Below are 72,089 nucleotides of genomic sequence, written 5' to 3'. Positions count from 1 at the left end.
CCCGTGGCTGTAGAAGTCACAGTGACCTTGCAACAACAGACACTGGTGACATCTCGCAGGCAGCAGCACATCATTGCATAATGGAGGTAACAGATGCTCTGTTCAAGAGGGCAGGGGATTTCATTGAAGCCCAGGTGGAGAGGGGCACTCAAGCTCAAAGGGCAGTGGGATTTGCCTCTGTCGCTGATTCCCTCAGGTGCACAGGATCATTGATTGCACCCATATGGCCATCAAGGCATCGACTGACCAGCCAGGTAGATTTCTCAACAGGAAGGGATTCCACTCCCTAAATGTTCAGCTAGTCTGTGACCACAACAAGAACTTCATGCAGGTGTGTGCACGCTATCCTGGAAGTTGCCATAACGCCTTCATCCTTTGGAAATCGCAGGTGCCACAGCCCTTCATGGAGCATCAGAAATCCGTGGATGGCTGTTAGCGGATAAGGCTAATCCTGTGAGGAGATGGCTAATGACTCCAGTACCTTACCCCACCATGGAGGCTGAGACACAGTACAACTGATGCCACCTCAGCACAAAGCTCATCATTCAGCAGTCCATCAGCCTCCTGAAGATCAGGTTCAGATGCCTTGAACCTCGAGTGGTGCCCTCCAGTACCCTCACTCAAGGGTTTTGTGCATTGTGGTGGCCTGCTGTGCACTTCATAACATGGCCCTCCATGGAGGTGTTGACTTTGAAGAGGGAGAAATACTGGAATGGCACAGCTTCTTGGAGAAGGAGGAAGACAAGGATGAGGAAGAGGCTGAAGGAGAAGTGGAGAATGATCCCCATGTTTTTCAGGGATGTCGTTGTGGTAGGCTCAGGAGGCGGAGTGCTTATCAGGATGTCAGGGATGCCAGGACCACACTGATCCAGACACATGAGGTCTTGTATTTGTCTCTCTGACAAAATAGGGTGTTAGTTATGATCAGGCCTTGTTCAAGGCATTTTGTCAGAAGAAGGATTCCATTGGTGCTCGCCCTTCCAACACCTTCCTTGCCAATCACACCTTTCCAAAGGTTTATGCCCCTCCCAACTCTGGCATTGATGTCTCCGAGGGGGATCAGCTTGTCTTCCTTGTCGACTCTCCAGTGGCACTAGGGTTATGATCTATGCTTTTGGGTCATCAATGCTGCAGAATACACATCTCTCTCATGGTCAGGAGAACTCTATGTGCCCTCAAATGCCCCTCTCTTTTGCATTCTGCTGACCACGAGACATGCCATCTGGGTCTATCTTTGGACTCTCTTTGCCAGACTGAAGCAGGTCATTGAGACGTTTCCTGCACTGGACCCAGTTCCTGCTCACCACATGCTGACCTCATGTGCTACCTCCAGCCATGCCTTCTTGGTCAGCTTTCTCATGCTGCTGGCAGGGAACAGGGTGCTTCTCTGTGCTGTCACCGCCTCCAGCAGCATCTCTAGTAAGGCATCAGAAAAATGGTGGGCTGCCCTGGCACGGGGACCCTCCCTGCCCACTGCCCTATGCTCAGCTCCTCGTTACATCATGGAGATGAACAGCAAACACAGGAATGGTTGACCCGCGTCCTTTAAATCCAGCCACTGCTCCCTGTGTCCTGCCTCCTTCCCACTAATTGGATGACGAATGCGATTCTGGGCCAAATGGCTAGTTTTCCAATTAAAACTGCAACACATGAATATTGTCGATGCGGTGTGGGGTAAGGACCCGGAAATGAATGTGATATTCAGCGGCACAGTGGCGCAGTGGTTAGCACTGCAGCCTCACAGCTCCAGCGACCCGGGTTCGATTCTGGGTACTGTCTGTGTGGAGTTTGTAAGTTCTCCCTGTGTCTGCGTGGGTTTTCTCCGGGTGCTCCGGTTTCCTCCCACCACCAAAAGACTTGCAGGTTGACAGGTAAATTGGCCATTGTAAATTGGCCCTAGTATAGGTAGGTGGTAGGAGAATGGTGGGGATGTGGTAGAGAATATGGGGTTAGTGTAGAATTAGTATAAATGGGGGGTTGTTGGTCGGCACAGATTCGGTGGGCTGAAGGGCCTGTTTCAGTGCTGTATCTCTAAATAAATTAAAAACTGTTGGGTCCCTGACCCTGGAATTGAAATCCTGCCCAGATATTGTTGGCCTTCTTTGAGAAAGGTTTGGGAGTAATCGCTGAGGATGAAATGGTGACAGTTGTCACTTCTCTGGGGCCATGATAAGGACTGGCAATCCCTGGGTATGGAAATGGAATGTTGTTGTTTATTGTAAGGGGAATGGAATATAAAAGTAGGGATGTTTTGCTGCAGTTGTATAGGGTGTTGGGGAGACCACATCTGGAATACAGTGTACAGTTTTGGCCTCCTTATTTAAGAAAGTATATAAATGTGCTAGAGGCAGTTCAGAGATGGTTCACTTGACTGATACCTGGGTTGGGGGGGCGGGGGGGTGTTGGGTGGGGGGTTATCTTATGAGGAAAGGTTGGACAGGTTGGGTCTGTATTCATTGGAAGGATGAGAGCTGATCTTATTGAAACATATAAGATCATGAGGGGATTTGACAGGCTGGAACTAGGGGATGCAGTTTCAAAATAAGGAGTCTCCCATTTAAGATAGAGATGGTGAGAATTTTTTTCTCTCAGAGGGTCCTGAATCATTGGCGCTCTCTTCTCAGGGAGCAGTGGAGGGTCATTGAATATTTTTAAGGCAGAGGTAGATAAATTCTTGACTAACAAGGGAGTCAAAGGGTATCGGGGGTAGGCAGGAAAGTGGAGTTGAGTCCACAATCAGATCAGTCATGTTCTTATTAAATGGCGGAGCAGACTCGAAGGGGCTGAATGGCCTACTCCTTCTGCTAATTCATATGTTCGTATGTCATATGGTATTGGAAATCTGGCTGGCTATTGCCCAGTGCCAAGAAGACTACTGTGGCTACATTGTCCAATTTTCAGCCCAGGCTAACGTCTGCCATCAGGCTGGAATGAAAGGGCATTCAAAGACAGTTCATAGCTATGCTCAAACTGGAGTATCATTCTTCCAGCCAGTCACTGTTCTCCCGGCTGGCCGTCCATCTTCTACCCTCCATAAACATGAACTCATTCTGCTAACTGTATCCTAATTCACACCAAGTCCTGTCCACCGAAAGTTCCTGTGATCGCTGGCCTACATTGGCTCCTGGTCCACCTATGCCTAGAATAAAAAATACTAAGTTTTGTGTTCAATTCCCTCTGTAGCTTCACTTCTCCCTATCTCTGTAACCTCCTCCAGCCCCACAAATCTCTGAGATATCTGTGCTCCTCCAATTCTGGCCTCTTGCACATTCCCAAATTTCATTGCTCCACCACAGGGGCTGTGGTTTCAGCTGCCGAGGCTCTAAGCTCTGGAATTCTCTCCCTAAACCACTCCACATATCCACCATGGTCTCCTTCTTTAAGGTCCTCCTTAAAATCTGCCTCTTTAACCAAACCTTTAGTCACCTATCCTAGTGTCGTCTTCTTTGGGTCAGTGCCAATTTGTTTGCCTGATTGCACTCCTATGAAATACCTTGGGTTGTTTTATGATATCAAAAGTGCTATACAAATGTAAGTGTTGTTTTTGTTAACCCACCTTTGAAAGGATGTCACTGAAAGTTTTATTTTTCCTTACAGAAGACAGCCATGAAGTGACTTTGAACAACCTTTCCCTTCCCTCCATGGTCAGAAGCAGAGCAATTAACTGTCTTGGTCCCACATTCTAGCACTGGCTCCATAGGCCCCATCCCTTTTGAACACCTCAAATAGGGTGGCCATTTGTCCGGTTTTACACCGGATAGTATGGTTTTCAGGTGGTCTGTCCCATGTGGTGTGTGTAGTGTAATGAAAAATGATCTTGGCTTGGAAAATTAAGATGTATAATCAGTTTGGGTGGAGAGAGAAAGAGCAACGGAAAGAAATCACTGGTGGGAGTAGTTTATAGGCCACCTAACAGTAGCCACACTGTAGGACAGAGTATAAATCAAGAAATATTGGGGGCTTGTAGGAAAGGTGCTGCAAGAATCATGGGTGGTCTTTAATCTTCATATCGATTGGACAAATCAAATTGGCAAAAGGAGCTTTACGGATCGAGTGTATTCGGGACAGTTTCTTAGAACAACCAGGGAGCAGGCTGTTTTAGATCTGGTAATGTTTAACAAGACAGAATTAATTAATGATCTCATAGTAAAGGATCCTCTAGGCAAGAGTGATCATAATGTGATAGAATTTCAAATTCAGTTTGAGGGTGAGAAACCTGGGTCTGAAACCAGTGTTATAAACTTAAATAAAGGCAATTACAAAGGTATTAAAACAAAGTTGGCTACAGTGGACTGGGAAAAAATGTTCAAAGGTAACAGTAGATAAGTTATGGCAGAGATTTAATGAGATTTTTCATAACTCTCAACAAAGATATATTCCATTGAGAAAGAAAGACTCTATGAGAAACAGCAATATCTGTGGTGAATGAAGGAAGTTAAGAATGATATCAAATTGAAAGAAAAGGCATACAATGCTGTGAAGATTAGTGATAGGCCAGAAGATTGGGAACATTTTAGAAACCAGCAAAAGATCACAAAAAAATGAAGAGGGTGAAATTAGAATATGAGAGTAAATTAGCAAGAAATATAGATAACAGATAATTCTACAATTATATAAAAAGGAAGAGAGAATGAGACTGGGGAATTAATAACGGGAAACAAGGGAATGGCAGAGACTTTGAACAAGTATTTTGTATCTGTATTCACAGAAGAAGACACAAAAATTATCCCAAGAATAGTAGAAAATCAATAGTAAAAATAGTAGTAAAAATGACCTACTCCTGCTCTTAATTCATATATATGTTCGTATCAAGGGTCAAAAGGGACGAACTTAAACCAATCCCTCGCACCAGAGGAAAAGTACTAGGAAAATTAATGGCATTAACGACTGACAAGTCCCCTGGACCCAATGACCTCCATGCTAAGCTCTTAAAAGAAATTGCTGTGGAGATAATGCATGCATTCATTGAAATCTTCCAAAAGTGCCTCGATTCTGGAAAGGTCCCGTGGATTGGAAAATTGCAAATGTGACACCTCTATTCAAGAAAGGAGGGGGGCAGAAAGCGGGAAACTATAGGCCAGTTAGCCTAATATCTGTCATAGGGAAAATGCTGGAATCCATAATTAAGGAAGTAGTACAGGACATTTAGAAAATCATAATACAATCAAGCAGAGTCAACATGGTTTAGTAAAAGGAAAATAGTGTTCAACATATTTATTTGAGTTCTTTGAGAATGTAACAACTGGGCAGATAAAGGTGAACCAGTATTTGTAGTGTATTTGAATTTCCAAAAGGCTTTCAAGATAAGAGCTCATGGTGTTGGGGCTAATATATTAGCGTGGATAGAGGATTGGCTAACAAACAAGAGACAGAGAGCCGGGTTAAATGGGCCATTTTCAGGTTGGGAAACTGTAACTTGTGGGCCTCAACTATTTACAATCTATATTGGCACTTGGATGAAGGGACCGAATGTATTGTAGCTAAATTGTCTGATGCCACAATGATAGGCAGGAAAGCAAGTTGTGAGGCACACACAATGGGCTGAATTTTATCAGTGTGCCACTGTCCGTGGCGGCACTTTGTGGGAGTGGAGACCTTCTGACATGGAAGTGCCGACGCACAGGCCCCCGCGATATCTTGCACGTGGGCTGATTTAAATAGAGGGGGTGGGGCAGCCGGCCCCGAGAACATAGAGGGGGCGGCCACCGTATCCCCGACAATGCTTCCAGTGCCACTGCGCAGGCACCAGTGCTATTTTTAAAGGACTTTAAGCCCTTGGCAGAGATTTAAATTTTTAAAGTTACAGTAGTCCTAATTTTTAAAAAATAAATAATTAGGGTATGGAGGCCCTTCTTTTAATTGGCACTTATTGACAAAACTTACTTTATTCCCGACCCAAACTTTCCCCCCAAACATTCCTAACATTTGCCCTTCTAACCCTTCCCACCATCCCCACAGCCAATAAAAATTATTTTCTCCGCTCCCCCACCCCTTAGGCCCTAAAAATTTTATTCCTCCCCCCCACCCCACCAGGTTCCCTCCTTGGAACTCCGTACGGAGTCTCAAAGTCACGCGGGCTGCGTAAAGGCAATGAAGGATAGCCGCCGCCTGCAGGTAAGTTAATTTACATCTTATCATTATTAATTTAAATATTAAGATGAAGGGCCCGCCACCAAGCGGCGGAGGGTCCGCACCATGGTTCGCCTACCGCCGGTAATATGCGGCGGGCCCTTCCCGACGTCGGAGGTCGAGGTGGGCCTCTCCCAGCTGAATTTTATCGACCCCCCCGCCCCCTCTCCCCGCCATGACCCATGGTGTTGCGGGGCCTGTAAAATTCAGCCCAATGTGTCTGTAAAGGGATATGGATAGTTTAAGTGAGTGGGCAAAAATTTGGCAGATGAAGCATAATGTGGGAAAATGTGAAGTTGTCCACTTTGGTGGGAAGAGTAGAAAAGTGGAATATTTCAATGAAGAGAGACTGCAGAATGCTGTGGTACAGAAGGATCTGGGCATCCTCGTCTGAGAATCACAATAAGTTAGCATGTAGGTACAGCAAGTAATTAAGAAGGCAAATGGAATGTTGGCCTTTATTGCAAGGATGATGGAGTATAAAAGTAGGGAAGTCTCACTACAACTGTACTAGGCGATAGTGAAACCACACCTAGGGGGATATACTTGCATTGGAGGTAGTTCAGAGAAGGTTTACTTGACTGATTCCTCGGATGAAAGGGTTGTCTTATGACGAAGGGTTGAGCAGGTTGGGCCTAAACTCTTTGGAGTTTAGAAGAATGAGAGATGATCTTATTGAAACATAAAAGATTCTGAGCAGGCCTGACAGGGTAGATGCCGAGAGGATGTTTCTCCTCTTGGCGGATTCTAGAACTCGGGGGCACAGTTTTAAAATAAGGGGTTTCCCATTTAAGATGGAGATGAGTCGGAATTTTTTCTCTCAAAGTGTCATTAATCTTTGGAATTCTCTTCCCTAGAGAGCAGTGTAAGCTGGGCTATTGTATATATTCAAGGCTGAGCAAGACAGATTTTTGATCTGTATGGGAGTCAAGGGTTATGGGGGAGCTGGCAAGAATGTGGAGTTAAGGACACAATCAGATCAGCCATGATCGTATTGAATGGTGGAGCAGGCCTGAGGGTCTGAATGGCCTACTCCTGCTCCTATTTCTTATGTTCTTATGTTCTGTCTGGTATCCAATTTGAACTGGACGCCTTATTGTCCCATGTTTTAATTTTGAAGCGCCAGCCTCTAGGGAAGTCTTTCAAATTGAAATTATTGGTCCTGTCTGTGCCTGTGAAAGTCCAGCCCAGGGTCACTGTAGCGGCTCTGCAAAGATTCTATCAGGTCTCTCTGTGTGTGCATCCTGATGACAGCTTTCACCATGGTTAATATAGACGTAGAGCCACACTGATTCACACTGCTCTCAAGAAGCTGCTATGAGGAGAGACACAACAGCAGCTTGGTTAAAGCTCTTCATGTCTATTCTCAACCTGGAGATTGCTGCCCATATAATGGATCGGGTTACTAGGCAGGCTCAACCCTTGTACACACAGTTTCTAATTTAAAGCATCACATGAATTTTTTTTAACCTGCTTCAGCTCCTCCAAATTTCATTATCAGTTGGAACTGTACAAGCTCCCCAAGTTTACTCACTCTGAGACACTGGGTTCATTATGTAAGGTATTCTCACTCGTTTGAGCAAAAGGTTTGTATCAATAGTTATTGCCGTTAATTTATTTTAATAAAAAAAGTGCACAAATATGTGTGTGTGGGGTTGGCAGGGTTGTGCAGTATTCTGGAAGTCCGTCACTGGCCACCCTAACCTCAAACCCCAACTGCTCACCCACTTATTTAGCCACCTCCTCAAATTCTCCTACTTATGCTTCATGTTCTGATGTTGGGTCATTTTTCTGTGTTAAAGAAAGAAGGACTTGCATTTATAAGATGCTTTCACATCCTCAAAACATCCTAAACTGTTTCTGCCCAATGAAGTACTTCTAAAGTGTAATCAATATTTTAATGTAGGAAACACAGCAGTCAGTTTATGCACAGCAAGATCCCACATACGATAATGAGCAGATAATCTGCTTTTGTGATGTTGGTTGAAGAATAAATATTGGTCAGGACTCGGGGGGATAACACCCCTTCTCTTCTTTTTGGTGCCACAGGATTGTTTACATCCACCTAAGAAAGCAGACGGGGCCTCAGTTTTATGTTTCATCTGAAAGATGGCACCTCCAACTATGCTGCACTCCCTCAGTACTGCACTGAAGTGTCAGCCTGGATTATTTGCTTGAGTTTCTGGCGCGCAACTTGAACCCAATGACCACTAACTCAGAGGTGAGAGCTCTCCCCACTTAACCACAGCTGACAGCTAAGGCCAAACCACTTTGGCAGGTAACAAAGTATTCGATATTTTGAGGCAGAGTTTGTCACCTGAGAGTAAGAACTGAAAACTTAAATGGTTAACTGTCCAGAGTATTTTATTCTGTGCGAGCCTATTCTGTTTCTCGCTTTTTAAAAAAAGCAAACCCCCCTATTATAACAATAAAATAAAAGCAAAATACTGCGGATGCTGGAAATCTGAAACAAAAACAAGAAATGCTGGATTCACTCAGCAGGTCTGGCAGCATCTGTGGAAAGAGAAGCAGAGTTAACGTTATGGGTCAGTGACCCTTCTTCGGAACTGACAAATATTAGAAAAGTCACAGATTATAAACAAGTGAGGTGGGGGTTGGGCAAGAGATAACAAAGGAGAAGGTGCAGATTGGACCAGGCCACATAGCTGACCAAAAGGTCACGGAGCAAAGGCAAACAATATGTTAATGGTGTGTTGAAAGACAAAGCATTAGTACAGATTAGGTGTGAATATACTGAATATTGACCATCAGCAAGTGCAAACCTGAAGAAAAACAACCTGAAAAAAACAGTGGGTAAGCAAACTGAACAAATTAAGATGAAATGAAATAAATGCAAAAAAAGATTGTAAAAAATGTAAAAAGGAATGCAAAAAAAAAGGAAGAAAAAATAACTAAAAATGACTAAAAATGAAAGTAAAGTGGGGGGCTGTCATGCTCTGAAATTATTGAACTCAATGTTCAGTCCGGCAGGCTGTAGTGTGCCTAATCGGTAGATGAGATGCTGTTCCTCGAGCTTGCGTTGATGTTCACTGGAACACTGCAGCAATCCCAGGACAGAGATGTGAGCATGAGAGCAGGGGGGAGTGTTGAAATGGCAAGCAACCGGAAGCTCAGTGTCCTGCTTGCGGACTGAGCGGAGATGTTCCGCAAAGCGGTCACCCAGTCTGCGCTTGGTCTCCCCAATGTAGAGGAGACCACACTGTGAGCAGCGAATACAGTATACTACATTGAAAGAAGTACAAGTAAATCGCTGCTTCACCTGAAAGGAGTGTTTGGGGCCTGGGATAGTGAGGAGAGAGGAGGTAAATGGGCAGGTATTACACCTCCTGCGATTGCAAGGGAAGGTGCCCTGGGACGGGGACGAGGTGGTGGGGGTAATGGAGGAGTGGACCAGGGTGTCGCGGAGGGAATGATCCCTTCGGAATGCTGACAGGGGAAGGGAGGGGAAGATGCGACTTCCTTGCCTTGAGATTTCCTCTCTTCCCCTAGCCCCTGATCACCATGGTTCCTGGTGACAAGATAACCCAAAGCTATAAAGTGCTTTGGGATGTTTTGAGGTTATGATGTTACAGGTGAACATTGGCCCCCTTTTCTTAGTTGGCAATTTCCTCTCAAAAATGATATTGTTTGACCACACTGGGATGCCACTTATAATTAGCCAGGTGCTAGGGAAGTGGACAATCATCGGTCTTGAATAGTGGTAAAGCAGTGATGTCCAATACATTCGCTACTCGCCACATATAGCGAATCATCCACAGAGGTGGTGAATTCATGCTGTTCATTTTTAGAGCCACATAATACTGAGTTGTGTTAAAGTTGCAGCTGTGGTATTGAGTATGGGTGTCACTCACTAGACCGTTATTTGTCATCTGTCCCAATTGAGCAAGGAAGAATCAATGACGTTACTGTTAGACAGGAGTCACATATCGGTTTGATCACCACTATGTTTATCAGAATATCATTCAGTTGTCGAGTTTCTAGTGACCTGGAAGCTGAACGGCCACTTGCTCAATGAAACGAGAAAAATAGCCCGCAGTTTGTTACCTTCTCTGTTTCTGTTTTTACTGGGTGTCTCTAATGATGGTAGATCTTCGGGACCGCTCCGTGAAGCATTGTGAAAGCAGGACAGTGGTCCAATTACTTTCAACTTTCTTGAGGATATCTAGTGACACAGGGAATCTAGTGACACAGGGAATCTAGTGACACAGGGAATACTCACTGAAGAACTTGGTTTTGTCTGGCTGGCAGTTGACAGTTTTTACAAAACAGTTGAAGTATGTGAGCAATGGACAGTGCTGCATGGCCTGCTAATAAGGGTTGAAAAGTATAATTTTGGAAAATTGGGCGGTGTAGCAACATCCAAATGTGTTCAGCCTTCATCTCAATAGATTTGTTGAAAAGAGCAATTGAAAGGAATAAGGTGCCATTGGCATCAAAGGAGAGTTTACAGGAGGTTGGCCATGAGCCAAAGGTCTATTAAATGCCCAGACACTGTGTTTGGAAATGGCAAATGACACAACCTAGGCAGGGCAAGAGTCAGAGGGCAGAAGCCAATACATTAAGATTTGTCGATGCTTCTCCCTCCCAGAGTCTCCTAATATATCAATTTTGATAAAATAGAGACAGATTACTCTTGAAGAAATGTGTTTTTTAAAAAATAAACTGGAGCACACTGTCAGAAACCGAAGACTTTAGTTAACAGATTGTCACCACCCTTTGAGAGTGTATACAGCAGGCTTGCTTTGCGGAACAGTTGAATTACAAAACCCTCTTGAAGCTGTACTGACTCTGCCAGTGAGTGTATCAGTCTTGATTGCTGACAATTTAAAACCTCAAACCTATTTCCAAATGACTGCGTAATGGTTATATTGATATTGTGTATAAAGTGACCTGATTACTATAAGTTTTGCAAGCATCGAAATCCTATTGGACAAACCTGTGGTAAAGGGAGTAAACCTGTAAGGGGACTAAAAAGGCTAAACCAATAAGCAAGTAAACTACAACTTGCTTACAAAAGATTGGGCAAATTTATTAATGAGGTTGCCTTGCAGAATATCATAGGATACAGCTGAAAATTAGAAAGGGATATAAACTGAATGCCTGAAGCCGACTGAGTGATGAATCTTTGGTACTGATAACCCTTAACTGCTGATGACCCCGGGTCAATGATCTATTAGTTGCCTACTTAGTGAACAATAAATTGATTGTTGGTGAGCTGATATATTTAGGTGATATTGTTATCTGTAAACTGTCCTGTTATGTGCTTCTCTTTGCTGAGCTAAGTCACCTGAAGTGAGATTTATTTATGTGGGGAAACATGATGTTAAATAAACGATTAATTCTTTAAACAAATTTATTTGTTGATGTGTTTAACCATACTCAAGCCCAAGGCATGAATCCCCTCCCCCTGGCTAGTGAACTACAGTCTGACCCTCCAGAGATAGCAGTCAGTAGAGAGGTAATTGAGACTGAGTGAGGTTGTCAGGTCATAGAGTCATTTATGGCACAGAAGGAAGCCATTTGGCCCATCGAGTCCATCTCGATCCTACCCATGCAGAGTGAAAGGCACTGTATAAATGTACGTTCTCTCTCGCTCAGTGATTTACTCTAAAATGAGCAGTTAGGCTGGCACAGACGAGGGAGTGCAGGAACTGAAAAGCTTCTCACTACAATTGCTCTCTCTACATTGTTGTGCTTTTTGAACCAATGCTTGCATATTTTCAGTCATTGCCCAGTGACTCTACCCAAAGTATTTAAATATTTGAAGGTAAACTTAATAGGAGGCTGAAACACTAAAGTTTGGCTTCCAGCCCACATTTGAATCTGCAAGATTTCCCAGCCCAGGACTTATCCTCATCTATCAACCATTTACTATTGCAACACCACACTTGACAACAGCAAAATCTTGCTAGAAAAACAATGGAACAGATTGCAAGCACCCTGAGAGGGTAGATTACTACCCTACTACTACTAGATTACTAGATTAATAGACTACTATTACTACTACTAGATTACTGGTTCATTCAATATAGTGACATACACAGAACCTACTGATGAAGCCACTCATCGCTTCACTTTATTTATAGGTGTAAATTGTGACTTTATAGAGTGGTGTTCCTGCTAATCTTTAATTCACAAAAAACCTTGCAGATTGGCTTGAGTTCTTATTGCCAATCTCTCTGAATATAATCTCAAATGTCTTGCGGATAGGGAGATATCCAGCTGCAAGGAGAAAACGAAAGATCGGACACAGGAAGCATAGAGGAAGCATTGGAAAACTCCAACATACCTCAGGAAGCACGCAATGTGAATCAAAGATATCGGATCCATCAAGGGGTTTCCTTGCACAGACTGTATAGAAACCGCAGTGCCAGCTTATCTCTGGGTTTGAACCCTCACTTCATGACTTGAGTACAGATTCTAGGATCACTCCACCACAGTATGGATGAGCAGAAGAGTCCCTGTCCACTGGATCAGGTGGAATTTGAAGATCACATGGCACCAGTTCTCCTGCTGACCACCAACATTCATCTCTCGACTAACATATTGAACAAAACACTGTGTAACTATCCAACTCCGTGGCATCATCCGAAAACACAATCTCAGGTTCCATATATATGCTAACAATACCCAGCTCTACCTCACCACCACCTCTTTACACAACCTCTACTCTTTCTAAATTGTCAAACTGCTTGTCCAACATCCTGAACTGGATAAGCAGAAATTTCTCCAACTATATATTGAGAACACCAAAGCCATTGTCTTCAGTCCCTGTCACAAACTCTGCTCCTTGGCTTCTAACTCCGTTCCTCTCCCTGGCTGAACCATATTGGACCCTAAGATGAGCTTCCGATCACAAATCTGCGTCATCAATAAGACCGTCTATTTCCACCTCCATAACATCACCCAACTTCGGCCCTGCCTCAGCTCATCTGCTGCTGAAACCCTCATTCATGCCTTTGTTAACTCTAGACTTGACTATTCCAATGCATTTCTGGCTGGCCTCCCATGTTCAACCCTCCCTAAACTTGAGGCCATTCAAAGCATTGTTGCCCGTGACCTAACTCACACCAAGTTCTACTCATCTATTCTCCCCTGTGCTTGCTGACCTACATTGACTCCCAGTTAAGCTAAGTCTCGATTTTAAAATTCTCATCCGTGTTTTCAAATCCCTCTATGGCCTCTTGAGCACCCATATTTTTATCGGTCCAACATTGGTGGCCATGCCTTCAGCTGCTGAGGCCCATAACTCCAGAATTCCTTCTCTAAACCTCTCCACCTCTCTACCTTGCTTTACTCTTTTATGTGCTCCTTGAAACCTACCTCTTTGACCAAGCTTTTTGTCATCTGCCCTAGTATTTCCGTATGTGGCTCAGTGTCATATTTTGTTTTATAATGCTCCTGTAAAGCAATTTAGGACCTTTTATTATGTTAAAGGTGCTATATAAACATAAGTTGTTGTTGATTGCTGGTTGTGGGGCCTTCCTATCAACAAAATATTTGTCTACAGTTCCTGCATTTTAAAGTAATTCATTGTGGGATAATTTCACTCTCATTACATGAAACTTTGCACTCATGTTCCCAGTAGCTTCTAATGGCTCAAGCATGTTGCCTCCTGATCACCTCTCTGTCCCTTGCCAGAGCAGTGAAAATCATGTTTTTTCCAATTCACTTTGTGAGTCAGGACATATGAACATATGAAAATGGAATTTAGGAAAAGACCAACTTGTCCATCCAGCCTGTCCCATAGTCATGATGTTGGCTGGGATTTTATCCAAGTGGTGGAGTCTCAACCTCTGGCAAAAGTCCTGCCCTCTGAGAGCTGCCGGCCAATCAGAGGCCAGTGGAGCACCCACCCTAGGCCTATGAGTGGCTCTGGACCCAGGCCACGGGTAGATCAGGGTGAGAGTAGTCTCGCAGGCTGGGTGTCATAGGGGTCGTGGGGGACGGGGGTGTCGCAGGGCTGGCAACAAGAGCAGGGGAGTGACTCTCAGTGCACCCCCCCCCCCCTCTTGAGTGGGTGCTCCACTAGCCTGTGATTGTCCGGCAGCTCTCAGAGGGCGGGACTTCTGGGTCCCTTGATCAGGCTGTAAGTTCCTTTTAATGAGGAACCTCACAGAGCCAGCAAACAGCCCGTACGGTTTTTCCTTCCATGTTTCCCGTGCGGCGACAGGCCCACCCGCCACTCGGCTGATTGTGGCAGTGGTGGGATGAGGCCCTTAATTGGGCATTAATTGCTAACTTAAGTGCCTCAATTGGCAGTGGGCCGGGATGGCCGTTCCCAGGCCTTTCCGCCTTGGACTTAATTTCGGCGGAGGCAGAGAAATGGCAGGGTCCTCTCCTGCTACCATCCCACCCGATTATATGCTCTCTTCACCTCCAAACCTGCCGCGGGGCAGAGCATAAAATTCTACTCCCCTCTCCCACCCCCCCATCACCATACAAATACCCCCTACCAGCCAAAGCTATGTGAGGTGTCAGCTGTGGCCCAGTGGGCAGCACTCTGTCCTCTGACAGAGCTTTCAGAGTCTTCAGAACAAACTCTGGACTGCAGAGGAGTCTGGTGGGTGGTCTGGCCAATATTTATCCCTCAACGGACATTTCTACTTTCAGTTATCTGGCTATTATTGCATTGCTGTTTGTGGGATCTTGCTGTGTCCAAATTGGTTGCTGTCTATCTTATTACAACAGTGACTACATTTTGAAGTAATTCACTGGCTGTAAAGCATTTGGGATGTCCTGAGATTGTGAAAAGTGTTATATAAAAGTATGTCTTTTTCTTCATTACCTGTATATGTGCAGTGCGGTGAGATGATTCTGAGAAATGTGACAAAGTGTTATGTAAATTCATTTGTTTTTAACACAGCCCATTTTATCTCCAAAGGAAGGTTTCTCCCTAACCCTCCATTAAAGTTATTATCTTACTTTGAGCATCCCTCATCTGTCACCTTCATTACCATCATCCTAGCTCATGTTCCATACAGCAGTCCATTTCTCTATTTGTACTTACCATTAACACCTTCAATCATGCATCCTAACCTATCTCATGCTCTTAGCTGTTAGTAATGATTCAATCCCTCGTCTCCTTTGTGCCCCTTGCTAGGGCAGAGAAAGTCTTGTCCCTTCAATTCTTCAAAAACTATTTTTTCATGTCTGTCACCAGCAGCAGCAAGCTTTCACCTTTGGCAGTTCCAATCTCATTGCTCATCTTTCAATATATTTGGTCTCAATATCAGTTTTGACCTCAGCTTGATTCTTGCACAGGACTTTGCTGCAAATCCATTCACCGGTGTGGTAAAAATAATACACAGCAGAACTTTAGTCTGATAAAGAGAAAGCTGGCTTTTTGGGCTCAGTTTTCCCTCCAGTTAAAACTAATGTCTGTGGTAATGAAACTCTCCCAATTGTTCTATTCAGTTCGACAATTAAGACCCATATCAGGTCTGATGGATGCTTCATTCCCTGATCCTGATGATGTCCTTTCCATCGTACCTTGGGATGCGTGGTTGCAAATTTGACTCTTTTCTTTGTCATCTCTTCTGTCTATCTTACTCCCAATCCAACTTTTCTTCTCTTTAGAAATGTGTTTGCTTTCAATTTAGCCTGAAAATAGGCTAAATCTTCAAGCTCTTCCTCTATTGGCCTCATAGGGAACTTTCTGATGTTCTGGAAGCTCTTGTTAACTCTCACATTATAAAGAAAGACTTGCATCTATAAAGGTCCTTTCATCAAATCAGAATGCCCTGAAGCAATTTACATCCAATCCGTTACCTTGAAAGTTCTTGCCTCATCCATAATTGCCAGGTTGGGTTTGAATTTGGTAATTCTACAAGTGATCTTGTTTCCTGTGTTATGCATTTCTAACCCTTTGTTGAGTCACTTCGACACCTTCAAAGTCTCCGAAACAAATCACGGCTTTATGGCTTCCAGTAAAATCTTCAGTGCAGATTCTGGAACTCAAAAGCAGAAACAGAAAATTCTGGAAAGATGCAGCAGGCCAACATAAAGAAAGGAAATAGGTTATTGTGCTCAGCCACTCTCTGATCTGTCAAGTGCTCCCAGTATTTTTTGTATTTGGTTCCTATCTACAGTGCTATTTAGTTTCTGCTGAAATCATTCCATCCTTGTTATAATTGATGGTTTGTCCCAATTCATCTTTCATTAACTTGGAGGTTCTCCAGAGCTCTGTCCTCTCTCCCACTTCAGTTTTCCTTCTCAACATTCACTACACATAACCTCCAGTCCAATGGCTGAGCATTTGCATCTCACTCTTCTCCATATCCAGCAATGGGACAATGTGAATCTCATTTCAATTCTTCAGTTTCTTCGTGTCTGTCCTGTCTGATCCACAGGAACCATCTGTTACTTTTAATAGCTCCACCATTATAAATTCATTCCTCGACAATTTTGGCCTCACTATTTCCTTTGACCAAATGGTGGGAAAGAGATAGAGGAGCAAATTTTCAGGCAAACTACAGAAAGGTGCAAGAACTATAGAGTAGTGATAATGAGGGATTTCAAATATCCTAATATAGACAGGGAGAGTAACAGTGTAAAGGGAAAAGAGTGAGGGGAGTTCCTGAAATGTGTACAAGGGAACTTTCTTTATGAGTCTGTTTCCAGTCCAATGAGGAAGGAAGCAGTGCAGGATCTAGTTCTGGGGAATGAATTGGGGCAAGTGGAGCATGTTTCAGTGGGGGAGCATTTGGAGATCACAATATCATCAGGTTTAGGATAGTTCTGGAAAAGAACAAAGAACAATCAAGCATAAAAATACTTTAATGGAGGAGGGCTCACTTCAGTGAGTTGAAAAGAGATCTGGTCGAGGTGGACTAGAATTAAAGATTAGCAGGTAAAACAGTAAGTGAACAATGGGAGACCTTCAAAGAGAAGATAGTTTGGGTACAGACTAGATACATTCTCACAAGGCAGCTGTTTGGAAAGAGAGAGAGAGACAGTACCTGAAGAGAGGGAACCATTTGCAATGTCAGCTAAGGCATCAGCCTCTGTGTATCCTAACGCAAAATCATTAGCTAGGCTGCAATCATTAACTCTGGGCAAAAGCCTTTGAGTTGAGGAGCATGTAGGAGGCTGCTAGACACAGCATAATGTCAGCAGAACAAAACACATTCTTCAGATGGAATCACATTCCTCACTGTCACCAGACTGAAGCAGAATAAACTCACAATTCCTAAAGCAGTACAGTCACTTGTAATCTTGTAAACCAGTTAATCATGTTTGCTCACTGAAAGGATTTTGCTAACACAACAATATTATTGTGTGATAAAAACAAGAAATGTTGGAACCACTCAGCAGGTCTGGCAGCATCTGTGAAAAGAGAAGCAGAGTTAACGTTTCGGGTCAGTGACCCTTCTTCGGAACTGACAAATATTAGAAAAGTCACAGGTTATAAGCAAGTGAGGTGGGGGTGGGGCAAGAGATAACAAAGGAGGTCTAGATTGGACCAGGCCACATAGCTGACCAAAAGGTCACGGAGCAAAGGCAAACAATATGAATATTGTTGTGTGACTGGTCACATCACAGGTTACAACATTTTAATCTATTAGTCAGCTGCGACTCAATGGCAGCACTCAGGGCTCTAAGTCAGACGGTTGTACATTCAAGTTCCACCCCAAAGACTTGAGCATGTAATCTCGGCTGACACTCCAGTGTAGTATAGAGGGAGTGTTGCATTGTTTGAGGTGCCGTATTTCAGATGCAATGTTAAACCTAGGTCCCCTCTGCCCTCTCAGGTGGATGTAAAAGATCCCATGGCACTATTTCAAAGAACAGCAGGGCAGTTCTGGTGTCCTAACCATCTTTAAACAGCTGATCTAGCCATTAATTTCATTGCTGTTTGAGGAAGCTTGCTGTGTGCAAATTGGCTGAAACGTTTCCTACATTACAATGGTGAATACACTTCAGAATTACTTCATCTGTTGTGAAATGCTTTGGGATGTTGTGAAAGGCACAATATAAATGTTAGTTCTTTCCATTCTTTCTGTCTAAAGACAGGTGCACTTGCCAGAGCCGTCAACAATCGTCCTTCGTTAGGTAAGGGCATTAAAGGATATGGAGCCAAGACAGGTAGATGGAGTTAAGATTCAGGTCAACCATGATCTAATTGAATGGCAGAATAGGCTCAAGGTGCTGAATGGCCTTCCTCCTGTTCCTATGTATCTCTCAGTCTAGTCAGTGCTTGTCAGCTGGGTACAGGAGAGTGGGATGGAAACATTAGCTAAGCTCAAATTCACCCTCACTCATTGAAAGAAAGAAAGTTTGCATTTCTATAGTGTCTTCCACAACCTCAGGATGTCCCAAAGCACTTTACAGCCAATGAAGTACTTTTGAAGTGTAGTCACTGTTGGAATGTAGGAAACATGGTAACTAATTTTTTGCACAGCAAGCTCCCACAAAACAGCAATGCGATATTGGTCAGATAATCTGTTTTTAGTGCTGCAGAGTGAGGGATAAATATTGGCCAGGACATCAGGAGAATGCACCTGCTCTTGTTCAAAATAGTGCCATGGCATCAGTTACGTCCAAATGAGAAATCAGGTGAGGTCTTGGTTTAATATCCCATCTGAAAGACGGCACCTCCAACTGTCCAGCACTCCCTCAGTACTGCACTGAAGTGTCGGCCTAGATCTTTGCGCTTGCCTCTGGAGTGGTGTTTAATCCTACAACCTCCTAACACAGAGACACAGCCAGGCACAGTTTCCTGCAAGGGGCCTATTTTACAGGCCCAGCCCCTCAGGGACAAATCAGAATCTTTAACCAAATCTTCAATCATATGTTTCGGTTTAGCATGGCAAAATCTTCAATCCAAATTCAAATCAAAGGAATAATCATAAAGGAAACCAAATCACAGTGGGTGGGGGGTTTATTTTGGTGAAAAGGTGCGCACAAGTGCTAAATGGGTGCTGTGTTACTAAGACATGCATGTTTGAAAGTCTGGTTTTAGCACACAGTTTTGGGCCTAATTGCTGATTACCTTAATTTGAACTTGTCTGGAGTTAACACCTGTAGGTTTAACGCTCATGCGCTGATTAGATACAACTTTCAAGGAGCAGTACATGTGGGCTCCTCACACCCACTTCCACTGAAAGTGTGGAGTGCACTGGCTGGCACACAGCAACACATTGGAGAATGGCTCAGGGGCCGAGTGCGAGAGTACACAGGTTCTCAGGCACAGCACTGGAGGTCCTGGTAGAGGAGGTCGGGAGGAGGAGGGATGTCTTGTACCTGCTCAGGGAATTCACCACCTCACCCTTCTGCCCCTCTCTCCTGCAGCAGCTGATGCCTCATATCATCCTTTCGTTCCTCCTCCAGACAAAGGGGAGCCCCTAACAAGATGCACTTGATCAATGACTCCTTTTCTCTGGGTGACTCCTATAAGGTATCCAATAAGGTAGAGTAACACAGCATTTACTCTCTTTAGATAAATCCCTCAGAGGATGTCCGGAGTAATTATTGATACAGTGCTGGTGAAGCCTTGACAAAGTGTTCTAGAAAGTCTCTTGATATGTTTCAAAGTCCTCTGCAAATCTTCAGCAGCAAATGAACAGTAAAAAGTGATATACCTTTAAATACCACTGGAAATCCTCTGCAATGACTAGTTTACTCATGATCAGCCGATTACAGTTAGGACAGGGCATTAGGTCAAGCACTATTCATCAAAATGCCATGTAGCCTCCTTAATGAGTGGTAGCAGCAATCTGAGTGGCAATCAGCTGCTTAATGATGCTCCAATGGCCCTTCCTAGTGCAAGCTTAAAATCCTTTATCAAGTTGGCGTCTTGCGGGCTAAACCAGCCTTTCAGACTAAGGCCTCAACTTGGCCATCTGGAGGTCCTTTAGCACCGAAAGGAGTGGTCAGAAATGGCCTTTAATATTTCTAGAGATCATTGGATTGTAATTAGGAGTCACAAACCCCAAGAGTGCTATCAAGGGAGCCAAGCTCCACAGGGATAATTTTAGCCTGGGGTCCAACATCATCAACTTTAACCTTTTTGAAGCAAATATTTGTGAATGACTTTAAAGAGGGCCAACATTTCAACTTGGGAAGGATTGGGGAGCTGGGGGTTCCTTGGGAATGTGCCCATATTTACACTGAAGTCCCTGGAAATGTGTACATTTTTACAAAGGGTCCCAGACAGAACAGTTTTAAAGCCTCTGCTGCTATCATTCACCTCCCATGGAAATGCTAACAGAACTATTAAACATTTGCACTGTTACTTTTTACATTCTGCTGCTGATTTAGTTTTGCTTCCATTATTTCAACTGGCAGTGATGCATGTCCAAGTGGTACAGCATTGCTTTGAGCTTTCCAAGAATAACCCAAGGGGAGGGAGTTACCGCATTGGGCATGTCAACATAATGGAAACACAAACTCCAATACTTTATGCTAGGGCAGCCAAGAACAAAGTGATCAGTATTCTGCCACCATTGGAGCTTCAGCCAAATCTTTCACCTACTTCATGCTATTGCTTGCCAGATGTTCTATGCTGCACTGACTATGGCAGTCACTCTATCATCTCTGGGTAGCTACACTCAAAACATTCTAGGGGACTAGGATCAAACTGGTTCTCAGGGCAAGAACAGAAGTATATAATGTCCAACTGTGGACTAAATGTGGAGAGACTAGAAAAGATAGGATTGTTCTCCTTAGAACAGAGAAGGTTAAGGGGAAATTTAATAAAGGTGCTAAAAATTATGTTGGGTTTTGATAGGGAGCTAGGGAGAACCTGTTTCTACTGGCAGGAGAGTTGGTAACCAAAGGATACAGATTTAAGGTAATTGGCAAAAGAACCAGAGGTGAGATGAGGAGATGAAAAACAGAAAATGCTGGAAATACTCAGCAGGTCAGGCAGCATTTGTGGAGAGAGAAACAGAGTTAACATTTCAGGTCGATGACCTTTCATCAGAACTGAGATTTTGTTGCAAGCAGCAAGTTGTTATGATCTGGAATGATCTGGAACCCACTGCTTGAAAGGGCAGTGGAAGTAGATTCAATAATAAATTTCAAAAGAGAATTGGATATATACTTACAGGGGAAAAATTTGCAGGGCTATGGGAAAAGGCAGGGGCATGGAACTAACTGGATGGGCTGAACAGTCATTCTATGATCCTATGAACTTTAAGCTTTGAGGACAGAGTAATACAGGACTCCCTCAATACTGCACTAAGGTATCAGTCTACATTACATGAACACGATCTGATAGCCATTACAGAGACATAGCTGCAGGATGACATAAATTGGGACCTGAATATTGAAGGGTGCATGGCATTTAAGAAAGCCAGGAAGATAGCAAAAGGTGGAGGAGTGGCTCTGTTTATTAGTGATGGTTTTAGCGCAATAGAGGGGGATGACCTATATTCAGGAAACCAGGATGTAAAAGCGTTTTGGTAGAGATGAGAAATGATAAAGACAAGAAGCCATTTGTGGGAGTGGTGTACTGGCCCCCTAACAGTAACCACATGGTAGGATGGGGTATAAAAGAAGAAATAATAGTAGCTTGTCAGAAAGATATGACGATAATCATGGGGGGTTTTAATCTACATATAGACTGGAAAAATCAGATGGGAAAAGGTAGCCTAGATGAGGAGCTCATAGAATGTTTTCAGGATAGTTTCTTAGAACAGCATGTTCTGGAGCCAACCAGAGTGCAGGCTATACTAGACCTGGTATTGTGCAACAAGATAGGATTAATTCATGACCTCACAGTGAAGGCGCCTCTAGGCAGCAGCAATCATAATATGATTGAATTTTACATACAGTTTGAGGGAGAGAAGAGTGGGTCTAAGACTAGTATTTTAAACTTAAATAAGGGCAATTATGAGGGCATGAAAGCAGAGCTACCTAAAGTGAACTGGCAAATTAGGTTAAGGGATAGGTCAATAAAGATGCAGTGGCAGACATTTAAGGGGATATTTCAGAATACACAGAAGAAATATATTTCAACGAGAAAGGAACATTACAAGGGGAGGACCCACCACCGTGGTTAACTTAAAAAAGTTAAAGATAGTATCAAACTTAAATAAAAAGCACAAAGCTGGGCGGCAGGTCTGAAGATTGGATAGAATATAAAAAACAGCAAAGAATGACTAAAAGATTAATAAGGAGGGAAAAATTAGAGTACAAAAGAAAGCTGGCTAAAAATATAAAAACAGATAGTAAGAGTTTCAATAGATATTTTAAAAAGAAAAGTTAACAAAGTGAGTGTTGGTCCTATAGTAAGTGACACTGGGGAATTAATAATGGAAAATAAGGAGATGACAGATGAATTGAATAGGTATTTTTGCATCAGTCTTCACTATAGAGAATATCCCAGAAATCAGGAAATGGAAGGGAGGGAGGAACCAAAGAAAATTACAATCACAGGGAAGTAGTACTAAGCAAATTGTTGGAGCTATGGGCTGACAAGTCCCTGGGTCCTGAGGGACTTCATTCGAGGATCCTAAAAGAAGTGGCTTGTGCGATAGTTGATATGTTGATTTTAATTTTCCAAAATTCCCTAGATTCAGGGAAGGTTCCATTAGCTTAGAAAATAGTGAATTTAACTCCTTTATTCAAAAAGAGAGGGAGACAGAAAGCATGAAACTATAGGCCAGTTAGCTTAACATCTGTCTCAGGGAAAATATTAGAAGCTATTATTAAAGATGTTTTGGCAGGGCACTTAGAAAAATGCACGGTAATCAGGCAGAGTCAACATGGTTTTGTGAAAAGGAAATCATGTCTGACCAATTTATTGGAGTTCTTTGAAGAAGTAACATGTGCTTTGGATAAAGGGGACCCAGTGGATGTACTTCTCTTAAATTTCCAGAAGGCATTGGATAAAGAGCCACATCAAAGTTTATTGCGGAAAATAAAAGCTCATGGTGTAGGGGGTAACATATTGGCATGGATAGAAGATTGGCTAGTTAGCAGAAAAAAAGAGGGTAGGCATAAATGGGTCATTTTTGGCTGGCAAGAATTAACGAGTTGTGTGTCACAGGGATCAGTGCTGGGGCCTCAACTTTTTACAATTTATATAAATTGTAAAGTGGACATAAGGAGTCTACAAAGGGATATAGATAGGCTAAGTGAGTGGGCAAAGACCTGGCAAATGGAATATAATGTGCGAAAATGTACAATTGTCCATTTTGGCAGGAAGAATAAAAAAGAAGCATATTGTCTAAATGGTGAGAGATTGCAGAGCTCTGAGATGCAGAGGGATCTGGGTGTCCTAGTGCATGAATCACAAAAGGTTAGTATGGAGGTACAGCAAGTAATTAGGAAAGCTAATAGAATGTTATCGTTTATTGTGAGGAGAATTGAATACAAAAGTAGGGAGGTTATGCTCCAGTTATACAGGGCATTGGTGAGACCACATCTGAAGTACTGTGTACAGTATTGGTCTCCTTATGTAAGGAAGGATGTAAATGCACTGGAAGCAGTTCAGAGAAGGTTTACTAGACTAATCCCTGGAATGGGCAGGTTGTCTTATGAGGAAAGGTTGGGCAGGCTAGGCTTGTATTCGTTGGAATTTGGAAGAGTAAGAGGCGACTTGATAGAAACATATAAGATCCTGAGGGGTCTTGACAGGCAGATGTGGAAAGGATGTTTCCTCTTGTAGGAGAACCTAGAACTAGGAGTCACTGTTTAGAAATAAGGGGTTATCCATTTAAGACAGAGATAAGGAGATTTTTTTCTCTCAGAGGGTCATGAGTCTTTGGAACTCTCTAATTGGGAATTTATTCTTGGCGGTCGGGAGCTGTCCACTGACTGAAAAGCCAGTAGCAAAGGCGCTTCTGCCTGGCCTGGGGATCCGACCCACATTTTGCAGTTCCCTGGCCTTTAATTGTTCTGAGGCGAGGCTTCCACCCACTTGCGGCAGGATGTCCCGCCTAATGGAGCTGCCAGCCAATCAACGGGCCGGCAGCTCTCTGTCCCAGCAGCATAACTGGGAGCGGTGGCCACTGCTGGGACTGGAGCCCAGCTTCATGAGGAAGATGTTGGGAAACCCTGGAATGCAGGTAAGTCTTTGTTGCCTTGCTGGGGGTGATTGGTTGGGCCCTGGTGAGGCAAGGGTGGTTGATTGGGGGTCGGTGGGGGGGGGGGGGGGGGTTGGTGTTGGGTGCTGGGGGTGGTTGGGGCAGCGGGGATGGCCCTCCGTTGGGCACAGGGTGCCCAATCATGAGGGCACCAAAGCCCCCCCCCCTCCCAGGCCATCAGAGAGAGGCTCGCCTTTAACAGGCAACTTTTCTTAGACATGGGCCACCCACTTGCCAGCAGTAAAATCCCCATGGCGACAGACGGAGGCCCTTAAGTGGCCGTTAAGTAGCTACTTAAGGACCTTGATTGGACTGGGGTGGGCGGGCCATTTTTTGTCACTGCTGCCCTGTGTAAAGTGGTGGCGGAGACGGGAGTTGGTTGGGAAGGGCCCCCCAAGCCTCCCGCTCCATTTTATGCACCCCCCTGCCACCTTCCCACTTTTTGGGGGGCGTAAAATTCCCGCCTCTTTCTCAAAAGGCAGTAGAAGCAGAGTCTCTGAATATTTTTAAGGCAGAGGTAGATGGATTCTTGATAAGCAAAGGGGTGAAAGGTTATCGGGGGTAGGCAGGAATGTGGAGTTGAGGTTACAGTCAGATCAACCATGATCTTGTTGAATGGCGGAGCAGGCTCGAGGGGCTGAGTGGCCTACTCCTGCTCCTAATTCATATGTTCGTATGCACATCTTGGGGTTGACCTTGAATCTACAACTATTTAACTCAAGAAATAAAAGTGCTACCAATTGAGCCATGGTGCTGAGAGAAAGGTAGAGAGCAAGCGCGAATATCCCATTATGAGTTCACTACTTTACCTCAGGTTATTTATCTTTCTTTTACACTGTGTTTTATTGAAAGATTTCATTCCCTTAGGCCAGTACGGCTGTTGGTAAGTGGAAGTAATAAAGATAAGAGGAAGTGTAGGACCTTTACATCAAGGCTTGGAGATGAGGAAAAGTAGTTCTCCTTTAACAAATATGTCAACTTTAGGAGAAGGGTAAGTGTGAGATCGCTGATAAACAGCAAGAGACAGATCAGAGCTGTTTAAACACTCAGCATCTAAACGAGTCACAAATCTAAATCAAAGATAAGGTGAGCCTCACTCCAAGTGAGTCAAAGTTGTCAGGTCAGTGAGTCACAGGAACTCTGCCTCTCCCAATTGCCAATCCCTGATTGGTGAATTGGCTGAACATTTGTGATATGGCAGCTTTGGTTTTGTTTCCAATGGGGTGCTCGCAGTTTTTTTTGTGGGGGGGTGGGGGAGGGTGTTTTGAAGGGCTCAACTCCATTGGCCTGCCACATTGACATGTGAGCCTATGACATTTTCATACATGGGTAAACAGGGATGTGACACCTCCCAAGATACTCATGGCAGCCCTGGAGGAGCCCTAGGGTCAACGTGGGTGAGATACCTTGAGAAATGCAACACTTCAAAATTGCCATCGTGCGATATTGTAAGGTAATGCTCCTTTAAATGCTTGAAATCCTGATACCTGAAGCCTTGAAATGTTTAAAGGAATGTCCACCAGCAACAACTGGGCAACAGAAAGATCCATTTCACATTGGCATGCAGTAGTGTTTGAGTTTCCAATGCAACATGACAAGAGAAATGAAAACAAAGGTACTTTATATAAACAAAATCATTTCATCAACAAATGTACAGTAAATCCCTTCTCGTTTTCATCGAAGACAGACTAGAATAAATTCAGTATCCCCATGTCTAAGAGTGTGATGACAGATGAACCCACGAACAGGGATTTATTATTGCTTTTATTCATTTCTGATTTATCTTCTTAGGATGGGCTAGGAGGGGCTCAGTGTCATGGAATCCATGTCATTCATCACCAGCTCTTACAGTTGGCATGATCTCCAGGCCATCTCTTTGTCTCATGACAGAAGAGGACTAGTTGGGAAACTCTTGGGCACGGTTGAGTTGCAGTGAGTAAGTGTGCTTTTATTTCACAGTTCTGGTTCAAATTGACAGTACCTGCCAAGCACGGTAATATGATTGCTGACATGTCTGACAAGCTATCCTGCCTCTGTAAAGACAAGAGCCTCCTTGGATGGAAAAAATGAAAATATTTTACTTTAGCTGCAGTGACTCGTTGTTCTTGATGTTATTTCAGTTGCAATGCTGATTTACTTGGCTGCTAGTTTAGCTGCATTGACCACTTTTGTTCCAATTAATTTATCATAAGAACTAGGAGCAGGAGTAGGCCGTCCGGCCCCTCGAGCCTGCTCTGCCATTCAATAAGATCATGGCTGATCTTTTCGTGGACTCAGATCCACTTACCCGCGCTCTCACCGTATCCCTTAATTCCTTTATTGTTCAAAAAGATATCTACCTTAGCTTTAAAAACATTTACTGAAGAAACGTCAACTACTTCACTGGGAAAGGAATTCCATAGATTAACAACCCTCTGTGTGAAGAAGTTCCTTCTTAATTCAGTCCTAAATCTGCTCCCTCTAATCTTGAGGCTATGCCCTCTTGTCCGAGCTTCACCTGCCAGTGGAAACATCCTCTCTACTTGTATCTTATCTATTCCCTTGATAATTTTATATGTTTCCATAAGATCCCCCCTCATTCTTCTGAATTCCAATGAATATAATCCCAACCTACTCAGTCTCTCCTCATAAGCCAACCCCCTCAACTCCGGAATCAACCTAGTGAACCTCCTCTGCACACTCTCCAGTGCCAGTATATCCTTTCTCAAGTGAGGAGACCAAATCTGCACACAGTACTCCAGGTGTGGCCTCACCAGTACCTTATACAGCTGCAACATAACCTCACTGCTTTTAAACTCAATCCCTTTAGCAATGAAGGACAAAATTCCATTTGCCTTCCTAATTACTTGCTGTACCTGCAGACCAACCTTCTGCGATTCATGCACAAGGACACCCAGGTCCCTCTGCATAGCAGCATGCTGTAACTTTTTACCATTCAAGTAATAATCCTTTTTACTGTTACTCCTACCGAAATGATTGACTTCACATTTATTAACTTTGTATTCCATCTGCAAGACCTTTGCCCACTCACTCAATGTATCTATGTTCATCTGCAAAGTTTCACAGTCATCTGCACACTTTGCTCTGCCACTCATCTTAGCGTTATCTGCAAATTTGACACCCTACACGTGGTCCCCAACTCCAAATCATCTATATAAATTGTAAATAATTGAGGTCACAACACCGATCCCTGAGGCACACCACTAGTGACTGATTGCCAAACAGTGACGCCCTGTGTTGATGACAGTTTAGATACAGTGACGCGCTGTGTTGGTGACAGTTTAGATGCAGTGACGCCCTGTGTTGGTGACAGTTTAGATACAGTGACCCCCTGTGTTGATTACAGTTTAGATACAGCGACCCCCTGTTTTTGATGACAGAATAGATACAGTGACGCCCTGTGTTGGTGACAGTTTAGATACAGTGACCCCCTGTTTTTGATGACAGTTTAGATACAGTGACGCCCTGTGTTGGTGACAGTTTAGATGCAGTGATGCCCTGAGTTGATGACAGTTTAGACGCAGTGACCACCTGTGCTGGTGATAGTTTAGACGCAGTGACCCCCTGTGTTGATGATAGTTTAGACGCAGTGACTCCCTGTGTTGATGATAGTTGAGACGCAGTGATCCCCTGTGTTGGTGATAGTTTAGATGCAGTGACCCCCTGTGTTGATGATAGTTTAGACGCAGTGACCCCCTGTGTTGATGATAGTTGAGACGCAGTGATCCCCTGTGTTGGTGATAGTTTGGATGCAGAAAACCCTGTGTTGGTGATAGTTTAGATGCAGTGAGAACCCCAAGGTGTTGATAGTTTAGACGGAGTGACCACCCTGTGTTGGTGACAGTTTAGATGCAGTGACACCCTGTGTTGATGATTGTTAAGATGCAGTGACCCCCTGTGTTGGTGATACTTTAGACGCAGTGACCCCCTGTGTTGGTGATAGTTTAGACGCAGTGACCCCCTGTGTTGGTGATAGTTTAGACGCAGTGACCCCCTGTTTTGGTGATAGTTTAGATGCAGTGACCCCCTGTGTTGGTGATAGTTTAGAAGCAGTGACCCCCTGTGTTGATCATAGTTTCGATGCAGTGATCCCCTGTGTTGGTGATAGTTTAGATGCTGTGACCCCCAGTGTTGATCATAGTTTCGATGCAGTGATCCCCTGTGTTGGTGATAGTTGAGATGCAGTGACTCCCTGTGTTGATGATAGTTTAGAAGCAGTGACCCCCTGTTTTGGTGATAGTTTAGACGCAGTGATCCCCTGTGTTGGTGATAGTTTAGATGCTGTGACCCCCAGTGTTGATCATAGTTTCGATGCAGTGATCCCCTGTGTTGGTGATAGTTGAGATACAGTGACCCCCTGTGTTGATGATAGTTTAGAAGCAGTGACCCCCTGTTTTGGTGATAGTTTAGAAGCAGTGACCCCCTGTGTTGGTGATAGTTTAGACGCAGTGATCCCCTGTGTTGGTGATAGTTTAGATGCAATGACTCCCTGTGTTGATAATAGTTTAGATGCAATGACTCCCTGTGTTGGTGATAGTTTAGATGCAGTGAGAACCCCAAGGTGTTGATAGTTTAGACGGAGTGACCACCCTGTGTTGGTGACAGTTTAGATGCAGTGACACCCTGTGTTGATGATTGTTAAGATGCAGTGACCCCCTGTGTTGGTGATAGTTTAGACGCAGTGACCCCCTGTTTTGGTGATAGTTTAGATGCAGTGACCCCCTGTGTTGGTGATAGTTTAGACGCAGTGACCCCCTGTTTTGGTGATAGTTTAGATGCTGTGACCCCCTGTGTTGGTGATACTTTAGACGCAGTGACCCCCTGTGTTGGTGATAGTTTAGACGCAGTGACCCCCTGTGTTGGTGATAGTTTAGACGCAGTGACCCCCTGTTTTGGTGATAGTTTAAATGCAGTGACCCCCTGTGTTGGTGATAGTTTAGAAGCAGTGACCCCCTGTGTTGATCATAGTTTCGATGCAGTGATCCCCTGTGTTGGTGATAGTTTAGATGCTGTGACCCCCAGTGTTGATCATAGTTTCGATGCAGTGATCCCCTGTGTTGGTGATAGTTGAGATGCAGTGACCCCCTGTGTTGATGATAGTTTAGAAGCAGTGACCCCCTGTTTTGGTGATAGTTTAGACGCAGTGATCCCCTGTGTTGGTGATAGTTTAGATGCTGTGACCCCCAGTGTTGATCATAGTTTCGATGCAGTGATCCCCTGTGTTGGTGATAGTTGAGATGCAGTGACCCCCTGTGTTGATGATAGTTTAGAAGCAGTGACCCCCTGTTTTGGTGATAGTTTAGAAGCAGTGACCCCCTGTGTTGGTGATAGTTTAGACGCAGTGACCCCCTGTGTTGGTGACAGTTTCGATGCAGTGACCCCCTGTTTTGGTGATAGTTTAGATGCAGTGACCCCCTGTGTTGATGATAGTTTAGATGCAGTGACCCCCTGTTTTGGTGATAGTTTAGATGCAGTGACCCCCTGTTTTGGTGATAGTTTCGATGCAGTGATCCCCTGTGTTGGTGATAGTTTAGATGCAATGACTCCCTGTGTTGATAATAGTTTAGATGCAGTGACCCCCTGTGTTGATAATAGTTTAGATGCAGTGACCCCCTGTTTTGGTGATAGTTTAGATGCAATGACTCCCTGTGTTGATAATAGTTTAGATGCAATGACTCCCTGTGTTGATAATAGTTTAGATGCAGTGACTCCCTGTGTTGATAATAGTTTAGATGCAGTGACTCCCTGTGTTGATAATAGTTTAGATGCAGTGACCCCCTGTGTTGATAATAGTTTAGATGCAGTGACCCCCTGTGTTGATAATAGTTTAGATGCAGTGACCCCCTGTGTTGATAATAGTTTAGATGCAGTGACCCCCTGTTTTGGTGATAGTTTCGATGCTGTGACTCCCTGTGTTGATAATAGTTTAGATGCTGTGACTCCCTGTGTTGATAATAGTTTAGATGCAGTGACTCCCAGTGTTGATAATAGTTTAGATGCAGTGACCCCCTGTGTTGATAATAGTTTAGATGCAGTGACTCCCAGTGTTGATAATAGTTTAGATGCAGTGACCCCCCTGTGTTGATAATAGTTTAGATGCAGTGACTCCCAGTGTTGATAATAGTTTAGATGCAGTGACCCCCTGTGTTGATGATAGTTTAGATGCTGTGACTCCCTGTGTTGACAATAGTTTAGATGCAGTGACTCCCAGTGTTGATAATAGTTTAGATGCAGTGATCCCCTGTGTTGATGATAGTTTAGATGCAGTGATCCCCTGTGTTGATAATAGTTTAGATGCAGTGACTCCCAGTGTTGATAATAGTTTAGATGCAGTGACCCCCTGTGTTGATAATAGTTTAGATGCAGTGACTCCCAGTGTTGATAATAGTTTAGATGCAGTGATCCCCTGTGTTGATGATAGTTTAGATGCAGTGATCCCCTGTGTTGGTGATAGTTTAGATGCAATGACTCCCTGTGTTGATAATAGTTTAGATGCAGTGACCCCCTGTGTTGATAATAGTTTAGATGCAGTGACCCCCTGTGTTGATGATAGTTTAGATGCGGTGATCCCCTGTTTTGGTGATAGTTTAGATGCAGTGACTCCCAGTGTTGATAATAGTTTAGATGCAGAGACCCCCTGTGTTGATAATAGTTTAGATGCTGTGACTCCCTGTGTTGATAATAGTTTAGATGCTGTGACCCCCTGTGTTGATGATAGTTTAGATGCTGTGACTTCCTGTGTTGATAATAGTTTAGATGCAGTGACTCCCAGTGTTGATAATAGTTTAGATGCAGTGACCCCCTGTGTTGATAATAGTTGAGATGCAGTGACACCCTGTGTTGGTGATAGTTTAGATGCAGTGACTCCCTGTGTTGATAATAGTTTAGATGCAGTGACCCCCTGTGTTGGTGATAGTTTAGATGCAGTGACTCCCTGTGTTGATAATAGTTTAGATGCAGTGACCCCCTGTGTTGGTGATAGTTTAGATGCAGTGACCCCCTGTGTTGGTGATAGTTTAGATGCAGTGACTCCCTGTGTTGATAATAGTTTAGATGCAGTGACTCCCTGTGTTGATGATAGTTTAGATGCAGTGACCCTCTGTGTTGGTGATAGTTTAGATGCAGTGACTCCCTGTGTTGATAATAGTTTAGATGCAGTGACCCTCTGTGTTGGTGATAGTTTAGATGCAGTGACTCCCTGTGTTGATAATAGTTAAGATGCAGTGACCCCCTGTGTTGGTGATAGTTTAGATGCAGTGACTCCCTGTGTTGATAATAGTTTAGATGCAGTGACCCCCTGTGTTGATAATAGTTTAGATGCAGTGACCCCCTGTGTTGGTGATAGTTTAGATGCAGTGACTCCCTGTGTTGATAATAGTTTAGATGCAGTGACCCCCTGTTTTGGTGATAGTTTAGATGCAGTGACTCCCTGTGTTGATAATAGTTTAGATGCAGTGACCCCCTGTTTTGGTGATAGTTTAGATGCAGTGACTCCCTGTGTTGATAATAGTTTAGATGCAGTGACCCCCTGTTTTGGTGATAGTTTAGATGCAGTGACTCCCTGTGTTGATGATAGTTTAGATGCAGTGACCCCCTGTGTTGGTGATAGTTTAGATGCAGTGATCCCCTGTGTTGATAATAGTTTAGATGCAGTGACTTCCTGTGTTGATGATAGTTTAGATGCAGTGACCCCCTGTGTTGGTGATAGTTTAGATGCAGTGACCCCCTGTGTTGATAATAGTTTAGATGCAGTGACTCCCTGTGTTGATGATAGTTTAGATGCAGTGACCCCCTGTGTTGATAATAGTTTAGATGCAGTGACTCCCTGTGTTGATAATAGTTTAGATGCAATGACTCCCTGTGTTGGTGATAGTTTAGATGCAGTGAGAACCCCAAGGTGTTGATAGTTTAGACGGAGTGACCACCCTGTGTTGGTGACAGTTTAGATGCAGTGACACCCTGTGTTGATGATTGTTAAGATGCAGTGACCCCCTGTGTTGGTGATAGTTTAGACGCAGTGACCCCCTGTTTTGGTGATAGTTTAGATGCAGTGACCCCCTGTGTTGGTGATAGTTTAGACGCAGTGACCCCCTGTTTTGGTGATAGTTTAGATGCTGTGACCCCCTGTGTTGGTGATACTTTAGACGCAGTGACCCCCTTTGTTGGTGATAGTTTAGACGCAGTGACCCCCTGTGTTGGTGATAGTTTAGACGCAGTGACCCCCTGTTTTGGTGATAGTTTAGATGCAGTGACCCCCTGTGTTGGTGATAGTTTAGAAGCAGTGACCCCCTGTGTTGATCATAGTTTCGATGCAGTGATCCCCTGTGTTGGTGATAGTTTAGATGCTGTGACCCCCAGTGTTGATCATAGTTTCGATGCAGTGATCCCCTGTGTTGGTGATAGTTGAGATGCAGTGACCCCCTGTGTTGATGATAGTTTAGAAGCAGTGACCCCCTGTTTTGGTGATAGTTTAGACGCAGTGATCCCCTGTGTTGGTGATAGTTTAGATGCTGTGACCCCCAGTGTTGATCATAGTTTCGATGCAGTGATCCCCTGTGTTGGTGATAGTTGAGATGCAGTGACCCCCTGTGTTGATGATAGTTTAGAAGCAGTGACCCCCTGTTTTGGTGATAGTTTAGAAGCAGTGACCCCCTGTGTTGGTGATAGTTTAGACGCAGTGACCCCCTGTGTTGGTGACAGTTTCGATGCAGTGACCCCCTGTTTTGGTGATAGTTTAGATGCAGTGACCCCCTGTGTTGATGATAGTTTAGATGCAGTGACCCCCTGTTTTGGTGATAGTTTAGATGCAGTGACCCCCTGTTTTGGTGATAGTTTCGATGCAGTGATCCCCTGTGTTGGTGATAGTTTAGATGCAATGACTCCCTGTGTTGATAATAGTTTAGATGCAGTGACCCCCTGTGTTGATAATAGTTTAGATGCAGTGACCCCCTGTTTTGGTGATAGTTTAGATGCAATGACTCCCTGTGTTGATAATAGTTTAGATGCAATGACTCCCTGTGTTGATAATAGTTTAGATGCAGTGACTCCCTGTGTTGATAATAGTTTAGATGCAGTGACTCCCTGTGTTGATAATAGTTTAGATGCAGTGACCCCCTGTGTTGATAATAGTTTAGATGCAGTGACCCCCTGTGTTGATAATAGTTTAGATGCAGTGACCCCCTGTGTTGATAATAGTTTAGATGCAGTGACCCCCTGTTTTGGTGATAGTTTCGATGCTGTGACTCCCTGTGTTGATAATAGTTTAGATGCTGTGACTCCCTGTGTTGATAATAGTTTAGATGCAGTGACTCCCAGTGTTGATAATAGTTTAGATGCAGTGACCCCCTGTGTTGATAATAGTTTAGATGCAGTGACTCCCAGTGTTGATAATAGTTTAGATGCAGTGACCCCCTGTGTTGATAATAGTTTAGATGCAGTGACTCCCAGTGTTGATAATAGTTTAGATGCAGTGACCCCCTGTGTTGATGATAGTTTAGATGCTGTGACTCCCTGTGTTGATAATAGTTTAGATGCAGTGACTCCCAGTGTTGATAATAGTTTAGATGCAGTGATCCCCTGTGTTGATGATAGTTTAGATGCAGTGATCCCCTGTGTTGATAATAGTTTAGATGCAGTGACTCCCAGTGTTGATAATAGTTTAGATGCAATGACCCCCTGTGTTGATAATAGTTTAGATGCAGTGACTCCCAGTGTTGATAATAGTTTAGATGCAGTGATCCCCTGTGTTGATGATAGTTTAGATGCAGTGATCCCCTGTGTTGGTGATAGTTTAGATGCAATGACTCCCTGTGTTGATAATAGTTTAGATGCAGTGACCCCCTGTGTTGATAATAGTTTAGATGCAGTGACCCCCTGTGTTGATGATAGTTTAGATGCGGTGATCCCCTGTTTTGGTGATAGTTTAGATGCAGTGACTCCCAGTGTTGATAATAGTTTAGATGCAGAGACCCCCTGTGTTGATAATAGTTTAGATGCTGTGACTCCCTGTGTTGATAATAGTTTAGATGCTGTGACCCCCTGTGTTGATGATAGTTTAGATGCTGTGACTTCCTGTGTTGATAATAGTTTAGATGCAGTGACTCCCAGTGTTGATAATAGTTTAGATGCAGTGACCCCCTGTGTTGATAATAGTTGAGATGCAGTGACACCCTGTGTTGGTGATAGTTTAGATGCAGTGACTCCCTGTGTTGATAATAGTTTAGATGCAGTGACCCCCTGTGTTGGTGATAGTTTAGATGCAGTGACTCCCTGTGTTGATAATAGTTTAGATGCAGTGACCCCCTGTGTTGGTGATAGTTTAGATGCAGTGACCCCCTGTGTTGGTGATAGTTTAGATGCAGTGACTCCCTGTGTTGATAATAGTTTAGATGCAGTGACTCCCTGTGTTGATGATAGTTTAGATGCAGTGACCCTCTGTGTTGGTGATAGTTTAGATGCAGTGACTCCCTGTGTTGATAATAGTTTAGATGCAGTGACCCTCTGTGTTGGTGATAGTTTAGATGCAGTGACTCCCTGTGTTGATAATAGTTAAGATGCAGTGACCCCCTGTGTTGGTGATAGTTTAGATGCAGTGACTCCCTGTGTTGATAATAGTTTAGATGCAGTGACCCCCTGTGTTGATAATAGTTTAGATGCAGTGACCCCCTGTGTTGGTGATAGTTTAGATGCAGTGACTCCCTGTGTTGATAATAGTTTAGATGCAGTGACCCCCTGTTTTGGTGATAGTTTAGATGCAGTGACTCCCTGTGTTGATAATAGTTTAGATGCAGTGACCCCCTGTTTTGGTGATAGTTTAGATGCAGTGACTCCCTGTGTTGATAATAGTTTAGATGCAGTGACCCCCTGTTTTGGTGATAGTTTAGATGCAGTGACTCCCTGTGTTGATGATAGTTTAGATGCAGTGACCCCCTGTGTTGGTGATAGTTTAGATGCAGTGATCCCCTGTGTTGATAATAGTTTAGATGCAGTGACTTCCTGTGTTGATGATAGTTTAGATGCAGTGACCCCCTGTGTTGGTGATAGTTTAGATGCAGTGACCCCCTGTGTTGATAATAGTTTAGATGCAGTGACTCCCTGTGTTGATGATAGTTTAGATGCAGTGACCCCCTGTGTTGATAATAGTTTAGATGCAGTGACTCCCTGTGTTGATAATAGTTTAGATGCAGTGACTCCCTGTGTTGGTGATAGTTTAGATGCAGTGACCCCCTGTGTTGATGATAGTTTAGATGCAGTGACTCCCTGTGTTGATAATAGTTTAGATGCAGTGACTCCCTGTGTTGATAATAGTTTAGATGCAGTCACTCCCTGTGTTGATAATAGTTTAGATGCAGTGACCCCCTGTGTTGATGATAGTTTAGATGCAGTGACTCCCTGTGTTGATAATAGTTTCGATGCAGTGACTCCCTGTGTTGATAATAGTTTAGATGCAGTGACTGCCTGTGTTGATAATAGTTTAGATGCAGTGACCCCCTGTGTTGATAATAGTTTAGATGCAGTGACTTCCTATGTTGATGATAGTTTAGATGCAGTGACTCCCTGTGTTGATAATAGTTTAGATGCAGTGACTCCCTGTGTTGATGATAGTTTAGATGCAGTGACTCCCTGTGTTGATAATAGTTTCGATGCAGTGACTCCCTGTGTTGATGATAGTTTAGATGCAGTGACTCCCTGTGTTGATAATAGTTTAGATGCAGTGACCCCCTGTGTTGGTGATAGTTTAGATGCACTGACTCCCTGTGTTGATAATAGTTTAGATGCAGTGACTCCCTGTGTTGATGATAGTTTAGATGCAGTGACTCCCTGTGTTGATAATAGTTTAGATGCAGTGACCCCCTGTGTTGGTGATAGTTTAGATGCAGTGACCCCCTGTGTTGATAATAGTTTAGATGCAGTGACTTCCTGTGTTGATGATAGTTTAGATGCAGTGTCTCCCTGTGTTGATGATAGTTTAGATGCTGTGACCCCCTGTGTTGATGATAGTTTAGATGCAGTGACTCCCTGTGTTGATAATAGTTTAGATGCAGTGATCCCCTGTGTTGATAATAGTTTAGATGCAGTGATCCCCTGTGTTGGTGATAGTTTAGATGCAGTGACTCCCTGTGTTGATAATAGTTTAGATGCAGTGACTGCCTGTGTTGATAATAGTTTAGATGCAGTGACCCCCTGTGTTGATAATAGTTTAGATGCAGTGATCCCCTGTGTTGATAATAGTTTAGATGCAGTGATCCCCTGTGTTGGTGATAGTTTAGATGCAGTGATCCCCTGTGTTGATAATAGTTTAGATGCAGTGATCCCCAGTGTTGATAATAGTTTAGATGCAGTGATCCCCTGTGTTGATAATAGTTTAGATGCAGTGAATCCCTGTGTTGATGATAGTTTAGATGCAGTGATCCCCTGTGTTGATGATAGTTTAGATGCAGTGACCCCCTGTTTTGGTGATAGTTTAGATGCAGTGACCCCCTGTTTTGGTGATAGTTTAGATGCTGTGACCCCCTGTTTTGGTGATAGTTTAGATGCAGTGACCCCCTGTTTTGGTGATAGTTTAGATGCTGTGACCCCCTGTTTTGGTGATAGTTTAGATGCAGTGACCCCCTGTTTTGGTGATAGTTTCAATGCAGTGACTCCCTGTGTTGATAATAGATTAGATGCAGTAACTCCCTGTGTTGATGATAGTTTAGATGCAGTGACCCCCTGTGTTGGTGATAGTTTAGATGCAGTGACTCCCTGTGTTGATAATAGTTTAGATGCAGTGACCCCCTGTGTTGGTGATAGTTTAGATGCAGTGACCCCCTGTGTTGGTGATAGTTTAGATGCAGTGACTCCCTGTGTTGATAATAGTTTAGATGCAGTGACCCCCTGTGTTGGTGATAGTTTAGATGCAGTGACCCACTGTGTTGGTGATAGTTTAGATGCAGTGACTCCCTGTGTTGATAATAGTTTAGATGCAGTGACTCCCTGTGTTGATGATAGTTTAGATGCAGTGACCCTCTGTGTTGGTGATAGTTTAGATGCAGTGACTCCCTGTGTTGATAATAGTTTAGATGCAGTGACCCTCTGTGTTGGTGATAGTTTAGATGCAGTGACTCCCTGTGTTGATAATAGTTAAGATGCAGTGACCCCCTGTGTTGGTGATAGTTTAGATGCAGTGACTCCCTGTGTTGATAATAGTTTAGATGCAGTGACCCCCTGTGTTGATAATAGTTTAGATGCAGTGACCCCCTGTGTTGGTGATAGTTTAGATGCAGTGACCCCCTGTGTTGATAATAGTTTAGATGCAGTGATCCCCTGTGTTGATAATAGTTTAGATGCAGTGATCCCCTGTGTTGGTGATAGTTTAGATGCAGTGATCCCCTGTGTTGATAATAGTTTAGATGCAGTGATCCCCAGTGTTGATAATAGTTTAGATGCAGTGATCCCCTGTGTTGATAATAGTTTAGATGCAGTGAATCCCTGTGTTGATGATAGTTTAGATGCAGTGATCCCCTGTGTTGATGATAGTTTAGATGCAGTGACCCCCTGTTTTGGTGATAGTTTAGATGCAGTGACCCCCTGTTTTGGTGATAGTTTAGATGCTGTGACCCCCTGTTTTGGTGATAGTTTAGATGCAGTGACCCCCTGTTTTGGTGATAGTTTAGATGCTGTGACCCCCTGTTTTGGTGATAGTTTAGATGCAGTGACCCCCTGTTTTGGTGATAGTTTCAATGCAGTGACTCCCTGTGTTGATAATAGATTAGATGCAGTCACTCCCTGTGTTGATGATAGTTTAGATGCAGTGACCCCCTGTGTTGGTGATAGTTTAGATGCAGTGACTCCCTGTGTTGATAATAGTTTAGATGCAGTGACCCCCTGTGTTGGTGATAGTTTAGATGCAGTGACCCCCTGTGTTGGTGATAGTTTAGATGCAGTGACTCCCTGTGTTGATAATAGTTTAGATGCAGTGACCCCCTGTGTTGGTGATAGTTTAGATGCAGTGACCCACTGTGTTGGTGATAGTTTAGATGCAGTGACTCCCTGTGTTGATAATAGTTTAGATGCAGTGACTCCCTGTGTTGATGATAGTTTAGATGCAGTGACCCTCTGTGTTGGTGATAGTTTAGATGCAGTGACTCCCTGTGTTGATAATAGTTTAGATGCAGTGACCCTCTGTGTTGGTGATAGTTTAGATGCAGTGACTCCCTGTGTTGATAATAGTTAAGATGCAGTGACCCCCTGTGTTGGTGATAGTTTAGATGCAGTGACTCCCTGTGTTGATAATAGTTTAGATGCAGTGACCCCCTGTGTTGATAATAGTTTAGATGCAGTGACCCCCTGTGTTGGTGATAGTTTAGATGCAGTGACTCCCTGTGTTGATAATAGTTTAGATGCAGTGACCCCCTGTTTTGGTGATAGTTTAGATGCAGTGACTCCCTGTGTTGATAATAGTTTAGATGCAGTGACCCCCTGTTTTGGTGATAGTTTAGATGCAGTGACTCCCTGTGTTGACAATAGTTTAGATGCAGTGACCCCCTGTTTTGGTGATAGTTTAGATGCAGTGACTCCCTGTGTTGATGATAGTTTAGATGCAGTGACCCCCTGTGTTGGTGATAGTTTAGATGCAGTGACTCCCTGTGTTGATAATAGTTTAGATGCAGTGACTCCCTGTGTTGATGATAGTTTAGATGCAGTGACCCCCTGTGTTGATAATAGTTTAGATGCAGTGACTCCCTGTGTTGATAATAGTTTAGATGCAGTGACTCCCTGTGTTGGTGATAGTTTAGATGCAGTGACCCCCTGTGTTGATGATAGTTTAGATGCAGTGACCCCCTGTGTTGATGATAGTTTAGATGCAGTGACTCCCTGTGTTGATAATAGTTTAGATGCAGTGACTCCCTGTGTTGATAATAGTTTAGATGCAGTGACTCCCTGTGTTGATAATAGTTTAGATGCAGTGACCCCCTGTGTTGATGATAGTTTAGATGCAGTGACTCCCTGTGTTGATAATAGTTTAGATGCAGTGACTCCCTGTGTTGATAATAGTTTAGATGCAGTGACTGCCTGTGTTGATGATAGTTTAGATGCAGTGACTCCCTGTGTTGATAATAGTTTAGATGCAGTGATCCCCTGTGTTGATAATAGTTTAGATGCAGTGACCACCTGTGTTGATAATAGATTAGATGCAGTGACTTCCTGTGTTGATGATAGTTTAGATGCAGTGACTCCCTGTGTTGATAATAGTTTAGATGCAGTGACTCCCTGTGTTCATGATAGTTTAGATGCAGTGACTCCCTGTGTTGATAATAGTTTAGATGCAGTGACTCCCTGTGTTGATTATAGTTTAGATGCAGTGACTCCCTGTGTTGATAATAGTTTAGATGCAGTGACCCCCTGTGTTGGTGATAGTTTAGATGCAGTGACTCCCTGTGTTGATAATAGTTTAGATGCAGTGACTCCCTGTGTTGATGATAGTTTAGATGCAGTGACTCCCTGTGTTGATAATAGTTTAGATGCAGTGACCCCCTGTGTTGGTGATAGTTTAGATGCAGTGACCCCCTGTGTTGATAATAGTTTAGATGCAGTGACTTCCTGTGTTGATGATAGTTTAGATGCAGTGACTGCCTGTGTTGATAATAGTTTAGATGCAGTGACCCCCTGTGTTGATAATAGTTTAGATGCAGTGATCCCCTGTGTTGATAATAGTTTAGATGCAGTGACTCCCTGTGTTGATGATAGTTTAGATGCAGTGACCCCCTGTGTTGATAATAGTTTAGATGCAGTGATCCCCTGTGTTGGTGATAGTTTAGATGCAGTGACCCCCTGTGTTGATGATAGTTTAGATGCAGTGATCCCCTGTGTTGATAATAGTTTAGATGCAGTGATCCCCTGTGTTGGTGATAGTTTAGATGCAGTGATCCCCTGTGTTGATAATAGTTTAGATGCAGTGATCCCCTGTGTTGATAATCGTTTAGATGCAGTGATCCCCTGTGTTGATAATAGTTTAGATGCAGTGACTCCCTGTGTTGATGATAGTTTAGATGCAGTGATCCCCTGTGTTGATGATAGTTTAGATGCAGTGACCCCCTGTTTTGGTGATAGTTTAGATGCAGTGACCCCCTGTTTTGGTGATAGTTTAGATGCTGTGACCCCCTGTTTTGGTGATAGTTTAGATGCAGTGACCCCCTGTTTTGGTGATAGTTTAGATGCTGTGACCCCCTGTTTTGGTGATAGTTTAGATGCAGTGACCCCCTGTTTTGGTGATAGTTTCAATGCAGTGACTCCCTGTGTTGATAATAGATTAGATGCAGTAACTCCCTGTGTTGATGATAGTTTAGATGCAGTGACCCCCTGTGTTGGTGATAGTTTAGATGCAGTGACTCCCTGTGTTGATAATAGTTTAGATGCAGTGACCCCCTGTGTTGGTGATAGTTTAGATGCAGTGACCCCCTGTGTTGGTGATAGTTTAGATGCAGTGACTCCCTGTGTTGATAATAGTTTAGATGCAGTGACCCCCTGTGTTGGTGATAGTTTAGATGCAGTGACTCCCTGTGTTGATAATAGTTTAGATGCAGTGACCCCCTGTTTTGGTGATAGTTTAGATGCAGTGACTCCCTGTGTTGATAATAGTTTAGATGCAGTGACCCCCTGTGTTGATGATAGTTTAGATGCAGTGACTCCCTGTGTTGATAATAGTTTAGATGCAGTGACCCCCTGTGTTGATGATAGTTTAGATGCAGTGACTCCCTGTGTTGATAATAGTTTAGATGCAGTGACCCCCTGTGTTGATGATAGTTTAGATGCAGTGACCCCCTGTGTTGATGATAGTTTAGATGCAGTGACTCCCTGTGTTGATAATAGTTTAGATGCAGTGACCCCCTGTGTTGGTGATAGTTTAGATGCAGTGACTCCCTGTGTTGATAATAGTTTAGATGCAGTGACTCCCTGTGTTGATAATAGTTTAGATGCAGTGACCCCCTGTGTTGGTGATAGTTTAGATGCAGTGACTCCCTGTGTTGATAATAGTTTAGATGCAGTGACTCCCTGTGTTGATAATAGTTTAGATGCAGTGACTCCCTGTGTTGATAATAGTTTAGATGCAGTGACTCCCTGTGTTGATAATAGTTTAGATGCAGTGACCCCCTGTGTTGATAATAGTTTAGATGCAGTGACTCCCAGTGTTGATAATAGTTTAGATGCAGTGACCCCCTGTGTTGATAATAGTTGAGATGCAGTGACACCCTGTGTTGGTGATAGTTTAGATGCAGTGACTCCCTGTGTTGATAATAGTTTAGATGCAGTGACCCCCTGTGTTGGTGATAGTTTAGATGCAGTGACTCCCTGTGTTGATAATAGTTTAGATGCAGTGACCCCCTGTGTTGGTGATAGTTTAGATGCAGTGACCCCCTGTGTTGGTGATAGTTTAGATGCAGTGACTCCCTGTGTTGATAATAGTTTAGATGCAGTGACTCCCTGTGTTGATGATAGTTTAGATGCAGTGACCCTCTGTGTTGGTGATAGTTTAGATGCAGTGACTCCCTGTGTTGATAATAGTTTAGATGCAGTGACCCTCTGTGTTGGTGATAGTTTAGATGCAGTGACTCCCTGTGTTGATAATAGTTAAGATGCAGTGACCCCCTGTGTTGGTGATAGTTTAGATGCAGTGACTCCCTGTGTTGATAATAGTTTAGATGCAGTGACCCCCTGTGTTGATAATAGTTTAGATGCAGTGACCCCCTGTGTTGGTGATAGTTTAGATGCAGTGACTCCCTGTGTTGATAATAGTTTAGATGCAGTGACCCCCTGTTTTGGTGATAGTTTAGATGCAGTGACTCCCTGTGTTGATAATAGTTTAGATGCAGTGACCCCCTGTTTTGGTGATAGTTTAGATGCAGTGACTCCCTGTGTTGATAATAGTTTAGATGCAGTGACCCCCTGTTTTGGTGATAGTTTAGATGCAGTGACTCCCTGTGTTGATGATAGTTTAGATGCAGTGACCCCCTGTGTTGGTGATAGTTTAGATGCAGTGATCCCCTGTGTTGATAATAGTTTAGATGCAGTGACTTCCTGTGTTGATGATAGTTTAGATGCAGTGACCCCCTGTGTTGGTGATAGTTTAGATGCAGTGACCCCCTGTGTTGATAATAGTTTAGATGCAGTGACTCCCTGTGTTGATGATAGTTTAGATGCAGTGACCCCCTGTGTTGATAATAGTTTAGATGCAGTGACTCCCTGTGTTGATAATAGTTTAGATGCAGTGACTCCCTGTGTTGGTGATAGTTTAGATGCAGTGACCCCCTGTGTTGATGATAGTTTAGATGCAGTGACTCCCTGTGTTGATAATAGTTTAGATGCAGTGACTCCCTGTGTTGATAATAGTTTAGATGCAGTCACTCCCTGTGTTGATAATAGTTTAGATGCAGTGACCCCCTGTGTTGATGATAGTTTAGATGCAGTGACTCCCTGTGTTGATAATAGTTTCGATGCAGTGACTCCCTGTGTTGATAATAGTTTAGATGCAGTGACTGCCTGTGTTGATAATAGTTTAGATGCAGTGACCCCCTGTGTTGATAATAGTTTAGATGCAGTGACTTCCTATGTTGATGATAGTTTAGATGCAGTGACTCCCTGTGTTGATAATAGTTTAGATGCAGTGACTCCCTGTGTTGATGATAGTTTAGATGCAGTGACTCCCTGTGTTGATAATAGTTTCGATGCAGTGACTCCCTGTGTTGATGATAGTTTAGATGCAGTGACTCCCTGTGTTGATAATAGTTTAGATGCAGTGACCCCCTGTGTTGGTGATAGTTTAGATGCACTGACTCCCTGTGTTGATAATAGTTTAGATGCAGTGACTCCCTGTGTTGATGATAGTTTAGATGCAGTGACTCCCTGTGTTGATAATAGTTTAGATGCAGTGACCCCCTGTGTTGGTGATAGTTTAGATGCAGTGACCCCCTGTGTTGATAATAGTTTAGATGCAGTGACTTCCTGTGTTGATGATAGTTTAGATGCAGTGTCTCCCTGTGTTGATGATAGTTTAGATGCTGTGACCCCCTGTGTTGATGATAGTTTAGATGCAGTGACTCCCTGTGTTGATAATAGTTTAGATGCAGTGATCCCCTGTGTTGATAATAGTTTAGATGCAGTGATCCCCTGTGTTGGTGATAGTTTAGATGCAGTGACTCCCTGTGTTGATAATAGTTTAGATGCAGTGACTGCCTGTGTTGATAATAGTTTAGATGCAGTGACCCCCTGTGTTGATAATAGTTTAGATGCAGTGATCCCCTGTGTTGATAATAGTTTAGATGCAGTGATCCCCTGTGTTGGTGATAGTTTAGATGCAGTGATCCCCTGTGTTGATAATAGTTTAGATGCAGTGATCCCCAGTGTTGATAATAGTTTAGATGCAGTGATCCCCTGTGTTGATAATAGTTTAGATGCAGTGACTCCCTGTGTTGATAATAGTTTAGATGCAGTGACCCCCTGTGTTGATGATAGTTTAGATGCAGTGACCCCCTGTGTTGATGATAGTTTAGATGCAGTGACTCCCTGTGTTGATAATAGTTTAGATGCAGTGACCCCCTGTGTTGGTGATAGTTTAGATGCAGTGACTCCCTGTGTTGATAATAGTTTAGATGCAGTGACTCCCTGTGTTGATAATAGTTTAGATGCAGTGACCCCCTGTGTTGGTGATAGTTTAGATGCAGTGACTCCCTGTGTTGATAATAGTTTAGATGCAGTGACTCCCTGTGTTGATAATAGTTTAGATGCAGTGACTCCCTGTGTTGATAATAGTTTAGATGCAGTGACTCCCTGTGTTGATAATAGTTTAGATGCAGTGACCCCCTGTGTTGATAATAGTTTAGATGCAGTGACTCCCAGTGTTGATAATAGTTTAGATGCAGTGACCCCCTGTGTTGATAATAGTTGAGATGCAGTGACACCCTGTGTTGGTGATAGTTTAGATGCAGTGACTCCCTGTGTTGATAATAGTTTAGATGCAGTGACCCCCTGTGTTGGTGATAGTTTAGATGCAGTGACTCCCTGTGTTGATAATAGTTTAGATGCAGTGACCCCCTGTGTTGGTGATAGTTTAGATGCAGTGACCCCCTGTGTTGGTGATAGTTTAGATGCAGTGACTCCCTGTGTTGATAATAGTTTAGATGCAGTGACTCCCTGTGTTGATGATAGTTTAGATGCAGTGACCCTCTGTGTTGGTGATAGTTTAGATGCAGTGACTCCCTGTGTTGATAATAGTTTAGATGCAGTGACCCTCTGTGTTGGTGATAGTTTAGATGCAGTGACTCCCTGTGTTGATAATAGTTAAGATGCAGTGACCCCCTGTGTTGGTGATAGTTTAGATGCAGTGACTCCCTGTGTTGATAATAGTTTAGATGCAGTGACCCCCTGTGTTGATAATAGTTTAGATGCAGTGACCCCCTGTGTTGGTGATAGTTTAGATGCAGTGACTCCCTGTGTTGATAATAGTTTAGATGCAGTGACCCCCTGTTTTGGTGATAGTTTAGATGCAGTGACTCCCTGTGTTGATAATAGTTTAGATGCAGTGACCCCCTGTTTTGGTGATAGTTTAGATGCAGTGACTCCCTGTGTTGATAATAGTTTAGATGCAGTGACCCCCTGTTTTGGTGATAGTTTAGATGCAGTGACTCCCTGTGTTGATGATAGTTTAGATGCAGTGACCCCCTGTGTTGGTGATAGTTTAGATGCAGTGATCCCCTGTGTTGATAATAGTTTAGATGCAGTGACTTCCTGTGTTGATGATAGTTTAGATGCAGTGACCCCCTGTGTTGGTGATAGTTTAGATGCAGTGACCCCCTGTGTTGATAATAGTTTAGATGCAGTGACTCCCTGTGTTGATGATAGTTTAGATGCAGTGACCCCCTGTGTTGATAATAGTTTAGATGCAGTGACTCCCTGTGTTGATAATAGTTTAGATGCAGTGACTCCCTGTGTTGGTGATAGTTTAGATGCAGTGACCCCCTGTGTTGATGATAGTTTAGATGCAGTGACTCCCTGTGTTGATAATAGTTTAGATGCAGTGACTCCCTGTGTTGATAATAGTTTAGATGCAGTCACTCCCTGTGTTGATAATAGTTTAGATGCAGTGACCCCCTGTGTTGATGATAGTTTAGATGCAGTGACTCCCTGTGTTGATAATAGTTTCGATGCAGTGACTCCCTGTGTTGATAATAGTTTAGATGCAGTGACTGCCTGTGTTGATAATAGTTTAGATGCAGTGACCCCCTGTGTTGATAATAGTTTAGATGCAGTGACTTCCTATGTTGATGATAGTTTAGATGCAGTGACTCCCTGTGTTGATAATAGTTTAGATGCAGTGACTCCCTGTGTTGATGATAGTTTAGATGCAGTGACTCCCTGTGTTGATAATAGTTTCGATGCAGTGACTCCCTGTGTTGATGATAGTTTAGATGCAGTGACTCCCTGTGTTGATAATAGTTTAGATGCAGTGACCCCCTGTGTTGGTGATAGTTTAGATGCACTGACTCCCTGTGTTGATAATAGTTTAGATGCAGTGACTCCCTGTGTTGATGATAGTTTAGATGCAGTGACTCCCTGTGTTGATAATAGTTTAGATGCAGTGACCCCCTGTGTTGGTGATAGTTTAGATGCAGTGACCCCCTGTGTTGATAATAGTTTAGATGCAGTGACTTCCTGTGTTGATGATGGTTTAGATGCAGTGTCTCCCTGTGTTGATGATAGTTTAGATGCTGTGACCCCCTGTGTTGATGATAGTTTAGATGCAGTGACTCCCTGTGTTGATAATAGTTTAGATGCAGTGATCCCCTGTGTTGATAATAGTTTAGATGCAGTGATCCCCTGTGTTGGTGATAGTTTAGATGCAGTGACTCCCTGTGTTGATAATAGTTTAGATGCAGTGACTGCCTGTGTTGATAATAGTTTAGATGCAGTGACCCCCTGTGTTGATAATAGTTTAGATGCAGTGATCCCCTGTGTTGATAATAGTTTAGATGCAGTGATCCCCTGTGTTGGTGATAGTTTAGATGCAGTGATCCCCTGTGTTGATAATAGTTTAGATGCAGTGATCCCCAGTGTTGATAATAGTTTAGATGCAGTGATCCCCTGTGTTGATAATAGTTTAGATGCAGTGAATCCCTGTGTTGATGATAGTTTAGATGCAGTGATCCCCTGTGTTGATGATAGTTTAGATGCAGTGACCCCCTGTTTTGGTGATAGTTTAGATGCAGTGACCCCCTGTTTTGGTGATAGTTTAGATGCTGTGACCCCCTGTTTTGGTGATAGTTTAGATGCAGTGACCCCCTGTTTTGGTGATAGTTTAGATGCTGTGACCCCCTGTTTTGGTGATAGTTTAGATGCAGTGACCCCCTGTTTTGGTGATAGTTTCAATGCAGTGACTCCCTGTGTTGATAATAGATTAGATGCAGTAACTCCCTGTGTTGATGATAGTTTAGATGCAGTGACCCCCTGTGTTGGTGATAGTTTAGATGCAGTGACTCCCTGTGTTGATAATAGTTTAGATGCAGTGACCCCCTGTGTTGGTGATAGTTTAGATGCAGTGACCCCCTGTGTTGGTGATAGTTTAGATGCAGTGACTCCCTGTGTTGATAATAGTTTAGATGCAGTGACCCCCTGTGTTGGTGATAGTTTAGATGCAGTGACCCACTGTGTTGGTGATAGTTTAGATGCAGTGACTCCCTGTGTTGATAATAGTTTAGATGCAGTGACTCCCTGTGTTGATGATAGTTTAGATGCAGTGACCCTCTGTGTTGGTGATAGTTTAGATGCAGTGACTCCCTGTGTTGATAATAGTTTAGATGCAGTGACCCTCTGTGTTGGTGATAGTTTAGATGCAGTGACTCCCTGTGTTGATAATAGTTAAGATGCAGTGACCCCCTGTGTTGGTGATAGTTTAGATGCAGTGACTCCCTGTGTTGATAATAGTTTAGATGCAGTGACCCCCTGTGTTGATAATAGTTTAGATGCAGTGACCCCCTGTGTTGGTGATAGTTTAGATGCAGTGACTCCCTGTGTTGATAATAGTTTAGATGCAGTGACCCCCTGTTTTGGTGATAGTTTAGATGCAGTGACTCCCTGTGTTGATAATAGTTTAGATGCAGTGACCCCCTGTTTTGGTGATAGTTTAGATGCAGTGACTCCCTGTGTTGACAATAGTTTAGATGCAGTGACCCCCTGTTTTGGTGATAGTTTAGATGCAGTGACTCCCTGTGTTGATGATAGTTTAGATGCAGTGACCCCCTGTGTTGGTGATAGTTTAGATGCAGTGACTCCCTGTGTTGATAATAGTTTAGATGCAGTGACTCCCTGTGTTGATGATAGTTTAGATGCAGTGACCCCCTGTGTTGATAATAGTTTAGATGCAGTGACTCCCTGTGTTGATAATAGTTTAGATGCAGTGACTCCCTGTGTTGGTGATAGTTTAGATGCAGTGACCCCCTGTGTTGATGATAGTTTAGATGCAGTGACCCCCTGTGTTGATGATAGTTTAGATGCAGTGACTCCCTGTGTTGATAATAGTTTAGATGCAGTGACTCCCTGTGTTGATAATAGTTTAGATGCAGTGACTCCCTGTGTTGATAATAGTTTAGATGCAGTGACCCCCTGTGTTGATGATAGTTTAGATGCAGTGACTCCCTGTGTTGATAATAGTTTAGATGCAGTGACTCCCTGTGTTGATAATAGTTTAGATGCAGTGACTGCCTGTGTTGATGATAGTTTAGATGCAGTGACACCCTGTGTTGATAATAGTTTAGATGCAGTGACCACCTGTGTTGATAATAGATTAGATGCAGTGACTTCCTGTGTTGATGATAGTTTAGATGCAGTGACTCCCTGTGTTGATAATAGTTTAGATGCAGTGACTCCCTGTGTTCATGATAGTTTAGATGCAGTGACTCCCTGTGTTGATAATAGTTTAGATGCAGTGACTCCCTGTGTTGATTATAGTTTAGATGCAGTGACTCCCTGTGTTGATAATAGTTTAGATGCAGTGACCCCCTGTGTTGGTGATAGTTTAGATGCAGTGACTCCCTGTGTTGATAATAGTTTAGATGCAGTGACTCCCTGTGTTGATGATAGTTTAGATGCAGTGACTCCCTGTGTTGATAATAGTTTAGATGCAGTGACCCCCTGTGTTGGTGATAGTTTAGATGCAGTGACCCCCTGTGTTGATAATAGTTTAGATGCAGTGACTTCCTGTGTTGATGATAGTTTAGATGCAGTGACTGCCTGTGTTGATAATAGTTTAGATGCAGTGACCCCCTGTGTTGATAATAGTTTAGATGCAGTGATCCCCTGTGTTGATAATAGTTTAGATGCAGTGACTCCCTGTGTTGATGATAGTTTAGATGCAGTGACCCCCTGTGTTGATAATAGTTTAGATGCAGTGATCCCCTGTGTTGGTGATAGTTTAGATGCAGTGACCCCCTGTGTTGATGATAGTTTAGATGCAGTGATCCCCTGTGTTGATAATAGTTTAGATGCAGTGATCCCCTGTGTTGGTGATAGTTTAGATGCAGTGATCCCCTGTGTTGATAATAGTTTAGATGCAGTGATCCCCTGTGTTGATAATCGTTTAGATGCAGTGATCCCCTGTGTTGATAATAGTTTAGATGCAGTGACTCCCTGTGTTGATGATAGTTTAGATGCAGTGATCCCCTGTGTTGATGATAGTTTAGATGCAGTGACCCCTGTTTTGGTGATAGTTTAGATGCAGTGACCCCCTGTTTTGGTGATAGTTTAGATGCTGTGACCCCCTGTTTTGGTGATAGTTTAGATGCAGTGACCCCCTGTTTTGGTGATAGTTTAGATGCTGTGACCCCCTGTTTTGGTGATAGTTTAGATGCAGTGACCCCCTGTTTTGGTGATAGTTTCAATGCAGTGACTCCCTGTGTTGATAATAGATTAGATGCAGTAACTCCCTGTGTTGATGATAGTTTAGATGCAGTGACCCCCTGTGTTGGTGATAGTTTAGATGCAGTGACTCCCTGTGTTGATAATAGTTTAGATGCAGTGACCCCCTGTGTTGGTGATAGTTTAGATGCAGTGACCCCCTGTGTTGGTGATAGTTTAGATGCAGTGACTCCCTGTGTTGATAATAGTTTAGATGCAGTGACCCCCTGTGTTGGTGATAGTTTAGATGCAGTGACTCCCTGTGTTGATAATAGTTTAGATGCAGTGACCCCCTGTTTTGGTGATAGTTTAGATGCAGTGACTCCCTGTGTTGATAATAGTTTAGATGCAGTGACCCCCTGTGTTGATGATAGTTTAGATGCAGTGACTCCCTGTGTTGATAATAGTTTAGATGCAGTGACCCCCTGTGTTGATGATAGTTTAGATGCAGTGACTCCCTGTGTTGATAATAGTTTAGATGCAGTGACCCCCTGTGTTGATGATAGTTTAGATGCAGTGACCCCCTGTGTTGATGATAGTTTAGATGCAGTGACTCCCTGTGTTGATAATAGTTTAGATGCAGTGACCCCCTGTGTTGGTGATAGTTTAGATGCAGTGACTCCCTGTGTTGATAATAGTTTAGATGCAGTGACTCCCTGTGTTGATAATAGTTTAGATGCAGTGACCCCCTGTGTTGGTGATAGTTTAGATGCAGTGACTCCCTGTGTTGATAATAGTTTAGATGCAGTGACTCCCTGTGTTGATAATAGTTTAGATGCAGTGACTCCCTGTGTTGATAATAGTTTAGATGCAGTGACTCCCTGTGTTGATAATAGTTTAGATGCAGTGACCCCCTGTGTTGATGATAGTTTAGATGCAGTGACCCCCTGTGTTGATGATAGTTTAGATGCTGTGACCCCCTGTGTTGAAAGTAGTTTAGATGCTGTGACTCCCTGTGTTGATGATAGTTTAGATGCAGTGACCCACTGTGTTGATGATAGTTTAGATGCAGTGACCCCCTGTGTTGAAAGTAGTTTAGATGCAGTGATCCCCTGTGTTGATGATAGTTTAGATGCAGTGACCCCCTGTGTTGATGATAGTTTAGATGCTGTGACCCCCTGTGTTGAAAGTAGTTTAGATGCTGTGACTCCCTGTGTTGATGATAGTTTAGATGCAGTGACCCCCCGTGTTGATGATAGTTTAGATGCAGTGACCCCCTGTGTTGATGATAGTTTAGATTCAGTGATCCCCTGTTTTGGTGATAGTTTAGATGCAGTGACCCCCTGTGTTGATAATAGTTTAGATGCAGTGACTCCCTGTGTTGATGATAGTTTAGATGCAGTGACTCCCTGTGTTGATGATAGTTTAGATGCAGTGATCCCCTGTTTTGGTGATAGTTTAGGTGCAGTGACTCCCTGTGTTGATAATAGTTTAGATGCAGTGACTCCCTGTGTTGGTGATAGTTTAGATGCAGTGACTCCCTGTGTTGATGATAGTTTAGATGCAGTGACTCCCTGTGTTGATGATAGTTTAGATGCAGTGACTCCCTGTGTTGGTGATAGTTTAGATGCAGTGACTCCCTGTGTTGATGATAGTTTAGATGCAGTGACTCCCTGTGTTGATGACAGTTTAGATGCTGTGAGTCCCTGTGTTGATGACAGTTTAGATGCAGTGAGTCCCTGTGTTGATAATAGTTTAGATGCAGTGACCCCCTGTGTTGATGATAGTTTAGATGCAGTGACCCCCTGTGTTGATGATAGTTTAGATGCAGTGACCCCCTGTGTTGATGATAGTTTAGATGCAATGATCCCCTGTTTTGGTGATAGTTTAGATGCAGTGACCCCCTGTGTTGGTGATAGTTTAGATGCAGTGACTCTCTGTGTTGATAATAGTTTAGATGCAGTGACCCCCTGTGTTGGTGATAGTTTAGATGCAGTGAACCCCTGTTTTGGTGATAGTTTAGATGCAGTGACTCCCTGTGTTGATAATAGTTTAGATGCAGAGATCCCCTGTTTTGGTGATAGTTTAGATGCAGTGACCCCCTGTGTTGGTGATAGTTTAGATGCAGTGACTCCCTGTGTTGATAATAGTTTAGATGCAGTGACCCCCTGTTTTGGTGATAGTTTAGATGCAGTGACTCCCTGTGTTGATAATAGTTTAGATGCAGAGACCCCCTGTTTTGGTGATAGTTTTGATGCAGTGACTCCCTGTGTTGATAATAGTTTAGATGCAGTGACTCCCTGTGTTGATAATAGTTTAGATGCAGTGACCCCCTGTGTTGGTGAGAGTTTAGATGCAGTGACCCCCTGTTTTGGTGATAGTTTAGATGCAGTGACTCCCTGTGTTGATAATAGTTTAGATGCAGTGACCCCCTGTTTTGGTGATAGTTTTGATGCAGTGACTCCCGGTGTTGATAATAGTTTAGATGCAGTGACCCCCTGTGTTGGTGAGAGTTTAGATGCAGTGACCCCCTGTTTTGGTGATAGTTTTGATGCAGTGACTCCCTGTGTTGATAATAGTTTAGATGCAGTGACCCCCTGTATTGATGACAGTTTAGATGCAGTGACCCACTGTGTTGATGAAAGTTTAGATGCAGTGACTCCCTGTGTTGATGATAGTGTCGATGCAGTGATCCCCTGTTTTGGTGATAGTTTAGATGCAGTGACCCCCTGTGTTGGTGATAGTTTAGATGCAGTGACCCCCTGTTTTGGTGATAGTTTAGATGCAGTGACTCCCTGTCTTGATAATAGTTTAGATTCAGTGACTCCCTGTGTTGATAATAGTTTAGATGCAGTGACCCCCTGTGTTGATGATAGTTTAGATGCAGTGACTCCCTGTGTTGATAATAGTTTAGATGCAGTGACCCACTGTGTTGATGATAGTTTAGATGCAGTGACCCCCTGTGTTGAAAGTAGTTTAGATGCAGTGACTCCCTGTGTTGATGATAGTTTAGATGCAGTGACCCCCTGTGTTGATGATAGTTTAGATGCTGTGACCCCCTGTGTTGAAAGTAGTTTAGATGCTGTGACTCCCTGTGTTGATGATAGTTTAGATGCAGTGACCCACTGTGTTGATGATAGTTTAGATGCAGTGACCCCCTGTGTTGAAAGTAGTTTAGATGCAGTGATCCCCTGTGTTGATGATAGTTTAGATGCAGTGACCCCCTGTGTTGATGATAGTTTAGATGCTGTGACCCCCTGTGTTGAAAGTAGTTTAGATGCTGTGACTCCCTGTGTTGATGATAGTTTAGATGCAGTGACCCCCCGTGTTGATGATAGTTTAGATGCAGTGACCCCCTGTGTTGATGATAGTTTAGATGCAGTGATCCCCTGTTTTGGTGATAGTTTAGATGCAGTGACCCCCTGTGTTGATAATAGTTTAGATGCAGTGACTCCCTGTGTTGATGATAGTTTAGATGCAGTGACTCCCTGTGTTGATGATAGTTTAGATGCAGTGATCCCCTGTTTTGGTGATAGTTTAGGTGCAGTGACTCCCTGTGTTGATAATAGTTTAGATGCAGTGACTCCCTGTGTTGGTGATAGTTTAGATGCAGTGACTCCCTGTGTTGATGATAGTTTAGATGCAGTGACTCCCTGTGTTGATGATAGTTTAGATGCAGTGACTCCCTGTGTTGGTGATAGTTTAGATGCAGTGACTCCCTGTGTTGATGATAGTTTAGATGCAGTGACTCCCTGTGTTGATGACAGTTTAGATGCTGTGAGTCCCTGTGTTGATGACAGTTTAGATGCAGTGAGTCCCTGTGTTGATAATAGTTTAGATGCAGTGACCCCCTGTGTTGATGATAGTTTAGATGCAGTGACCCCCTGTGTTGATGATAGTTTAGATGCAGTGACCCCCTGTGTTGATGATAGTTTAGATGCAATGATCCCCTGTTTTGGTGATAGTTTAGATGCAGTGACCCCCTGTGTTGGTGATAGTTTAGATGCAGTGACTCTCTGTGTTGATAATAGTTTAGATGCAGTGACCCCCTGTGTTGGTGATAGTTTAGATGCAGTGAACCCCTGTTTTGGTGATAGTTTAGATGCAGTGACTCCCTGTGTTGATAATAGTTTAGATGCAGAGACCCCCTGTTTTGGTGATAGTTTAGATGCAGTGACCCCCTGTGTTGGTGATAGTTTAGATGCAGTGACTCCCTGTGTTGATAATAGTTTAGATGCAGTGACCCCCTGTTTTGGTGATAGTTTAGATGCAGTGACTCCCTGTGTTGATAATAGTTTAGATGCAGAGACCCCCTGTTTTGGTGATAGTTTAGATGCAGTGACTCCCTGTGTTGATAATAGTTTAGATGCAGTGACTCCCTGTGTTGATAATAGTTTAGATGCAGTGACCCCCTGTGTTGGTGAGAGTTTAGATGCAGTGACCCCCTGTTTTGGTGATAGTTTAGATGCAGTGACTCCCTGTGTTGATAATAGTTTAGATGCAGTGACCCCCTGTTTTGGTGATAATTTTGATGCAGTGACTCCCGGTGTTGATAATAGTTTAGATGCAGTGACCCCCTGTGTTGGTGAGAGTTTAGATGCAGTGACCCCCTGTTTTGGTGATAGTTTTGATGCAGTGACTCCCTGTGTTGATAATAGTTTAGATGCAGTGACCCCCTGTATTGATGACAGTTTAGATGCAGTGACCCACTGTGTTGATGAAAGTTTAGATGCAGTGACTCCCTGTGTTGATGATAGTGTCGATGCAGTGATCCCCTGTTTTGGTGATAGTTTAGATGCAGTGACTCCCTGTGTTGATAACATTTTAGATGCAGTGACCCCCTGTGTTGATGATAGTGTCGATGCAGTGACCCCCTGTTTTGCTGATAGTTTAGATGCAGTGACTCCCTGTATTGGTGATAGTTTAGATGCAGTGACCCCCTGTGTTGGTGATAGTTTAGATGCAGGGACCCACTGTGTTGGTGATAGTTTAGATGCAGTGACCCACTGTGTTGATGATAGTTTAGATGCAGTGACCCCCTGTGTTGATGATAGTTTAGATGCAGTGACCCCCTGTGTTGAAAGTAGTTTAGATGCAGTGACCCCCTGTGTTGATGATAGTTTAGATGCAGTGACCCCCTGTGTTGATGACAGTTTAGATGCAGTGACCCCCTGTGTTGATGACAGTTTAGATGCAGTGAGTCCCTGTGTTGATAATAGTTTAGATGCAGTGACCCCCTGTATTGGTGATAGTTTAGATGCAGTGACCCCCTGTGTTGGTGATAGTTTAGATTCAGTGACTCCCTGTGTTGATGATAGTTTAGATGCAGTGACCCCCTGTGTTGATGATAGTTTAGATGCAGTGACCCCCCGTGTTGGTGATAGTTTAGATGCAGTGACTCCCTGTGTTGATAATAGTTTAGATGCAGTGACCCCCTGTGTTGAAGATAGTTTAGATGCAGTGACCCCCCGTGTTGGTGATAGTTTAGATGCAGTGACCCCCTGTGTTGATGACAGTTTAGATGCAGTGAGTCCCTGTGTTGATAATAGTTTAGATGCAGTGACCCCCTGTGTTGAAGATAGTTTAGATGCAGTGACCCCCCGTGTTGGTGATAGTTTAGATGCAGTGACTCCCTGTGTTGGTGATAGTTGAGATGCAGTGACCCCCTGTGTTGGTGATTGTTTAGATGCAGTGACCCCCTGTGTTGATGACAGTTTAGATGCAGTGAGTCCCTGTGTTGATGATAGTTTAGATGCAATGATCCCATGTTTTGGTGATAGTTTAGATGCAGTGACTCCCTGTGTTGATAATAGTTTAGATGCTGTGACCCCCTGTTTTGGTGATAGTTTAGATGCAGTGACCCCCTGTGTTGATGATAGTTTAGATGCAGTGACTCCCTGTGTTGATGATAGTTTAGATGCAGTGACCCCCTGTGTTGATGATATTTTAGATGCTGTGACCCCCTGTGTTGATGATAGTTTAGATGCAGTGACTCCCTGTGTTGATAATAGTTTAGTTGCAGTGACCCCCTGTGTTGATGATAGTTTAGATGCTGTGACCCCCTGTGTTGATGATGGTTTAGATGCAGTGATCCCCTGTTTTGGTGATAGTTTAGATGCAGTGACTCCCTGTGTTTTTTTTTAGAGATACAGCACTGAAACAGGCCCTTCGGCCCACCGAGTCTGTGCCGACCATCAACCACCCACTTATACTAATCCTACCCTAATTCCATATTCCTACCACATCCCCACCTGTTCCTATATTTCCCTACCACCTACCTATACTAGGGGCAATTTATAATGGCCAATTAACCTATCACCCTGCAAGTCTTTGGCATGTGGGAGGAAAGCGGAGCACCCGGAGGAAACCCACGCAGACACTGGGAGAACTTGCAAACTCCACACAGGCAGTACCCAGATTTGAACCCGGGTTGCTGGAGCTGTGAGGCTGCGGTGCTAACCACTGCGCCACTGTGCCGCCCTACCGCATATGTCCAAAGCAGAATTATCATACATTTCACACATATGAAATGCCACACAGAACCATTTCCTTGTGTTACAAATAATTTGTGTTTTTTATTTATATAATCCTAGTATATTTCCCAAGGCATTTCTCATGTTATCACAGATTTAATGCTGTTTTAAAAGACCAGGAGCATTGTACTATGTAACACACAATAGTCAAGATATTTGACTGGAGTTAAGTCCAACCAGAAGTAGGGCTGTGAGAGAAAAGTAGCTAGCCAACAGGTAGGGTGTAGGGTGCTAATCCCATGTGCATTTCTGAGGCAAGAATCTCTTTGTTTGTGTTGACACTCTGTTAAATACAAAATATACTAGTCCAATAAGTGACAGAATAAGCATTGACAGAGGTCTGGGAGCAGGTCACCAGTGCAATTCTTGGTCAATCATAGTGCATCGTGCAAAGACCATCAAAGCAGAAGGGGATAAAGATAATAGGTGACCCATAGAAGAAGGAAAAATTATTCCCCTGAACAATGTGATCCCCTAGTCCTCATCAATAACAGCAGGGGCCCCAATTGTCTTGGTTACCAGCAATCTCTCTTTTGAAGATTACTGCTAATTTTATCCAGAATTGTTGTAGTAGATTAAGCTGCCAATTATACTGTCTTCTCAGTACAATAACTACAGGACCACCGGTAATGTCTAGGATCCCAAATGTGACATATAGAAATCAGTGAACAACCTAAATAAGTCACTTTTCTGTTTGATAATAGTTTAGATGCAGTGACCCCCTGTGTTGGTGACAGTTTAGATGCAGTGACCCCCTGTGTTGGTGATAGTTTAGATGCAGTGACCCCCTGTGTTGGTGATAGTTTAGATGCAGTGACTCCCTGTGTTGATAATAGTTTAGATGCAGTGACTCCCTGTGTTGATAATAGTTTAGATGCAGTGACCCCCTGTGTTGGTGATAGTTTAGATGCAGTGACTCCCTGTGTTGATAATAGTTTAGATGCAGTGACCCCCTGTGTTGGTGATAGTTTAGATGCAGTGACTCCCTGTGTTGATAATAGTTTAGATGCAGTGACCCCCTGTGTTGGTGATAGTTTAGATGCAGTGATCCCCTGTTTTGGTGATAGTTTAGATGCAGTGACTCCCTGTGTTGATAATAGTTTAGATGCAGAGACCCCCTGTTTTGGTGACAGTTTAGATGCAGTGACTCCCTGTGTTGATAATAGTTTAGATGCAGTGACTCCCTGTGTTGATAATAGTTTAGATGCAGTGACCCCCTGTGTTGGTGATAGTTTAGATGCAGTGACCCCCTGTTTTGGTGATAGTTTAGATGCAGTGACTCCCTGTGTTGATAATAGTTTAGATGCAGTGACCCCCTGTTTTGGTGATAGTTTTGATGCAGTGACTCCCTGTGTTGATAATAGTTTAGATGCAGTGACCCCCTGTGTTGGTGAGAGTTTAGATGCAGTGACCCCCTGTTTTGGTGATAGTTTTGATGCAGTGACTCCCTGTGTTGATAATAGTTTAGATGCAGTGACCCCCTGTGTTGATGACAGTTTAGATGCAGTGAACCACTGTGTTGATGAAAGTTTAGATGCAGTGACCCCCTGTGTTGATGAAAGTTTAGATGCAGTGACTCCCTGTGTTGATGATAGTGTCGATGCAGTGACCCCCTGTTTTGATGATAGTTTAGATGCAGTGACTCCCTGTGTTGGTGATAGTTTAGATGCAGTGACCCCCTGTGTTGGTGATAGTTTAGATGCAGTGACCCACTGTGTTGATGATAGTTTAGATGCAGTGACCCCCTGTGTTGATGATAGTTTAGATGCAGTGACCCCCTGTGTTGAAAGTAGTTTAGATGCAGTGACTCCCTGTGTTGATGATAGTTTAGATGCAGTGACCCCCTGTGTTGATGACAGTTTAGATGCAGTGAGTCCCTGTGTTGATAATAGTTTAGATGCAGTGACTGCCTGTGTTGATGATAGTTTAGATGCAGTGACCCCCTGTGTTGATGATAGTTTAGATGCAATGATCCCCTGTTTTGGTGATAGTTTAGATGCAGTGACTCCCTGTGTTGATAATAGTTTAGATGCAGTGATCCCCTGTGTTGATGATAGTGTCGATGCAGTGATCCCCTGTTTTGGTGATAGTTTAGATGCAGTGACCCCCTGTGTTGATGATAGTTTAGATGCAGTGACTGCCTGTGTTGATGATAGTTTAGATGCAGTGACCCCCTGTGTTGATAATAGTTTAGATGCAGTGAGTCCCTGTGTTGATGATAGTTTAGATGCAGTGACCCCCTGTGTTGATAATAGTTTAGATGCAGCGACTGCCTGTGTTGATGATAGTTTAGATGCAGTGACACCATGTGTTGATAATAGTTTAGATGCAGTGACCCCCTGTGTTGATGATAGTTTAGATGCAGTGACTCCCTGTGTTGATAATAGTTTAGATGCAGTGACCCCCTGTGTTGGTGATAGTTTAGATGCAGTGATCCCCTGTTTTGGTGATAGTTTAGATGCAGTGACTCCCTGTGTTGATAATAGTTTAGATGCAGTGACTCCCTGTGTTGATAATAGTTTAGATGCAGTGACCCCCTGTGTTGGTGATAGTTTAGATGCAGTGACCCCCTGTTTTGGTGATAGTTTAGATGCAGTGACTCCCTGTGTTGATAATAGTTTAGATGCAGTGACCCCCTGTTTTGGTGATAGTTTAGATGCAGTGACTCCCTGTGTTGATAATAGTTTAGATGCAGTGACCCCCTGTTTTGGTGATAGTTTTGATGCAGTGACTCCCTGTGTTGATAATAGTTTAGATGCAGTGACCCCCTGTGTTGGTGAGAGTTTAGATGCAGTGACCCCCTGTTTTGGTGATAGTTTTGATGCAGTGACTCCCTGTGTTGATAATAGTTTAGATGCAGTGACCCCCTGTGTTGATGACAGTTTAGATGCAGTGAACCACTGTGTTGATGAAAGTTTAGATGCAGTGACCCCCTGTGTTGATGAAAGTTTAGATGCAGTGACTCCCTGTGTTGATGATAGTGTCGATGCAGTGACCCCCTGTTTTGATGATAGTTTAGATGCAGTGACTCCCTGTGTTGGTGATAGTTTAGATGCAGTGACCCCCTGTGTTGGTGATAGTTTAGATGCAGTGACCCACTGTGTTGATGATAGTTTAGATGCAGTGACCCCCTGTGTTGAAAGTAGTTTAGATGCAGTGACTCCCTGTGTTGATGATAGTTTAGATGCAGTGACCCCCTGTGTTGATGACAGTTTAGATGCAGTGAGTCCCTGTGTTGATGATAGTTTAGATGCAGTGACTGCCTGTGTTGATGATAGTTTAGATGCAGTGACCCCCTGTGTTGATGATAGTTTAGATGCAATGATCCCCTGTTTTGGTGATAGTTTAGATGCAGTGACTCCCTGTGTTGATAATAGTTTAGATGCAGTGATCCCCTGTGTTGATGATAGTGTCGATGCAGTGATCCCCTGTTTTGGTGATAGTTTAGATGCAGTGACCCCCTGTGTTGAAGATAGTTTAGATGCAGTGACTGCCTGTGTTGATGATAGTTTAGATGCAGTGACCCCCTGTGTTGATAATAGTTTAGATGCAGTGAGTCCCTGTGTTGATGATAGTTTAGATGCAGTGACCCCCTGTGTTGATAATAGTTTAGATGCAGCGACTGCCTGTGTTGATGATAGTTTAGATGCAGTGACACCATGTGTTGATAATAGTTTAGATGCAGTGACCCCCTGTGTTGATGATAGTTTAGATGCAGTGACTCCCTGTGTTGATAATAGTTTAGATGCAGTGACCCCCTGTGTTGGTGATAGTTTAGATGCAGTGATCCCCTGTTTTGGTGATAGTTTAGATGCAGTGACTCCCTGTGTTGATAATAGTTTAGATGCAGTGACTCCCTGTGTTGATAATAGTTTAGATGCAGTGACCCCCTGTGTTGGTGATAGTTTAGATGCAGTGACCCCCTGTTTTGGTGATAGTTTAGATGCAGTGACTCCCTGTGTTGATAATAGTTTAGATGCAGTGACCCCCTGTTTTGGTGATAGTTTTGATGCAGTGACTCCCTGTGTTGATAATAGTTTAGATGCAGTGACCCCCTGTGTTGGTGAGAGTTTAGATGCAGTGACCCCCTGTTTTGGTGATAGTTTTGATGCAGTGACTCCCTGTGTTGATAATAGTTTAGATGCAGTGACCCCCTGTGTTGATGACAGTTTAGATGCAGTGAACCACTGTGTTGATGAAAGTTTAGATGCAGTGACTCCCTGTGTTGATGATAGTGTCGATGCAGTGACCCCCTGTTTTGCTGATAGTTTAGATGCAGTGACTCCCTGTGTTGGTGATAGTTTAGATGCAGTGACCCCCTGTGTTGGTGATAGTTTAGATGCAGTGATCCCCTGTTTTGGTGATAGTTTAGATGCAGTGACCCACTGTGTTGATGATAGTTTAGATGCAGTGACCCCCTGTGTTGATGATAGTTTAGATGCAGTGACCCCCTGTGTTGAAAGTAGTTTAGATGCAGTGACTCCCTGTGTTGATGATAGTTTAGATGCAGTGAGTCCCTGTGTTGATAATAGTTTAGATGCAGTGACCCCCTGTGTTGATGATAGTTTAGATGCAATGATCCCCTTTTTTGGTGATAGTTTAGATGCAGTGTCTCCCTGTGTTGATAATAGTTTAGATGCAGTGATCCCCTGTGTTGATGATAGTATCGATGCAGTGATCCCCTGTTTTGGTGATAGTTTAGATGCAGTGACCCCCTGTGTTGATAATAGTTTAGATGCAGCGACTGCCTGTGTTGATGATAGTTTAGATGCAGTGACACCCTGTGTTGATAATAGTTTAGATGCAGTGACCCCCTGTGTTGATGATAGTTTAGATGCAGTGACTCCCTGTCTTGATGATATTTTAGATGCAGTGATCCCCTGTGTTGATGATAGTTTAGATGCAGTGACTCCCTGTCTTGATGATATTTTAGATGCAGTGACCCCCTGTGTTGATGATAGTTTAGATGCAGTGACCCCCTGTGTTGATGATAGTTTAGATGCTGTGACCCCCTGTGTTGATGATAGTTTAGATGCAGTGACCCCCTGTGTTGATGATAGTTTAGATGCAGTGACTCCCTGTCTTGATGATATTTTAGATGCTGTGACACCCTGTGTTGATGATCGTTTAGATGCAGTGACTCCCTGTCTTGATGATATTTTAGATGCTGTGACACCCTGTGTTGATGATCGTTTAGATGCAGTGATCCCCTGTGTTGATGATAGTTTAGATGCAGTGACTCCCTGTCTTGATGATATTTTAGATGCTGTGACACCCTGTGTTGATGATCGTTTAGATGCAGTGATCCCCTGTGTTGATCATAGTTTCGATGCAGTGACCCCCTGTTTTGGTGATAGTTTAGATGCAGTGACTCCCTGTGTTGATGATAGTGTCGATGCAGTGATCCGCTGTGTTGATGATAGTTTAGATGCAGTGACTCCCTGTGTTGATGATAGTTTAGATGCAGTGACTCCCTGTGTTGATGATAGTTTAGATGCAGTGACTCCCTGTGTTGATGATAGTGTCGATGCAGTGACACCCTGTGTTGGTGATAGTTTAGATGCAGTGACTCCTTGTGTTGGTGATAGTTTAGATGCAGTGACTCCCTGTGTTGGTGATAGTTTAGATGCAGTGACCCCCTGTGTTGATGATAGTTTCGATGCAGTGACTCCCTGTGTTGATGATAGTTTAGATGCAGTGACCCCCTGTGTTGGTGATAGTTTAGATGCAGTGACTCCCTGTGTTGATGATAGTTTAGATGCAGTGATCCCCTGTTTTGGTGATAGTTTAGATGCAGTGACCCCCTGTGTTGGTGATAGTTTAGATGCAGTGACTCCCTGTGTTGATGATAGTTTAGATGCAGTGACCCCCTGTGTTGGTGATAGTTTAGATGCAGTGACCCCCTATGTTGATGATAATTTAGATGCAGTGACCCCCTGTGTTGATGATAGTTTAGATGCAGTGACTCCCTGTGTTGATGATTGTTTAGATGTAGTGACTCCCTGTGTTGATGATAATTTAGATGCAGTGACCCCCTGTGTTGATGATAGTTTAGATGCAGTGACTCCCTGTGTTGATGATTGTTTAGATGTAGTGACTCCCTGTGTTGATGATAATTTAGATGCAGTGACCCCCTGTGTTGATGATAATTTAGATGCAGTGACCCCCTGTGTTGATGATAGTTTAGATGCAGTGACCCCCTGTGTTGATGATAGTTTTGATGCAGTGACCCCCTGTGTTGATGATAATTTAGATGCAGTGACTCCCAGTGTTGATGATCATTTAGATGCAGTGACCAACTGTGTTGGTGATAGTTTAGATGCAGTGACCCCCTGTGTTGATGATTGTTCAGATGCAGTGACTCCCTGTGTTGGTGATAGTTTAGATGCAGTGACCCCCTGTGTTGATGATCATTTAGATGCAGTGACCAACTGTGTTGGTGATAGTTTAGATGCTGTGACCCCCTGTGTTGATGATTGTTCAGATGCAGTGACTCCCTGTGTTGGTGATTGTTTAGATGTAGTGACTCCCTGTGTTGATGATAATTTAGATGCAGTGACCCCCTGTGTTGATGATAGTGTCGATGCAGTGATCCCTTGTGTTGATGATAGTGTCGATGCAGTGACTCCCTGTGTTGATGATAGTGTCGATGCAGTGATCCCTTGTGTTGATGATAGTTTAGATGCAGTGACCCCCTGTGTTGATGATTGTTCAGATGCAGTGACCCCCTGTGTTGATGATAGTTTAGATGCAGTGACCCCCTGTGTTGATGATAGTTTAGATGCAGTGACCCCCTGTGTTGATGATTGTTCAGATGCAGTGACTCCCTGTGTTGATGATAGTGTCGATGCAGTGACCCCCTGTGTTGATGATAGTTTAGATGCAGTGACCCCCTGTGTTGATGATAGTTTAGATGCAGTGACTCCCTGTGTTGATAATAGTTTAGATGCAGTGACTGCCTGTGTTGATGATAGTTTAGATGCAGTGACCCCCTGTGTTGATGATAGTTTCGATGCAGTGACTCACTGTGTTGATGATAGTTTAGATGCAATGATCCCCTGTTTTGGTGATAGTTTAGATGCAGTGACCCCCTGTGTTGGTGATAGTTTAGATGCAGTGACTCCCTGTGTTGATGATAGTTTAGATGCAGTGACCCCCTGTGTTGGTGATAGTTTAGATGCAGTGATCCCCTGTTTTGGTGATAATTGAGATGCAGTGACTCCCTGTGTTGTTGATAGTTTAAATGCAGTGACCCCCTGTGTTGGTGATAGTTGAGATGCAGTCACTCCCTGTGTTGATGATAGTTTAGATGCAGTGACCCCCTGTGTTGGTGATAGTTGAGATGCAGTGACTCCCTGTGTTGATGAAAGTTTAGATGCAGTGACCCCCTGTGTTGGTGATAGTTGAGATGCAGTGACTCCCTGTCTTGATGAAAGTTTAGATGCAGTGACCCCCTGTGTTGGTGATAGTTGAGATGCAGTGACTCCCTGTGTTGGTGAAAGTTTAGATGCAGTGACCCCCTGTGTTGATGATAGTTGAGATGCAGTGACTCCCTGTGTTGATGATAGTTTAGATGCAGTGACTCCCTGTGTTGATAATAGTTTAGATGCAGTGACTACCTGTGTTGATGATAGTTTAGATGCAGTGACCCCCTGTGTTGGTGATAGTTGAGATGCAGTGACTCCCTGTGTTGATGAAAGTTTAGATGCAGTGACCCCCTGTGTTGGTGATAGTTGAGATGCAGTGACTCCCTGTGTTGATGAAAGTTTAGATGCAGTGACCCCCTGTGTTGGTGATAGTTGAGATGCAGTGACTCCCTGTGTTGATGATAGTTTAGATGCAGTGACCCCCTGTGTTGGTGATAGTTGAGATGCAGTGACTCCCTGTGTTGATAATAGTTTAGATACAGTGACTCCCTGTGTTGATGATAGTTTAGATGCAGTGACTCCCTGTTTTGGTGATAGTTTTGATGCAGTGACTCCCTGTGTTGATGATGGTTTAGATGCAGTGACTCCCTGTGTTGATGATAGTTTTGATGCAGTGACCCCCTGTGTTGATGATAGTTTAGATGCAGTGACCCCCTGTGTTGATGAAAGTTTTGATGCAGTGACTCCCTGTGTTGATGATGGTTTAGATGCAGTGACTCCCTGTGTTGATGATAGTTTAGATGCAGTGACTCCCTGTGTTGATGATAGTGTCGATGCAGTGACCCCCTGTTTTGGTGATAGTTTAGATGCAGTGACTCCCTGTGTTGATAACAGTTTAGATGCAGTGACCCCCTGTGTTGATGATAGTGTCGATGCAGTGACCCCCTGTTTTGGTGATAGTTTAGATGCAGTGACTCCCTGTGTTGATAACAGTTTAGATGCAGTGACCCCCTGTGTTGATGATAGTGTCGATGCAGTGACCCCCTGTTTTGGTGATAGTTTAGATGCAGTGACTCCCTGTGTTGATAACAGTTTAGATGCAGTGACCCCCTGTGTTGATGATAGTGTCGATGCAGTGACCCCCTGTTTTGGTGATAGTTTAGATGCAGTGACTCCCTGTGTTGATAATAGTTTAGATGCAGTGACCCCCTGTTTTGGTGACAGTTTAGATGCTGTGACTCCATGTGTTGATAATAGTTTAGATGCAGTGACTCCCTGTGTTGATAATAGTTTAGATGCAGTGACCCCCTGTTTTGGTGATAGTTTAGATGCAGTGTCCCCCTGTTTTGGTGATAGTTTAGATGCAGTGACTCCCTGTGTTGATGATAGTTTAGATGCAATGATCCCCTGTTTTGGTGATAGTTTAGATGCTGTGACCCCCTGTGTTGATGATAGTTTAGATGCAGTGACCCCCTGTGTTGGTGATAGTTGAGATGCAGTGACCCCCTGTGTTGATGATAGTTTAGATGCAGTGACCCCCTGTGTTGATGATAGTTTAGATGCAGTGACTGCCTCTGTTGATGATATTTTAGATGCTGTGACCCCCTGTGTTGATGATAGTTTAGATGCAGTGACCCCCTGTGTTGATGATATTTAGATGCAGTGACCCCCTGTGTTGATGATAGTTTAGATGCAGTGACTCCCTGTCTTGATGATATTTTAGATGCAGTGACCCCCTGTGTTGATGATAGTTTAGATGCAGTGACTCCCTGTCTTGATGATATTTTAGATGCAGTGACCCCCTGTGTTGATGATAGTTTAGATGCAGTGACCCCCTGTGTTGATGATAGTTTAGATGCAGTGACTCCCTGTGTTGATGATATTTTAGATGCTGTGACCCCCTGTGTTGATGATAGTTTAGATGCAGTGACCCCCTGTGTTGATGATAGTTTAGATGCAGTGACTCCCTGTCTTGATGATATTTTAGATGCTGTGACCCCCTGTGTTGATGATCGTTTAGATGCAGTGATCCCCTGTGTTGATCATAGTTTCGATGCAGTGACCCCCTGTTTTGGTGATAGTTTAGATGCAGTGACTCCCTGTGTTGATGATAGTGTCGATGCAGTGATCCGCTGTGTTGATGATAGTTTAGATGCAGTGACTCCCTGTGTTGATGATAGTTTAGATGCAGTGACTCCCTGTGTTGATGATAGTGTCGATGCAGTGACACACTGTGTTGGTGATAGTTTAGATGCAGTGACTCCTTGTGTTGGTGATAGTTTAGATGCAGTGACTCCCTGTGTTGGTGATAGTTTAGATGCAGTGACCCCCTGTGTTGATGATAGTTTTGATGCAGTGACCCCCTGTGTTGATGATAGTTTAGATGCAGTGACCCCCTGTGTTGATGAAAGTTTTGATGCAGTGACTCCCTGTGTTGATGATGGTTTAGATGCAGTGACTCCCTGTGTTGATGATAGTTTAGATGCAGTGACTCCCTGTGTTGATGATAGTGTCGATGCAGTGACCCCCTGTTTTGGTGATAGTTTAGATGCAGTGACTCCCTGTGTTGATAACAGTTTAGATGCAGTGACCCCCTGTGTTGATGATAGTGTCGATGCAGTGACCCCCTGTTTTGGTGATAGTTTAGATGCAATGACTCCCTGTGTTGATAACAGTTTAGATGCAGTGACCCCCTGTGTTGATGATAGTGTCGATGCAGTGACCCCCTGTTTTGGTGATAGTTTAGATGCAGTGACTCCCTGTGTTGATAACAGTTTAGATGCAGTGACCCCCTGTGTTGATGATAGTGTCGATGCAGTGACCCCCTGTTTTGTTGATAGTTTAGATGCAGTGACTCCCTGTGTTGATAATAGTTTAGATGCAGTGACCCCCTGTTTTGGTGACAGGTTAGATGCTGTGACTCCATGTGTTGATAATAGTTTAGATGCAGTGACTCCCTGTGTTGATAATAGTTTAGATGCAGTGACCCCCTGTTTTGGTGATAGTTTAGATGCAGTGACCCCCTGTTTTGGTGATAGTTTAGATGCAGTGACTCCCTGTGTTGATGATAGTTTAGATGCAATGATCCCCTGTTTTGGTGATAGTTTAGATGCTGTGACCCCCTGTGTTGATGATAGTTTAGATACAGTGACCCCCTGTGTTGGTGATAGTTTAGATGCAGTGACCCCCTGTGTTGATGATAGTTTAGATGCAGTGACCCCCTGTGTTGATGATAGTTTAGATGCAGTGACTCCCTCTGTTGATGATATTTTAGATGCTGTGACCCCCTGTGTTGATGATAGTTTAGATGCAGTGACCCCCTGTGTTGATGATATTTTAGATGCAGTGACCCCCTGTGTTGATGATAGTTTAGATGCAGTGACTCCCTGTCTTGATGATATTTTAGATGCAGTGACCCCCTGTGTTGATGATAGTTTAGATGCAGTGACCCCCTGTGTTGATGATAGTTTAGATGCAGTGACCCCCTGTGTTGATGATAGTTTAGATGCAGTGACTCCCTGTGTTGATGATATTTTAGATGCTGTGACCCCCTGTGTTGATGATAGTTTAGATGCAGTGACCCCCTGTGTTGATGATAGTTTAGATGCAGTGACTCCCTGTCTTGATGATATTTTAGATGCTGTGACCCCCTGTGTTGATGATCGTTTAGATGCAGTGATCCCCTGTGTTGATCATAGTTTCGATGCAGTGACCCCCTGTTTTGGTGATAGTTTAGATGCAGTGACTCCCTGTGTTGATGATAGTGTCGATGCAGTGATCCGCTGTGTTGATGATAGTTTAGATGCAGTGACTCCCTGTGTTGATGATAGTTTAGATGCAGTGACTCCCTGTGTTGATGATAGTGTCGATGCAGTGACACCCTGTGTTGGTGATAGTTTAGATGCAGTGACTCCTTGTGTTGGTGATAGTTTAGATGCAGTGACTCCCTGTGTTGGTGATAGTTTAGATGCAGTGACCCCCTGTGTTGATGATAGTTTCGATGCAGTGACTCCCTGTGTTGATGATAGTTTAGATGCAGTGACCCCCTGTGTTGGTGATAGTTTAGATGCAGTGACTCCCTGTGTTGATGATAGTTTAGATGCAGTGATCCCCTGTTTTGGTGATAGTTTAGATGCAGTGACCCCCTGTGTTGGTGATAGTTTAGATGCAGTGACTCCCTGTGTTGATGATAGTTTAGATGCAGTGACTCCCTGTGTTGATGATAATTTAGATGCAGTGACCCCCTGTGTTGATGATAATTTAGATGCAGTGACCCCCTGTGTTGATGATAGTTTAGATGCAGTGACCCCCTGTGTTGATGATAGTTTTGATGCAGTGACCCCCTGTGTTGATGATAATTTAGATGCAGTGACCCCCTGTGTTGATGATAGTTTAGATGCAGTGACCCCCTGTGTTGATGATTGTTCAGATGCAGTGACTCCCTGTGTTGATGATTGTTTAGATGTAGTGACTCCCTGTGTTGATGATAATTTAGATGCAGTGACCCCCTGTGTTGATGATAGTTTAGATGCAGTGACCCCCTGTGCTGATGATAGTGTCGATGCAGTGATCCCTTGTGTTGATGATAATTTAGATGCAGTGACCCCCTGTGTTGATGATAATTTAGATGCAGTGACCCCCTGTGTTGATGATAGTTTAGATGCAGTGACCCCCTGTGTTGATGATTGTTCAGATGCAGTGACTCCCTGTGTTGATGATTGTTTAGATGTAGTGACTCCCTGTGTTGATGATAATTTAGATGCAGTGACCCCCTGTGTTGATGATAGTTTAGATGCAGTGACCCCCTGTGTTGGTGATAATTTAGATGTAGTGACTCCCTGTGTTGATGATAATTTAAATGCAGTGACCCCCTGTGTTGATGATAGTTTAGATGCAGTGACCCCCTGTGCTGATGATAGTGTCGATGCAGTGATCCCTTGTGTTGATGATAATTTAGATGCAGTGACCCCCTGTGTTGATGATAATTTAGATGCAGTGACCCCCTGTGTTGATGATAGTTTAGATGCAGTGACCCCCTGTGTTGATGATTGTTCAGATGCAGTGACTCCCTGTGTTGATGATTGTTTAGATGTAGTGACTCCCTGTGTTGATGATAATTTAGATGCAGTGACCCCCTGTGTTGATGATAGTTTAGATGCAGTGACCCCCTGTGTTGATGATAGTGTCGATGCAGTGATCCCTTGTGTTGATGATAGTGTCGATGCAGTGACTCCCTGTGTTGATGATAGTGTCGATGCAGTGATCCCTTGTGTTGATGATAGTTTAGATGCAGTGACCCCCTGTGTTGATGATTGTTCAGATGCAGTGACCCCCTGTGTTGATGATAGTTTAGATGCAGTGACCCCCTGTGTTGATGATTGTTCAGATGCAGTGACTCCCTGTGTTGATGATAGTGTCGATGCAGTGACCCCCTGTGTTGATGATAGTTTAGATGCAGTGACCCCCTGTGTTGATGATAGTTTAGATGCAGTGACTCCCTGTGTTGATAATAGTTTAGATGCAGTGACTGCCTGTGTTGATGATAGTTTAGATGCAGTGACCCCCTGTGTTGATGATAGTTTCGATGCAGTGACTCACTGTGTTGATGATAGTTTAGATGCAATGATCCCCTGTTTTGGTGATAGTTTAGATGCAGTGACCCCCTGTGTTGGTGATAGTTTAGATGCAGTGACTCCCTGTGTTGATGATAGTTTAGATGCAGTGACCCCCTGTGTTGGTGATAGTTTAGATGCAGTGATCCCCTGTTTTGGTGATAATTGAGATGCAGTGACTCCCTGTGTTGATGATAGTTTAAATGCATTGACCCCCTGTGTTGGTGATAGTTGAGATGCAGTCACTCCCTGTGTTGATGATAGTTTAGATGCAGTGACCCCCTGTGTTGGTGATAGTTGAGAGGCAGTGACTCCCTGTGATGATGAAAGTTTAGATGCAGTGACCCCCTGTGTTGGTGATAGTTGAGATGCAGTGACTCCCTGTGTTGATGAAAGTTTAGATGCAGTGACCCCCTGTGTTGGTGAAAGTTTAGATGCAGTGACCCCCTGTTTTGGTGATAGTTTAGATGCAGTGACTCCCTGTCTTGATGATATTTTAGATGCAGTGACCCCCTGTGTTGATGATAGTTTAGATGCAGTGACCCCCTGTGTTGATGATAGTTTAGATGCAGTGACTCCCTGTGTTGATGATATTTTAGATGCTGTGACCCCCTGTGTTGATGATAGTTTAGATGCAGTGACCCCCTGTGTTGATGATAGTTTAGATGCAGTGACTCCCTGTCTTGATGATATTTTAGATGCTGTGACCCCCTGTGTTGATGATCGTTTAGATGCAGTGATCCCCTGTGTTGATCATAGTTTCGATGCAGTGACCCCCTGTTTTGGTGATAGTTTAGATGCAGTGACTCCCTGTGTTGATGATAGTGTCGATGCAGTGATCCGCTGTGTTGATGATAGTTTAGATGCAGTGACTCCCTGTGTTGATGATAGTTTAGATGCAGTGACTCCCTGTGTTGATGATAGTTTAGATGCAGTGACTCCCTGTGTTGATGATAGTGTCGATGCAGTGACACCCTGTGTTGGTGATAGTTTAGATGCAGTGACTCCTTGTGTTGGTGATAGTTTAGATGCAGTGACTCCCTGTGTTGGTGATAGTTTAGATGCAGTGACCCCCTGTGTTGATGATAGTTTTGATGCAGTGACCCCCTGTGTTGATGATAGTTTAGATGCAGTGACCCCCTGTGTTGATGAAAGTTTTGATGCAGTGACTCCCTGTGTTGATGATGGTTTAGATGCAGTGACTCCCTGTGTTGATGATAGTTTAGATGCAGTGACTCCCTGTGTTGATGATAGTGTCGATGCAGTGACCCCCTGTTTTGGTGATAGTTTAGATGCAGTGACTCCCTGTGTTGATAACAGTTTAGATGCAGTGACCCCCTGTGTTGATGATAGTGTCGATGCAGTGACCCCCTGTTTTGGTGATAGTTTAGATGCAGTGACTCCCTGTGTTGATAACAGTTTAGATGCAGTGACCCCCTGTGTTGATGATAGTGTCGATGCAGTGACCCCCTGTTTTGGTGATAGTTTAGATGCAGTGACTCCCTGTGTTGATAACAGTTTAGATGCAGTGACCCCCTGTGTTGATGATAGTGTCGATGCAGTGACCCCCTGTTTTGGTGATAGTTTAGATGCAGTGACTCCCTGTGTTGATAATAGTTTAGATGCAGTGACCCCCTGTTTTGGTGACAGGTTAGATGCTTTGACTCCATGTGTTGATAATAGTTTAGATGCAGTGACTCCCTGTGTTGATAATAGTTTAGATGCAGTGACCCCCTGTTTTGGTGATAGTTTAGATGCAGTGACCCCCTGTTTTGGTGATAGTTTAGATGCAGTGACTCCCTGTGTTGATGATAGTTTAGATGCAATGATCCCCTGTTTTGGTGATAGTTTAGATGCTGTGACCCCCTGTGTTGATGATAGTTTAGATGCAGTGACCCCCTGTGTTGGTGATAGTTGAGATGCAGTGACCCCCTGTGTTGATGATAGTTTAGATGCAGTGACCCCCTGTGTTGATGATATTTTAGATGCTGTGACCCCCTGTGTTGATGATAGTTTAGATGCAGTGACCCCCTGTGTTGATGATATTTTAGATGCAGTGACCCCCTGTGTTGATGATAGTTTAGATGCAGTGACTCCCTGTCTTGATGATATTTTAGATGCAGTGACCCCCTGTGTTGATGATAGTTTAGATGCAGTGACCCCCTGTGTTGATGATAGTTTAGATGCAGTGACCCCCTGTGTTGATGATAGTTTAGATGCAGTGACTCCCTGTGTTGATGATATTTTAGATGCTGTGACCCCCTGTGTTGATGATAGTTTAGATGCAGTGACCCCCTGTGTTGATGATAGTTTAGATGCAGTGACTCCCTGTCTTGATGATATTTTAGATGCTGTGACCCCCTGTGTTGATGATCGTTTAGATGCATTGATCCCCTGTGTTGATCATAGTTTCGATGCAGTGACCCCCTGTTTTGGTGATAGTTTAGATGCAGTGACTCCCTGTGTTGATGATAGTGTCGATGCAGTGATCCGCTGTGTTGATGATAGTTTAGATGCAGTGACTCCCTGTGTTGATGATAGTTTAGATGCAGTGACTCCCTGTGTTGATGATAGTTTAGATGCAGTGACTCCCTGTGTTGATGATAGTGTCGATGCAGTGACACCCTGTGTTGGTGATAGTTTAGATGCAGTGACTCCTTGTGTTGGTGATAGTTTAGATGCAGTGACTCCCTGTGTTGGTGATAGTTTAGATGCAGTGACCCCCTGTGTTGATGATAGTTTCGATGCAGTGACTCCCTGTGTTGATGATAGTTTAGATGCAGTGACCCCCTGTGTTGGTGATAGTTTAGATGCTGTGACTCCTTGTGTTGGTGATAGTTTAGATGCAGTGACTCCCTGTGTTGGTGATAGTTTAGATGCAGTGACCCCCTGTGTTGATGATAGTTTTGATGCAGTGACCCCCTGTGTTGATGATAGTTTAGATGCAGTGACCCCCTGTGTTGATGAAAGTTTTGATGCAGTGACTCCCTGTGTTGATGATGGTTTAGATGCAGTGACTCCCTGTGTTGATGATAGTTTAGATGCAGTGACTCCCTGTGTTGATGATAGTGTCGATGCAGTGACCCCCTGTTTTGGTGATAGTTTAGATGCAGTGACTCCCTGTGTTGATAACAGTTTAGATGCAGTGACCCCCTGTGTTGATGATAGTGTCGATGCAGTGACCCCCTGTTTTGGTGATAGTTTAGATGCAATGACTCCCTGTGTTGATAACAGTTTAGATGCAGTGACCCCCTGTGTTGATGATAGTGTCGATGCAGTGACCCCCTGTTTTGGTGATAGTTTAGATGCAGTGACTCCCTGTGTTGATAACAGTTTAGATGCAGTGACCCCCTGTGTTGATGATAGTGTCGATGCAGTGACCCCCTGTTTTGTTGATAGTTTAGATGCAGTGACTCCCTGTGTTGATAATAGTTTAGATGCAGTGACCCCCTGTTTTGGTGACAGGTTAGATGCTGTGACTCCATGTGTTGATAATAGTTTAGATGCAGTGACTCCCTGTGTTGATAA

Source organism: Heterodontus francisci, chromosome 16 (assembly GCF_036365525.1).
Source record: "Heterodontus francisci isolate sHetFra1 chromosome 16, sHetFra1.hap1, whole genome shotgun sequence".
Lineage (NCBI taxonomy): Eukaryota > Metazoa > Chordata > Chondrichthyes > Heterodontiformes > Heterodontidae > Heterodontus > Heterodontus francisci.
Note: the sequence above shows the minus strand (reverse complement) of the source record.